The following is a 72089-nucleotide window of genomic DNA, read 5'->3' on the forward strand; positions in this document are numbered from 1 at the left end:
CTCCCTCTAAACTTTACCCCCCTTATTGAGGACATTAGGAGGGACTTGAGGACCTGGAAGGGGTTACCGTTATCCTGGTTTGGTAGGATTCACACACTTAAAATTAATATTCTCCCACGTATCTTGTACCATTTTCACGCTATCCCCATACCCCTCCTGAACGCCTTCTTTAGGACTCTTAGATCTATGTTCCTGAAATTCATCTGGGCGGGGCTCTACTCCTAGGTTGGGGATGAGATTTTTGGTCCGCCGGAGGTCGAGGGGAGGCGCGGGGGTCCCGGATCTCCCAAAATACCATAAAGCGGCAATCCTTTCATACGTACTGGATTGGTTTCATAATGGACAATCCAAAAGATGGATCCAGTTCCAGAAGCACGAGGTGGGGTTTCCAGTTCAAAACTTGCTCTGGATCTCTAAGTCCAAAAGACCCTCGCGGCTCCCCCTATTGACCTTGGGCATTTTGAGAATGTTGGATAAAATGGCAGCTCCCCTAGGTCTCACCCAATTCCCCAGCCCCTTGACACCTCTTTTTGATCATCCGAAATTCCCTCTGGGTATGGGCCGTAAATCATTTTTGGGTTTAGAGCTTGTGGATAACCCTTCTATATCCTCCATTTTAGAGGGGGGCTCCTTACGACCGCTATCCTCCTTCCTGGAGGGGTCATATAGAGGGGCATGGCTTTGTTATGGCAGTTTAAAAACTTTCCTGACCTCTTTGGGCCCCAAGGAAGTTCTCTCTAGGGACCTTACTACCTTTGAAGCGTTATGTACCCAAACATCCCATCCTACACATTTAGTGTCTCTGATCTATGGCTACTTCAGGGGAGGGACGATTCTGTTTCAACCCTACCCTTTGTAAGTGCATGTGAAAAGGAACTAGGGAAGTCATTCCCCTCCGAACTATGGGAGAAGGCATTCGTCTATAAGCTGTGGTCTCCAGGAAAATAATTTTAAGATCATGTCCAGGTGGTACAGGACACCGGCCCTGTTACATTTTTTCCTTCCTGCATGCCCTAGTACGTGCTGGAGATGTGGCTGGGAGGAGGGCAATATGTCCCACATCTGGGGTGGTCCTGCAATAAAATAATACCTTTCTGGGAATCTATTAATGATTTATATAATATGGTCAGTGGCAGTAATTCCAGGGGGACGCCGGAGGGTGCTTTGCTCTTTATGTTCCCTAGTTCTACTTCCACTTTGAAAAAAGGCCTCTTGAGATTCTTTGTGCAAGCTGCTCGCCTGGTCATACCTATATTTTGGAAACCACCTCTGCCCCTCTTCTTAGGGACTGGCTCACCACCTTTGAGAAAATGTACGGAATGGAGGAGCTTTGGGTGGAGGACACGGGCAACTCCAGTAAGTTCTTAAAAATCTGGACTCCCTGGATTTTGTTTAAGGGATCTACTGATTTTCTTAATTGGCTGAGTAGGGATGATGCCAGCTCCTAAGGAGACTTCAACCCCCCCCCCCCCCCCCCTATAGGTTTTTCAGGCCTCACTGGTGGTTCTTCTTGAGCTATGGGTAGTCTAATTAGGCTTGGGCAGCTCAGGATTTATTACTACCTTGTTTAATATCTTGCTACTTCTTTTGTCAGGAAACCCCCCCCCCCCTTTTTTTCCCCCTTCCTTCTTCTCCCTATGTGTTTTTGTCTTAGTCTTGTGTCCCTGTGTTGAGTAGTATACATCAGGGCTCCATTGCCTTTCTATACTTGTAACTGAGTTTTGGTATGTCACTTATATAGAAGGTGTATTTACTTGCTACATCTCCCCTTTTTATTTTCTCTTTTATATTTAGTTCATTTATGATCATCTGATTGTATACGCATATATGTACACAGCCTCGACTTGCAATCAGGTTGTTTTTGATGTATTGTTCTTTTCATGGCTCCTCCTTATAAAATAATTTGAACAACAGAAAAGAACTGAATAAGTAATATCTTCCCAGTTATAAACCAAATGGTTCCATCAGATCAGTCCTAAATGTAAAGGCATTAAACAAATTCTTGAAGCAAAAGAGATTCCGGATGGAGAATATGATAAACCTATGTGACTTCCTCCATGTCATATACATAGCTCAAAAACACAGATGCCTTCTCCAATTCAGATGGAATGGAGAGATCTATCATTGGAACATAATGGTGTGTATCCTATCCAATACTCCTTATACCATCAACCACATAATGTAGGTCTTAGGCCCCTTTCACACGGGCGAGTTTTCCGTGCGGGTGCGATGCGTGCAGTGAACGTATTGCACCCGCACTGAATCCTGACCCATTCATTTCTATGGGGCTGTGCACATGAGCGGTGATTTTCACGCATCACTTGTGCGTTGAGTGAAAATCGCAGCATGCTCTATATTGTGCGATTTTCATGCGACGCAGGCCCCATAGAAGTGAATGGGGTGCGTGAAAATCGCATAGCATTCGCAAGCAAGTGCGGATGCGGTGCGATTTTCACGCATGGTTGCTAGGTGACAGTTTATTCACTGTATTATTTTCCCTTATAACATGGTTATAAGGGAAAATAATAGCATTCTGAATACAGAATGCATAGTAAAATAGTGCTGGAGGGGTTAAAAAATAAATAAAAAAAGTTAACTCACCTTCTCCTCTTGATCGCGTAGTTCCCAGTCTCTTTACTTCTTGAATGAGCTGTGGGCTAAAGGACCTGTGGTGACGTCAGATCACATGCTCCATCACCACGGTGATAGACCATGTGATTGGAGCATGTGATCTGACATCACCACAGGTCATTTAGCCCACAGCTCATTTAAGAAGTAAAGAGACCGGGAACTACGCGATCAAGAGGAGAAGGTGAGTTAACTTTTTTTTATTTATTTTTAACTTTTTAAATTTTTATGTATTCAGAATGCTATTATTTTCCCTTATAACCATGTTATAAGGGAAAATAATACAATCTTCAGAACATCAATCCCAAGCCCGAACTTCTGTGAAGAAGTTCGGGTTTGGGTACCAAACATGCGCGATTTTTCTCACGCGAGTGCAAAATGCATGACAATGTTTTGCACTCGCGCGGAAAAATTTCGCATTTTCCCGCAACGCACCCGCCTCTTATCCGGGCAAAAAAACTGACACCCGTGTGAAAGAGGCCTTAATCTGTTACCTAAGAACATCAGGAATAACATGTTTGATTTAGATTCTAGACGATCTTCTAATTTCTAATTTCTTCTACATTATTAATCCAAAAAGACAAAATTCTACAACTGTTTGTAGAAGCAGGATTCTATGTAAATATGGAAGGGTCTGTGCTAAACCCTACGAAGTATATAACCTTTAGGCTTGAGCAAATCGAGCTCTGGATCATCGATCTGAAGTTGATTCGTTCAAAGACTGCTATGTTAATGCTGTTTCCGTACAGCATTAAAATGTATTGGCACCTTGGAGCCAAACGTCGTCTCTCCTGAAGTCGCACAAGAATTACTGAATTAATACGGCATTCCTATCTACATATTTGAAAACATTTTAAAATAGGAATCCGAAGTGGGCTTTGGTACCGAGGTACCAGCCAGTACTAAAGCCCACTTCAGATTCCTATTTTAAAATTATTTAAATAAGCAGATAGGAATACCATAGTAATTCACCAAAGTCTCGCACAACTAATAACCTTCCTAGAGTTTTCCATAGATACCAGTGTTTTTACCAAAGGAATTCCAACAGAAAATGGTAAAAAGTAATAACATCAGTGGAACACATTTTAGCAAAAGAAAAACTATCCCTAAAAATAATAGCCAGCCGAATTGGGAAGTTAATAGCCATGCAGCCAGCATTCAAAACTGTACCGTTACTGTGTCGCCAGACACAGATTTGGAGAGGGAAAACTACTAAGGCTCAAGAAAAAGTGTACATTGGAAGTACAATTAATCCTAGAAGTAAAGAGGGAAATGTGCAATTTATTATATCTTCCTCTTCCGACTTTTTGTCCTATAAGACAAGAAAAAGCTCACAAAATAGACAGACAGCTGAGAGAGGGAAATGGAAGGTTTCGGAAATGAACCCCATATAAACTTGCTAGAACTCAGGGCAGCAAAGCTGGGTTTACAGAGAATAATCTCCCTCTCAACCCACTACCATTCAGTACAAAAACTGCCTACATACATCATCAACCAATTGAAATAGACTTAGTCAGAGATTCATACAGAGAAGAAAACTCTAACTTATTGATAACTTCGAGGCCTCCCTATCACATAGCTACAGCAAATACCATTTGATACTTAAAGCTATGAAAAAAGCAAGCATAGACTCATAAAGCACACTCAGTCAGAGGACCTGCCTCTTCAACAGCTGCAGCGAAAGGAATTCCTTTAGAAACACAATTGAAAGCAGCTAGATGGTCCTCAGAACAAACCTTTTATAAAATTTTACTGGTATCCAACAGAACTGGCACGCCTATACTTCATGAGAACTACCACCAGATGTATGCTACTTTACCCAGGTGCTAGGTGAATTACCATACTCACTACTCAGTTATTTCCTGTTGGTAGTAGAGAATACTAATTTGCCTCTGTATATGTTCTCTAAGGCCAGCAAAGATCCAGAAACAAAGTTGCCATGCCATGTCCAAAGGATGTCCCTTTCCCTCCCAGTCCCTTGGTGCCCATGTCACAGTTATTCCCAAACCTGGGAAAGACCCTTCCTACTGTGGCAACTACCATCCTATCTCATTGATCAATGTTAATGTTAAACTTTTTGCCAAACTTTTGGCCCTCAGACTGCAACCACATATCCCTAATCTGATCCACTTAGAACAAGTAAGCTTCGTCCCAGGACGAGAAGCCAGGGACAATACTATAAAAATGATATCCCTTATTCATGAGGCCAGGCTATCCAGCTTGCCCTTTGCTTACTGACAATAGACGCTGAAAAGGCATTTGATAGGGTGAGCTGGAGATTCCTGGAGGCCACTTTATGTAGACTGGGCTTGGGCACCTGGATGAGGGAGTGGATAATGGCATTATACAATAACCCCCTTGGCTCAAATTAGAGTAAATTACTCCCTGTCTGGCCCGTTTCTCATACAAAACGGGACCCGACAGGGGTGTCCTCTTTCCCTGAGGTATACAGTCAGGTAGTATAGAACACAAAATGTCTTTATTTGCAGACGACTTGCTCCTATTCATCCCGTCTGCTAGGATAGGTGTCCCGGCTATTTTGCAAGCGTTTCAGGCTTATGGTAGACTAAGCAACTTCAAAGTCAATGTTCAAAAATCAGAAATGCTTAATATTACTTTACCCCGATCAGAGGTTAGGCACCTGAGCAAGATCTTTCCCTTCCGATGGCAGAACATGTCTACTAAATATCTAGGGATACACTTGCCAGCAGACCACTCCAAGGCGTTTTCCCTCAATTATTTATTTTAATAGGTGGATGCAGTTACCCCAATCCTGGTTTGGGAGACTAAATGTCCTAAAAATAGACACCCTCCCCAAGTTTTTATACCTTTTCCAAACCCTGCCCCTAGACCTACCCCGATCCTTCCTTTTTAAAATAAGGAAGATTTTTCTGAAGGGGGGCAGGCCACTGATACGTCACTCTATTTTGTCGCTACACAGATCAAGGGGGGGGGGGGGGGATTGGTTTGCCAAACTTCTCGTTATATTACAGAGCCACTATCAGAAAGTGTGTGTTAGATCTTTTCCACCACAAAACATCCAAACTCTGGGTCCAGATGGAAAACATGAGGAACTCTGTCCAGGCGCAGGGAGCCTTTTGGTAACCCTTTGGGGTTACACTGACTGACCTTGCCCTCTCTCCCCTGAAGACCACCCTACTCAAATCCTGGAGATGTTTTGTCCTTACCTCCAAGCTGATCTCTATTCCTGGCTCCTTAATGTAGTGAGCAATCCTCTTCTTCCTTCTTCCATCATAGGACAACGATTATTCTCTCTACCGAAGAATCCTATCCCTAGAGTACACACTGTTCTTCAGGAGGGGAGCCTCAAACTGTTGACGGAGCTATTGGTGTAATCTGGATCATTCCCAGGAACTTGGCTCAGATATCTCCAGATGCGGAGCTTTGTTTTTTCTATCTCCCCCCAATCCCTCCTCCGTTCTCCACTCACCACATTTAAGAAGATGTGCTTCTCTACATGTATCCCATAACGGCATTTCGACCAACTGAGAGATGGGGGGGGAGACTTGGCAAGGCCTGCTTTTTTAGCTGCTTGGGAATCTGAGCTTCAGTTCTCTTTCTCGGCCTCTCAATGGTCAAAGGCCTTTGAAACCAATCACAAAATGACCATATCCTGCAGACTGCAAGAAACTAACTATAACATTCTCTCCCGTTGGAATATGACTCCGCCCATATTCCAAAAAATGTATCCTCTAACTTTTAGGCTATGTTGGCGGTGCAGTGTGGCCCCTGGTACCATGCTACACATCTGGTGAGATTGTGCTGTTCTTGCCCCATTATGGCGAGACGTGATATCTTTGTTTAATGCTCTACACTGGGTCTCTTTAAGCCTGTCCCCTTTTCTGGGCTTCCTCACCAAATCTCAAAACTTTTGGGATTCTTCATTTTGGCAGCTTCCCAGATTATCCCCAGAAGGTGGAAATCCACATCTCCTCCCTCAAGAGCGCATTGGGTTGAGGCAATGAACCAGATTATAAGGATGGAGGAGCATAGGGCAGAAGACGCACAGACTCAGGACTTGGTCAGAGTTCAGAACTTTTTCTGGCTTTGCTCAGTCGAGAGTGTCGAGGTTCTAGATGCCTTTTAGATACTGGTTTATTGCCAGCTGGTTCCTAGCCCTTCAGCCAGAAGAGTTTCATCTCTCTCTCTCTTTAATCCGTTATTATTTTCAACTTCTCAACACTTAAAATACTTTCTAGCCGATTACTCATACTTCAACAATATATAATATGTGAAGTTTTCAATACTTGTGTTTGTCTGTTGATTCCCCTTTTTCCCCATTTTCCCGTCATGTGCTTCCCCTCTGTCACATCCACCCCTTTTAACTAAAATTTTCTGCAACATCATACATCTCTTCTGCAGGAGATATGTGACTCATACTATTTTGGCAAAGTAATATTCATGTATGCTTTACTATGTGCAGACTGTTAATAAAAACCTTTTGACCAAAAATGCTAAAAGTTGTGAAATATTGCTGAGGCTCTAGAACGCTTGCAAAGATATCAATCTTTCCAACGACAAATGGAGGCAACTACTAGCACCCTCTAGCTATTGCTAGGTAGCCGCCCCTTTCCTTGACCAAAAAACATTTGCAGATTATAATATTCCTGCAAACTGTGCTTTGCTTTGGTTTGAACTTGAGCGAGGACAGGTCCTGCCTGGTAATTATTGGTAACTGCAGCAATAACTCCCTTAGGATGTCGTCACATGTGCGTGTTTTGTTGCAGTTGTTCAGCTGTAATGTACTCTACTGATGGCATTATATCATTACAATAAATTATAGCTGATGTCGGGCAGGAACTCACTGCATTATAAGTCATTAGAATACTGTGAGGTCCTATTACTAATGCAGAGTCCAGGACAGAAAATGATGCTCCCACATGGAGCGCATTTCCCACAGACAACTCACTCTTCTCAAACTTGCCCTAAAGGAAACCTGTCACCAGGAAAATGCAGTGCAATCTACAGGCAGCGTGTTATAGAACAGAAGGACCTGAGCAGATTGATATATGATTTTATAAATGATTCAGTAAAACGTGAAATGTATTCATTGACATTTCTGCCCTTTCTGAGCTCAGTGTAGTGAAACTGATGACACACAAGTAACCCACCCAGCAAACCTCGCATCCACTGCCCGATTTGGCTCTAGTTACTCAACTTAACAAGAACTGGTGAACTTGTCCTGCAACATCCATATCACTATAGAGCCTTGCCTACATCATAAGAGCCACCCTGATAAGAAAGATCCCACTATCAGTAACCTAACTAGAAAATCTTTAGAGGTCTCTGTGGATTGTACTGAGTATACCTTCCATTTACCTGGTAGCTTCTGGCAGGTGGAGCGGACAGGTGGAGTAGTCATACTAGCTCATGTCAGAAACAGAGTGGTCAAATGTCAAATCCAGAAGAGTATCTGACTGCAAGCTATTTGAGGTCGTGAAATAACTGGCAAAAGCAGTCCCAAAGCAGGATTTAAATAGAGTACATATCTCACTGATTGACTCTCAAGCTAAGCCTCCTCCTGCTTCTCTGCTCCAGGACACTAGTACTTGTCAGGCTACACTCTTCCCTACCTGTTTGCCTGACTACTGGAGCACAGACTGTAACACTTAGTAACCAAAGAGGGCAGTCCTATCAGATATTGACAGCCTTTCCTGTATAAGAGATTTTAATGTATAAATAAAAGTTATTCTGAATATTTTCAGACATAACTATATATTAATCTGCTCAGCTTCTCCTGCCTTATAACAATGTTTCTCAACTCCAGTCTTCACGACCTCCCAGCATGGCATCTTTTCAGGATTTCGTTAGCATCGAGCAGTTGATATCATTATTGTCAATGCACTGTGACTCACAACAGACATTCATTTTATGGGATATCATTCTATGGAAATCATCACTGGCAGGAAGGCCCTGAGGACTGAAGTTGAGAAACACTGCTCTATAACATGCTACCTTCAGATCACACTGTATTTTCATGGTGACAAGTTCTCTTTAACCAGAGCATTTTTGTGACACAGTCTGCAGCACTTAATGCTATGGCAAAAATAATTAAAAAAAAACGGTTAACGGTAATTCTCTTTTTCTGGCTCCTTCATTTTTTTTATCTTTGGGTAGGAGATACTGGACAGAATAGCAATAATAAAACCAAGAACACATTTGCATTGAATGATGAATTTCATCTGTGTCATAGCAGAAAGGACTGTGAAAGGTATCAATGAGACACATACAAATACAACAAGCAATATAGTCATATTCTAAAACATAAATATGACTGATGGATGCTACAATAATAGGAGAATCTAAGCAACAAAAATAATAATCTATTTGTCTATGACACTTAAAAGATGTAAATCGTGTCCACTAGTTATCTGCTTCAAAATTATTATTGGTCTCTAAACAACATTGTTGCCATCATGGTGACTAGTAGAGGTCAACTTCTATTTTCTACGGTATATAAAATAAAATAATACAATGTAATTAGTTATATCCTTTAGGTCATAAAATCGTTCTGTATCCTCTTTGAAAACCATGTAGGAGATTACATGGAGTTAGTGTCGGACTGGGATACCTAGGGCCCACCAATAAAACTCATTCTGGGGGCCCACTGTACAGCGACATGAAAATATTACCTGCTCACACAGAGGCAGACAACAAGACACTACAAAATGATTGATTATGGGGTCCCTACAACAACATTGAAAGGTGAGTCCCAAGGAAGAGAAGATACTGGTTGGCCTGCCTCTATGCCTAGAGGCCATCCTTAACCTTCCGATGCATCTATAATAATAACCTGGATAGTCTACCCAGTTTTTTATATTGATGTAGGTTATTTAAGATGCTGTGCTGGTGGACTGGGGGCCCACCTTTCTCAGGGGCCCAACAGGGGATTCCCCTGTTCCCCTGTGGGCCAGTCCGAGCCTGCATGGAGTTGTCTAGAAAGCTCTAGTTACCTGTTTTCACTCTATTCATACCTTCAGTATCAGCTTCCAGAAGAATTGAGGGTAAAGCAACACCTAGGCTACAGGTATGAGTTGATATACTTGTACCATTTACATTGAAGTATAGACATACTATACTATGGATCTCTCTTGCAGTTTCTTGTCTGATTGAAGTATTAATTAGACCCTCTTTCTGGCCTGCTAGAGAGATCTCTCACGATTTAGCAGTGCGCGAGGCAGTGGCGGGGAGCAGGCTGCACTCTTAATGGGGCTTTTGCACATATTATTTCATTATAAATTAGCTGTTGGAAGTCAGGTCAGTTTCTCAGTGCTCTCTGATAAGCTATTAGTTGTTAATAGCCTTTCTTTTCCTAGTGAACAGGACAGCTTTTTCCAGCTCAAGGTGAAAGGGACCATTACCTCCCTGGGAATAGCATTTGTATCCCTCGCTCACACTTTTCCTTGACCAGTCAAGAGCCATTGACTACATTCTTCACACATTATACATTACTATGCAACTATTATTTAACGCCTAGCTTTAAAACGTAGCTATGCACATTCTGATCAACAAATGGACAAGAAAATCAAATGGGGCCAGCTCCTCGGTGATAGGTCTTTGCAAAACAGGTACTAGGATTCTGCTACAAATTGAAAGGACACATAGGCCTATACAGCCCATTGTTGATACGATGTGGTTTGAGTGCCATGGAGGTAGGGTTAAATGGACAGCAAGCTCAGTGTTCTTCAGAATATTTTCTAAACTTTGCCTTTAAAAAGCTATTCCCAGGGGCGTAGCTAAAGGCTCATGGGCCCTCGTGCCAGAGTTCAGCTTGGGCCCCTCCTCCCTCAGTTCTTTGTGGCCAGGGGCCGAGAAGCACATAGTCTTCGTGATGCGCGAGGCAAAAATTGAAACGGCAACAACGCTAAGCCAAATTCTTGACCTAACCCCTTACTTTCAGCCAGAGGTGTAATTTGACCAGCATGCACTTTCTAAAATACTGATGTCTTCTGATGTGGCACAAGGGTCTTTGTGCCCCCTCAGGCTCCTGGGTCCAGTAGCGACTGCTAAGCCCCTGGCCATTCCCCTGTGTATATATCAGTCTAAAACCTAGTATATGGTGCCCGGCTATCTCTAGAATTCCCACAGAGATGAGTGAGGGCTGCAGGTGGTACGGGACTCCCGTCCTTGTGATCAGTGGGGGACCCACACCAAACTAATAGTTATACCCTATCCTGTGGATAGGGGATAACTTCAAACAATTGGAATTCCCTTTCAACTACCATATCTCCTAGTACTAGTGCTTCTGCATTGTATTGATTCTATTATTGCATTATTTATGACTTTACCCATGTTCTTATGACCTTTGGCCTAATATTCCCATGTGACTATGCAACACTGTCTCCAAAAACTCAGGGTACCTGGATATGATGCGGATTATGTGTAAGGGTTCATGCACACCACTGTTGGATGTTTTGCAGTCCTCAAGTAGTGGAATCCCCAAATCACAGATTCCGGCCGACTGCATTGCGCATTTTGTGGAATGGAAGGGCTGGTCCCTATTAATCCTATTCTTATCCTTAATGTGGACAGAAATAGGACATGTTCTATACTTTTATGGAAAAGCCATGCGTACATACGGAGTTATTTCCGTTTTTGCAGCCCCATTGAAGTGAATGGGCCGCAAAAAAAAAAAAATTGAACGGGCATGAGCCTTAATACAGTACCAGCAAAATGTATTAGAGAAATCTTCTTTTTTATTAGGTGGAGAAATTGACATGCCGTGAGGATTTTGAAATCTGTCAATTGTTGCGTATTTTTTGTGCGGATTTCACTTTTTTCAATGGAATGATGAGATCTATGGAAAATCTGCATGAAATTCAAACCAAAAAACGCATAAAAACCCCACAATTTTTATTTACCAAAAACACAATAAATAGTGAGGATTTATGTGCTTTTTTTGTGCGCCCACTTATGCTACACCTAAATGCTGATATCAAATGCATTAGGAAGTCACATTAATTTCCAGTCTAGTTACATGTCCATGTCCGGCATGACCCCTACTGCAAGTCAATGGGGACGGTTACGTTTTCTCTGACACAATCTGACACAATAGAAAATTGATCCGTCCTCCATTGACTTTCAGTGCAGTTCATGACAGATCAGTCTTGGCTAAAGATAATACAACCAAATCGTTTATAGCGGATGCAGATAGTTGTAGTATCAGTAACAGAAGCGTTTTTGCTGAACCCTGCCGGATCTAGCAAAAACGCTAGTGTGAAAGTAGCCTTAGCTGCACGTCTATGAGATATACTGTATGAAACACAGGACACACAGTGGCATTTGTAAATTTTGTGGGGGGGGAGTTGTGCAAACGGTTTCTATGAGTGTAGGGCTAAAAAAGCTATTTCACACATGAAAAAACACAGCTTAAAGTAAGGCATAAAAATGCATGTGATATGCAAAAAAAAAAAAAAGATTTTGTGGCAGAAAATTCTGCAACTGAAAATCAGTTCCATTCACCTTAACCGGACTTGCAGAAATCCATGTGCTTGCTGCCCCAATCAAATTAATGGAACTGATTTTCAGTCGCAGAATTTTCTGCCACAAAATCAGCAGTGTGTGAAGGTACCCTTAGCTCTCTTTCACATGAACATAAGGTCTCCGTGCCCGTGCTGCGGGCCGCATACGGCAATTCCGCAATACATGTGTCAACAGCCATGTGCATTCTGCATCACGGATGCGGACCCGTTCACTTGAATGGGTCCGCAAATCCGAAGATGCGGTCTGGAACGGAACGGAAGCACGGATTGGAACCCCACGGAAGCACTACGGAGCTCTTTTGTGGTGTACCATTCTGTGCTGCCGTTCCGCAAGAAGATAGAACTTGTTCTATCTTTTTGCGGAATGGACTAATAGCGGACCCCATTCAAGAGAATTGGTCTGCGATCCGCATGCGGCTTCCCCACGGTCGGAGCCCATGCATTGCGGACCGCAATTTGCGGTCCGCAGCACGGGCACAGAGCACTTACGTTCATGGGCAAGAGGCCTTAGCAGTAAAATACCAAATAAAATTGATGTGTGATGGGGGCCTAAGGCCTCCTGCACACGAACGTTATATTTTTTTTCAGTTTACGTTCCATATACGGATCATATACGGAACCATTCATTTCAATGGGTCCGCAAAAAAAAGAAAACAAAGGTACTCCGTATGCCTTCCGTTTCCGTATTTCCATTCCGTTCAAAAATAGAACATGTCCTACTATTGTCCGAATAACGGACAAGGATAGTACTTTTTTATTAAGGGGCCAGATGTTCCGTTCCACAAAAAATGGAATGCACATGGATGTCATCTGTATTTTTTGCGGATCCTTTTTTTGTAGACCGCAAAATACTGAAAAAGCCATACAGTCATGTGCAGGAGGCCTAAGGGTAATATCACACACAGTGCTTTTTAATGTGGATTTTTTTTTTGTTTCTGGCAAAAACGTCACGACAACATGTTTATTTTTTCCCCTCAATATTTGGTCCATCTTTGGGTCCATGTGTTTTTGTTTTTTTAATGCAGCATGCTGTAGTTATGGTGCTTTTTCATGCATTTCTCATGGACTATAGGAGAAAAAGCCCTAAAAAACATGCATGTCAAAAAATATGTAACCTTAAGGCCGAATGCACACGGCCGTGTTCCGTGCCAGAGAGCGGTCCGTGGTAACACAACCTGGATTCATGTTCAGAGCAGGAGCGCACGGCGCCATTGGTTGCTATGACGCTGTGTGCTTCATGCCTCCGCTGCTGTACAGTAATATAGTGTATTACTTTACAGCAGCGGAGGCATGAAGCGCACGGCGTCATAGCAACCAATGGCGCCGTGCGCTCCTGCTCTGAACATGAATCCATGCCGTGTTAACACGGCCGCGTGCATTCGGCCTAAAAACAACAAAAAAGTGCTTGTAACACTGTAACCATGACAAAAGTGAGGTTTCAAACCAGTTTTGAACAGACTTTGTTTTCTATATCTTGCACCTCTCTATTGGTAATCACTATGCAACATGTATAAATATGTAAAGTTTCTATAAAATATATTCATTAGAAATGATCTTTTCAGGTTGATTTCAGAGCTTTACTGCTGAGCTGCCTGTGGAAACCATGGGTAGACGCCATTGTGTTGTGTGAATAATTATTTTCCTAGTCTCAGTGTTGTGTTAATGATTGCTCCCTTGTCAGTTCTTTCACCAATGACAATAGCTTCACTTGGAAAGTAATGATTCCTTTGATTTCAGTGATATAAGTATCGCTGCGTAGATTAACATGCCCTTTGACTTTGCCAATAGGTTATGTCTATTGGCCACAATGTATTGCAGCTGCCTTTAGAAGGCGATTGTTTTCAATAATGAACATGGTCAAAATTCCATTGATAGTAAATAAGAAAGCTTGAAAAGGATGGAGGATAGGTCGAGCACACTTTGAAAAATGTGAAATTAATTAAAAACAACATCATTACCGATGTACTTTTCGAAAAAGATGAGAAATGTCCTTTTTGCACAGGATGTTGATGCCGACTTTGTCTATAAACTGATTAAATGGCTTTTCATGGTATAGATTTCATTCAACATATTTTGCATGTGACTTTATAAAATAATTTTAGAAAAAATTTCAATATTTTTTTATTTCCAACTCACAGCGTGACTTCTGGAAATAACTTATAGCGATGTTCCAGGATTAGATATTGATAACCTATCCTCAGGATATGAGGATCGATGACGATCCAACACCCGGGACCGATCAGCCGGCTGCTGGCACTGGAAACTATAGAGTAGACGGAAGGCTCTGTCCACTGTATAGTTTCTGGTAGTAGCATACTGCACCTTAGGCCTGCACGCTGGCGTTTCTCATTCCGGCAGGGGAACAGCCTGTCAGATCCGTAACTACTTGTACAGTTGTGCGCTGCCTGAAGTCCGCCCGACCCCATTTACTATAGTGGAGACTGGCAGAGATCCAGCCACAGCACGGCAAACATTCTGAGACAGCGGTTTCTGTCCGGCTGCCGCTCTGCATATTTGCCGTGCTGTGGCCTGATCTCCATGGGTCCCCATTATAGTGACTTCAGGCAGCACACGCCTGTACACGGTAGTCACGGATCCGGCAGACTGTTACCCTCCTGGAACAGCCTACCAAATGCCAGTGTGAAACAGGCCTTAGCTCTCACTCACTTGAATGGGAGCTGAGCTGCCGTGTCCCAGCACAACCACTACACAGTGGATAGAACCTTGTGTTTCCAGCTCCGTACACTGTATGGTTTCCAGCTCCACCACCTACCAAAAACAGCTGATCGGTGGGGTGCTAGTGGTCAGACCCCAACCAATCTCATCTTTGTGTCCTCTTCAGAAGATAGGTCATCAATATCTAGGTCCATAAAATCCCTTTGAAGAAATTAAACCCCAAGCATGCTTGCAGTCTGTTTCAATGACCAGGGGTGTAGCTATAGGGAGTGCAGAGGTTGCAGTTGCTACCGGGCCCAGGAGCCTGAGGGGGGCCCAAAAAGACTTGTGCCACATAAGAAGACACCAGTATTATAGAAAGTGCATGCCGGTCAGGTTACACCTCTGACTGGAGGGAAGGGGTTAGGTCAATTTGGAATTTGGCATGGGGGGGGCATTAAACTTTTTGCCTCAGGCAGTACAAAGCATATGTGCTTCCCTACCCCTGGCCACAGAGCACTGAGGGAAGGGGGGCCCAAGCTGAACTCTCGCACCAGGCCCATGAGCCTTTAGCTACACCCCTGTCAATGACCCTAAGGGTCCATTCACACGTCCGCAAAATGGGTTCCGGATCGGATCTGGACCCATTCATTTTCAATGGGGCCGCAAAAGATGCGGCCAGCACACAGTTTGCTGTCCGCATTCTGCATAGCCGAATACCCATTGACTATAAAGGGAACCAACATGGGGTTCTGGCATAAATGCCAGCTTTTGGCCAGGCAAATACCATTGCGTGCAAGTAGTGTTTTTGTGGCAGAAAGCTGGAGCTTATGCCAGAATTCCAATGGATTCCTATCAGATCTCATTGTAGTTGATGGAGATCCGGCAATTCCAGTAGTCACCGGAACAAACTACTGAAGTTCAATAGCTCAGATGTGAACTTCTTTTCCGCAAAAAAATAGAACATGTCCTATTCTTGTCCGCAGACACGGACAAGAAAAGGCATTTCTATTTAAAGTGCCGGCCATGGCCGGTGTCTGTGTTTTGCGGATGCGGAAAACACTTGCGGATGTGTGAATGGGCCCTAAAGTATATGAAATCCGATAACGTAGTGATTAAATACATCTATCATGTACCTTGATTTGGAAATTGACTGCTGGTTGAATGAAGGTGTTTAACACAAAAAATTCTGACATGATCTCTTAACATAGTCCCACAGCGCAAAAAAGGAATTATTTGGACAATGATGCCTGTTCCAAATCCTAGAGGGACTTCAGTATATCTCACAAGGCTTGGGATCTGGGGGCAGCTGGCACTACATCTAATCCTTACTGCCGCTGAAGAGGTGCTGGTGTCACCCCTCATGCACACCCCCTGTAAGCTGCCTATTCAACACTTAAACTGTTCTTTGGTCATTACAATGTAAATATAGCTTTTCATGGACTAAGGCCTTTTCATGAAGGGGGGGGGGTTGAAAACATTTAGCCCACTTAACCCTACTGACAAAAAACCCCACTGAATTAGCCATTTACACGCTGCTCGTGCGAAAAATCCCTTCACCAAAAGGCTGTGGGTATATAAACAGCTACGCTTCGGAGGAGGTGAAAAGAGTTTAAAGCCTGTCCGTGTGCCACAGTTCTTTCCAGCAATAGGCCAACCATTGATGGAAAACAGCTGCTTAGCTTTAATAGAACAATGATTTATTCATAGTGATTTGGGGAGGGCAAGAGGAAAACTTATGTCTAAAACATTTCTTTTCTTTCACGGGGGGTTTGTGTGTCTGTAGCCACACAGACATTTAATTCAGGGCGTGGATGGTAGGTGGGGTTAAGGGGAAGTCTATGGCAAATATATATGTCAAACAGGTGCTGGGGACATCAAAAAAAGGAGAAACGTATTGTTTTAAGTAGTGATCCATTTAACAGACTACAATATATACAATCATTAGCCACTGTTTGTTTGCTGGCTTGTTATGTACTGAAGACTGCTATATGAAAATACTAAGGGCGAGGCAATAACTAGGTACCTAAGTGGCAAATCTTGCATCTACAAAGTGTATTACTCCGCAGTTCCTAAAAGTCAGTATAATTAGTAAAAAATGTATCTGAGATGTATGTGTGTAAGAATAGGTTCACATCTGCACTAGTGAATTCTGGTAGCCTGTTCCGAAGTTACTGTATTCAGCATATCCGAATCCCCATTGACTATAAAGGGAACCAACATGGGGTTCTGGCATAAATGCCAGCTTTTGCCCAGGCAAATACCATTGCATGCAAGTGGTGTTTGTGTGGCAGAAAGCTGGCGTTTATGCCAGAATTCCACTGGATTCCTATCAGATCTCATTGTAGTTGATGGAGATCCGGCAATTCCAGTAGTCACCGGAACAAACTACTGAAGTTCAATAGCTCAGATGTGAACCTACCCTAAGCATTCATGTACACGAACCAATAGACGGAGCAATGACGATAAAGAGGGCAATTTGCTGTTGACAATCGATGATATTTTGTGCCGCGTAAATGATTGGATCATCTCAAATATTGGGAATGAGCGTTTGTGCATATATAAATTCATTCCTGATAATTTGCCCAGTCATCTGCCCTTGTAAGTGGTGAGATCCAGTAAAGTATAATGGATGCATGCTTCTCTAGAGGTAATGGCATATCCTCCTAGTGATATTCTACCAATGTCTGTGATAAGAATAGATGACCAGAATAGCAGTAAAAAAGGTATCTACCTTACTCACTTACTCCGCTGTCCGCAGCGGAGCTAACAATCTAGAATCCCTAGCAGTATGTATTTGGAGTGTGGGAGGAAACCCACAGAAACACAGGGAGAACATACAAGCTCCATGCAGATATTGTCCTTGGTCGGATTTGAATCTAGAACCCCAGCACTAACCACTGAGCCACCATTCTGCCCCTTAAATATTTATAGTGGCAATTAAACAAAGGTTTAAATGAGCTTTCAAAGATCTGAAAACATTATATCCAGAGGAAATTGCTTTAAAATAGTAAATGACCTATTACTCACTCCCATTATTAAGATCACACATGATTCCAACAATTCTAATTTGGTGCTCTCTATGGTCACTGACATGCCCGACTACCCACATGACCACTGCAGCCAATCACTGGCCTCAGCAGTATACAGCATCAGTCTTCTGAGGCCAGTGATCAGTCATTTGGGCAGTTGGGTATGTCATCAACACAGCACAGTTAACAAAGGCTGCAGGAGCACCAGTGTGCCAATACTGCAACGGCATGGATGTATCAGGTGAGTCGGCCTGAATTCTGTTCAAAGTACATACAGTGGATATACAAAGTCTACACTCCCCTGTTAAAATGTCAGATTTCTGTGATGTAAAAAAATGAGACAAAGATAAATCATTTCAGAACATTTTCCACCTTTAATGTGACCTATAAACTGTACCACTCAATTGAAAAACAAACTGAAATCTTTTAGGTAGAGGGAAGAAAAAATATAAGAATAAAATAATATGGTTGCATAAGTGTGCACACCCATAAACGAATACTTTGTTGAAGCACCTTTTGATTTTATTACAGCACGCAGTCTTTTTAGGTATGAGTCTATCAGCATGGCACATTTTGACTTGGCAAGATTTGCCCACTCTTCTTTGCAAAAACACTCCAAATCTGTCAGATTGCGAGGGCATCTCCTGTGCACAGCCCTCTTCAGATCACCACACAGATTTTCTATCGGATTCAGGTCTGGGCTCTGGCTGGGCCATTCCAAAACTTTAATTTTCTTCTGGTGAAGCCATTCCATTGTTGATTTGGATGTATGCTTTAGGTCATTGTCATGCTGAAAGATTAAGTTCCTCTTCATGTTCAGCTTTCTAGCAGAAGCCTGAAGGGCTTGTGCCAATATTGACTGGTATTTGGAACTGTTCATAATTCCCTCTAGCTTATCTAAGGCCCCAGTTCCAGCTGAAGAAAAACAGCCCAAAGCATGATGTTGACACCACCATGCTTCACTGTGGGTATGGTGTTCTTTTGGTGATGTGCAGTGTTGTTTTTGCTCCAAACATATTTCCATAATTCCATATGGTCAAAAAGTTCAATCTTGGTTTCATCAGACCATAACACCTTTTCCCACATGCTTTTGGGAGACTTCAGATGTGTTTTTGCAAAATGTAGCCTGGCTTGGATGTTTTTCTTTGTAAGAAAAGGCTTTCGTCTTGCCACTCTACCCCATAGCCCAGACATATGAAGAATACGGGAGATTGTTGTCACATGTACCACACAGCCAGTACTTGCCAGATATTCCTGCAGCTCCTTTAATGTTGCTGTAGGCCTCTTCGTAGCCTCCCAGACCAGTTTTCTTCTCGTCTTTTGATCAATTTTGGAGGGACATCCAGTTCTTGGTAATGTCACTGTTGTGCCATATTTTCTTCACTTGATGATGACTGTTTTCACTGTGTTCCATAGTATATCTAATGCCTTGGAAATTATTTGTACCCTTCTCCTGACTGATACCTTTTAGCAATGAGACCCCTCTGATGCTTTGGAAGCTCTCTGTGGACCATGGCTTTTGCTGTGGGATGCGAATAAGAAAATTTAAGGAAAGACCAACTAGAGCAGCAGAACTTTATTTGGGGTTAATCAGAGGCACTTTAAATGATGGCAGGTGTATGCTGACTCCTATTTAACATGATTTTGAATGTGATTGCTTAATTCTGAACACAGCTATATCCCAAGTTATGCAACCACATTATTTTAGTTTTTTTTTGTTTTTTCCCGCCACCTAAAAGATTTCAGTTTGTTTTTCAATTGAGTTGTACAGTTTATAGGTCACATTAAAGGTGGAAAAAGTTCTGAAATGATTTATCTTTGTCTAATTTTTTTTACAGCACAGGAACCTGACATTTTAACAGGGGTGTGTAGACTTTTTATATCCACTGTATGTGAACCTGGCCTTACAGGTCTTTTATCATTTTACAAGATCCCCCCATAGCCTAATAGGCTTGACCAAGATATTACACATATGCAATTATCACTACCTCGAAAAGCTGGTTCTGAGCTTGTTTCATGCTAAATGGTACAACTATATTTTATGACTGTATTGTTTTATCTTTAACTAGCAACTTGCATAATGTGATTTATAGCCAACAGCTCTGTATAGTTAACAGTTCGTGTCTAGACAGCTCTATACTAGGACCACTGAAATAGAAACAACGCAAATAGTGATGAAACACTATATAAATGCTCCTATTCCTATATGCAGTCACTAATGATGGAAGTCAAAATGTGGATACTTCTTCATAGTCCTGCAGGAACCACAAATGAGAGCATTCCAAAGAGAAAACCACCTTCCATCTAATAGTTGCATCTGGTCCTCAAGACATCACTTTTTGAAAATGTGCCCAAGGTAGGTGGGATTTATTGTATATATTACCTCTAGAGGTATGACCATAAATTCAGGTTTCTTCGTGCAGTTTTGGAAGCCAAAATTAGGTGTGGATTGTAAAAGGAAAGAAATTATAAAAGACAGATATGATTTCTCTTTTTTGAAGTCACTCCTGATTTCGGTTTCCAAACCGGGAAACCTGAACGTGTGGCAGTACTCTAAGGGACTTATGGTAATTATATGTATAGCCTATTTTTTACTCATCCGAGTTGTGATGTGATATGTTCACATTCTGCATTTTTTAGGATTGTTTTGTATCAGGATTTTTCTTCTTGCTGTTGACCCCATTGGATCGATCCTGGATCCACTAGTAGTGACACACTGGAGCCAATGACCTGAATTGTGACATTAGTTACTTTTTCAGCATTAGGTTTCACAAATAAAGCCAAAGATCTGTGGTCTATACCTTTACTCAGTAATAATGGAGTAGGGTGTAACATTATGAGGGATGGAGTGAAAGGACATTGTGACTATAAGCAAAGGAATCAGACTGTGTTAGAAGCAATGACCTCCGACCTTCTCAGCAGCTGCCTCTCGCGCTCGCTGTTCTTTGGTTAAGTGCATCTTTTCTGGATATATTATGTGCTTGTCAAAGTTCTATTGTCATATAATGATACTATTGTGCCTTGCAATGAAGAACTATCACTAAGGTCTCACTGTGAAACCGGAGATTTTAATCAGGCCTGACATCTTTTATAGACATGGAGAGTCAATAGAATCAGATTATTTATACAGATTAAGGAAAGAGATTTAGAATTCCTTTTTCCTTTTCCAGAGAATTATTGTCATATTGGGGAAGCTTTATGTTATTTTGTTGGACGACACACCATGTCTTTTTAGCATGAGCGCTTAAGATAATATAATTAGGTTACGTTTCAGCATTCTATTGTAACCTTTATAATGCTAACTTAAAGAGGTATTCTGGTAGGTACAAGTTAGAACTATCAGATGAGTGGGGGTCCTTCCGCTGGGAGCTCCACCAACCATGAGAATGGGGCCCTGTAACCCGTGCAGGCCCCTTGCTGCTCCCCTAAAATGACCGAAGCAGCCAGTCGCACATGCGCGCAGTTGCTCCATTCATTTGTATTGGAGTTCAGGAGATAGCTGAGCGCTCTACTCGGCTATCTCTGGAACTCTCATAGGAATTAATTGAGCGGCTGCGCACATGTGTGACCAGCCGCTTCAGTCATTTTAAAGGAGCAGTAATGGGCCTGCAGGGGATGTGGTGTCCCCATTCTCGTGATCGGTGTGGTCCCAGCGGTAGGACCCCCATTGATCTGATAGTTATCCCCTATCCTGTGGATAGGGGATAACTTGTACCAACCGGAATACCCCTTTAAATGAGTAGTATTTTTATAATAGGAGTAAAATGAAGCCCAGAATAACAGTAATATACAGCTGTTATTAATGACTCACATTACTTATAACATATATCAGTGCTTCACAAAATTTCACAGCCAATGAGTACTTCTATCAATGTACCATCAAAGCTATGACCATACACAGCTAAGCACCTATGAGAACACTGCAAGTACCCCAAGGAAAATGGAAGTAATGCTATGGTGTACTTATACCACATGTTGAGGTCTTGGACCTATTTGTTCCTGACATGTGACATATAGGTACATCACATGCCATAAGCGAATGTATAGAGTGAACTCAGGAGTTGAGCGTGCAAAATACACACCTTGTATCAGCTGTATATTACAGCTGACTCTCTGCAGCTATGGCCGGAGTTGAATATAACTCTGATCTTGGCTGTGTACGATGGGATCTCTCTGTCAGCTAATCACTCCCAAATCATCACAATCATGGGGTGTTCAGGGATCATCATGGTAGATAGGACCTAGAGGAGGCCCCCAGGTCTGCCATCTTAAGACTCTCATTACAACAGAGGCATGGTGTAATAGGATAACACGGTCAGCCATAATATACTGTAGTGAAAATCTATTGCAGTATATTATTCAAGCCAGTAAGTGATCACATGTTCAGGCCCCAAATGGGACCAAAAAAGCAAAAAATTTAAAAAATATAAAATATATTAAAAAGTCCACCTCTTTCCTAATTATGGAAACAATAAAAACATAAACAATAAAAAAACTTAAAGGGGTTCTGCACTTTTATTTAACTGATAATCTATCCTCTGGATAGATCATCAGCTTCTGATCGGCGGGGGTCCGACACCCGGGACCCCCGCCGATCAGCTGTTTGAGAAGGCAGCGGCGCTCCAGCAGCGCTGCGGCCTTCTCACTGTTTACCGCCGGGCCGCCCGCCCACTGACGTCACGACTTGTATCAACTAGAGTGGGCGCGGCTAAGCTCCATTCAAGTGAACAGAGCTTAGCCGCGCCCACTCTAGTTGATACAAGTCGTGACGTCAGTGGGCGGGCGGCCCAGCGGTAAACAGTGAGAAGGCCGCAGCGCTGCTGGAGCGCCGCTGCCTTCTCAAACAGCTGATCGGCGGGGGTCCCGGGTGTCGGACCCCCGCCGATCAGAAGCTGATGATCTATCCAGAGGATAGATCATCAGTTAAATGAAGGTGCAGAACCCCTTTAATTTACTGTGAGTGTAAAAGTCTGATTAAAATAGGCAATTTATCCTGTAATTTATACAGTGTCATCTCACCTCCCTCCAAAAAATGGAATAAGTGATCAAAATCATGTGTACCTGAAATTGGTACGAATAAAAACTGTAGTTATATAATTTTCACCATACTGTAAACAAAACCCCAAAAAGCAAAGGTAGAATATATTTTTATTTTTATTTCATCCCACAAAACAATTTTTTTCAACATTTCTCTGTACATTACTTGGTACATCAATTGGCGGCATTAGAATACATAATAAAAAAGCTATGGCTCTTCAACATCAGGGATAAAAACACTAAACATTTCCGCCAAATCTGGCAGTGAAAAGGTAGGTAAAGAATACGAAGCCAAATTAACCTCTAAGTTATTACTGACAGTGTCCTAATGATCTGAGTTAAACATGCTTTTAAATGGGTTGCATATTGAATATTGCTAGTATGTGGTATAAATGTCAGATGGGTGCTGGTCCCATGGGTGTCAGATGGGTGCTGGTCCCACCTCTGGGGAACTCAGCTATTTTCAGAACTCCCACAGTGGTGAATGGAGGATGGTCGTATATGCTCCCTCTTCACTTCAAGCCCAGTCCTCGAGATAGGAGAAGGTCCCCGAGGTGGGGCCAACACCTATCTGACATTTATGGCATATCCTAGTGATATGCCATACATGTCCCAGATAGGACAACCCCTTTAAAGTTAGTTCTTGGAAACTGCATATCTCAGACTTATTTTAAAGCTACTTTCACATTAGCGTTTTTTGCGGATCCGTCATGGATCAGCAAAAACGCTTCCGTTAAAATAATACAACCGTATGCATCCGTCATGAACGGATCCGGTTGTATTATGTCTTCTATAGCCATGACAGATCCGTTATGACCACCATTAAAAGTCAATGGGGGATGGATCTGTTTTCTATTGTGTCAGGACGGATCCGTCTTGCTCCGCACCACATGTCCGCCTCCAGAATGGAATGGCAACTGAACGGAGGCAAACTGATGCATTCTGAGCGGATCCTTTTCCATTCAGAACGCATTAGTGCAAAACTGATCCGTTTTGGACCGCTTGTGAGAGCCCTGAACGGATCTAAGAAACGGAAAGCCCAAACGCGAGTGTGAAAGTAGCCTAAAATGTATTTTTAATACAATGAATTTGTACAAGGGAATTCTTGGCTTCATGCCTCACCAGTTACTATTGGCGTCTCTCTCTCCTTGATTATTTATGGAGTTGGTGAACTGGACCATCCCGGGTACATCAGCATTGTCTGTATTTGCATTCATATCATAACACTTGTGTTAAATACCTGCATTAGGGTGAATATATGAAGTGCATTTAAATAGCATAAAGACAATAACAGCAAAAAATATGTAAAATGTAAAAGTAAAGGAAGTACAGCGTGACAAAAACAGCTGTGAAGAAGAAGAGATTCAGGATGTCGTCTGAAGACAGCACACTTTTTTAATTTCTAACACATGGCCACATGATGATTGGATTGCCCAGGGCAAAGTGACATCTTTGTTTTTAGCCAGGAAGGAGCAGGACAATAACACAGACCCCTCTGTGTCTCTTTTTAGGGAGCGTGCGTGTGGAAGACACATTCACAGCTTGTAGGCATGTGATTCCTGGGCTGAAACAATGCACTCACAAAATGGAGGTCTGTTAGAAGAAGTCCTATGAAACTTTAAAGACTCCATTCCTTCTTGACAGTGACATCATCAGTGGCTATAACAAAATAAACGAGATTCCGTGTAAAATCTAGGTTCTACCATGCGACAACTGTAATAACTTCTAATAAAATAATTAACAGCTTGTAACTAAGCATATTCCCAAATCAAAGTGATAATGAATAATTAATTGTTATCACAAATGCAACAATGTTTACTGCCGAGCTCTTTGTAGAAATGCCTGAAACTAGGTTACAATGATCGCTCTGTTACCATGAAATGAAGATACCAGAGCTTGGAAAACCCAAGAGAAGGGATCATTTTGGATCACTACAGACCCCTTCTGCATTAGCGTCGTCTGTGGAGTACATAAAAATCACAAGACCATGAGCAGTAGCGCAGCAGTTTTTTCTTGGGCGTAAAAATGCAATTTCCACAAACACAGTTGTTAGTTGTGTGTGATTTGTGTGGGTGAGCTACTCGTGAAATAGTGTACAGAAAAAGTTGAATATCTTTGTACATACATTGCTTCGATAGGGGTAGACAATATACAACCTGTCAGTGATTCCCATAGCTCATCATTTCTATTGGTCTGGCATACCAGTGAGGTTTTCACACGCAAGGAGCCCATACACTTCTCTTGCACAGGGGCACACGGAAGTCTGTGTCCACCCGTTTACTAAATACAGGAGCAAAATCTACAGTGGTAAATGCGGTAACATTCCCTAGTCAGAAGCAGGGGCGTTGCTAGGGCTTTTTATCTGGGGCCAAGGCCCCGAATCAGGGGTGTTGCTAGGGTTGAAAAAGATCCCGTGCTTAAGCCCCAATGAATATGGCCCAATTCTTTAAGTCCCCTTTCTCCCCGCACACCGCATTTTTCTGTACTTGCTATACAGCAGCACATACCTCTCATATCCAGGGCCTCCCAGGTGACGTCTACTCCGATGTAGATCTTCTCTGTCATCATCTTCTCTATTTGGTCTGTACAACTTCTTTCAGCCGCAACCTCGTCTCTGCAGAGTGTGACACAGACATCTTAGCTTCATCACTTTTCTGTCATCATCTCCCAACCTGGAGTCCCCAGAGTGTTATTCTGCTGCTCGCTGTGCTCCCCAATACCCCCAAATACTATCCTGAAGAAAAATGAGTGCCCCCATAGTAATAGTGCTCCTCATAGTCCCACCAATAGTAATTCCCTTGTAGAATGCCCTCATTAGTAATGCTGCCCCCTACAGTGCCCCCAACAGTGATAATGCTCCCCAAGAGTGTCCCCATTAGTAATACTTCCCCTCTAGCCCAGGCAACACACCTCTATATTCCTGCTGCACTACCACTGATCTATGACAGTTATTTTTCTTCAGGAGAGTATTTGGGGGTATTGGGGAGCACAGCGAGCAGCAGAATAACACTCTGGGGACTCCAGGTTGGGAGATGATGATAGAAAAGTGAGGAAGCTAAGATGTCTGTGTCACACTCTGCAGAGACGAGGTGCGGCTGAAAGAAGTTGTCCGGAACCGAATGGAGAAGATGATGACAGAAAAGATCTACATTAGAGGAGACGTCACCGGGGAGGCACTGGATGTGACAGGCAGGGGCGGGCTGGGACGGGGGGCAGGGAGGCAGTTGCCCCCCAGGCCGCCCTAAAGCAAGGTAAAAACGGCTGCTGTCTGAGTCTGAGCACCAGAGGACCAGGAAGCGGTGAAGGCTTTGTACTCACCGCTTCCTGGTCCTCGCCTGTCGGCTGTGCAGAGCTGTGCACAGGCGTAAGGCACTTTGTGACGTCACGCTGTGCGTAGCCTTGCACAGCCGACAGCAGACGCAGATCGCTTTGGAGGAGAGGAGCGGCGGGCTGGCAGCGTCCAGGAGCAGGAAAAGTGTTTATTTATTTATTTGATATTTAGGCTGATGGACACTGGGGGCTGGTGAGGGCACTTGGGGCTGATGGAGAGGTGGCTGATGAGAGGCACTGGGGGCAGATGAGAGGCACTGGGGGAAGATCAGAGGCACTGGGGGCTGATGAGAGGCTGCTGGGGCTGATAAGAGGCACTGGGGGCAGATGAAAGGGCCCTGGGGGCAGATGAGAGGCATTGGAGGCTGATGAGAGGCACTGGGGCTGATGGAGAGGCTGCTGGGGGCTTATGAGAGGCACTGGGGGCAGATGAGAGGCTGCTGGGGGCTGATGAGAGGAACTGGGGGCAGATGAGAGGCACTGGGGGCTGATGGAGAGGCTGCTGGGGGCTGATGAGAGGCACTGGGGGCAGATGAGAGGCTGCTGGGGGCTGATGAGATGCACTGGGGGCAGATGAGAGGCACTGGGGGCTGATGAGAGGCTGCTGGGGGCTGATGGAGAGGCTGCTGGGGGCTGATGGAGAGGCTGCTGGGGGCAAATGAGAGGCTGCTGGGGGCTGATGAGATGCACTGGGGGCTGATGGAGAGGCTGCTGGGGGCTGATGAGAGGCACTGGAGGCAGATGAGAGACACTGGGGGCAGATAAGAGGCACTGGGAGCTGATGAGAGGCACTGGGGCTGATGGAGAGGCTGCTGGGGGCTGATGAGAGGCACTGGGGGCTGATGACAGGCACTGGGGGCTGATGGAGAGGCTGCTGGGGTATGATGAGAGGCATGGGGCTCTTATCTGAGGTCTGATTGGGGGTCCATCATATTGGGGTCTGATTGGGGGTCTGATTTGAGGTCTTATTGGGGTCTTATTAACATTGGGGATCTTATTGGGGCTGTTAGCAGAGGTTTGATTAACATTGGGGGTATGATTAGTGGTCTGATCCAAGGTATAATGAAAAAAATTGTTTACTTATTGTCCCCCTCTAAAACCTTATGGGCCGGTGCGTCTTATAGGGCGAAACATACGGTACTTGCTTGCGCCTACTCCCGATCTCCCCTGCCCCTTGTGTACGCCGCACTCCCTGATATCACACGGAGGCACTGCAACGCTAGGGTGAGTCCCGGTCTCCTTCCTGAACTGCAGAGCGGTGCCCACTTCCAGCCCTGAGCCCAGCTGCCCAGAGCACTGATCCTGAGCCTGCTGGTGTCTTCAGAACTGTAAGTATTTACAGTAATTCACTGTAAGCTATATTATATATTACTCGTTTTATGTGAGTAAGGGTGCTGGGTGGTTGGAGAAGGGGAGGGAGGGGTGGATGGAGTGGTTAGTAGTACATTTGTATATTTGTCTTGCTTCATAACATCAATATCCGTTATAAAACAAGGAAAAGGTGGGCATGGATGGTGAGCTGATCGGTGGTGCAATGGGTCACTTGACTGGATTTGCCCCCCAGGACTAAGGCTGCCAGCCCTCCCCTGGTGACAGGTATGTGCTGCTGTATAGCCAGTACAGCAAAATGCTGTGTGGGGGGGACTTAGAGAATTGGGCCATATTTATTGGGGCTTGGGCACCGGATCTTTTTCGACCCTAGCAACGCCCCTGGTCTAAAGTAACATTGACAATTTTGCACGTTTCAGAACTGCAGTCTCCCAGCATTCCTTGATGATTCAATGTATGTGCAGTAATATCTGAACCTCAAATAGTAGTTCCCTAAAAGTAAGGCAATAGTAAAAAATTTGCATATACAGCTAACCATATGCACCATATAACAGTAAGGCTACTTTCACACTTGCGTTCGGAGCGGATCCGTCTGGTATTTATACAGTCTGCATTATATTTTACTAAAAAAATCTAAGTGTAATTTGTATTCAGACGGATCCGTCCAGACTTTACATTGAAAGTCAATGGGGGCGGATCCGTTTGAAAAATGCACCCTATTGTGTCACCTTCGAACAGATCCGCCCCTATTGACTTCCATTGTAACTCTGGACGGATCGGTTTGCCTCTGCACAGCCAGCAAGCAGCATTCGGGTGTCCGCCTCCGGAGCGGAAGCCAAGCGGAGCCATACTGATGCATTCTGAGCGGATCCGCATCCACTCAGAATGCATTAGGGCTGGACGGATGCTTTCGGGGCCGCTTGTGAGAGCCTTTAAACGGAACTCACAAGCGGAGCCCCGAACGCTAGTGTGAAAGTAGCCTAACGTACAAACGAGTATCATACAATAGTAATCTATTTAGGAGGCCTAAGGCTGGCCATACACATTACATATCTGTCAGTTAAAGACTATGGATACCTTCGGGGTAATTTTTTTAAGATTTCATTCTACTCATTTTAAGCTAAAAGATTTTTCTTCTATTGGTCCTTATTAAAAACTGTTCAGTCATTTTTTAAGGTACCAGGGTTAAAAAAATCAGTCTGTTTGCAGAATATCACTTCTCAGTCCCGTCCGCTGACATGTGAAACCTTATCTTTGATGTCCTGACCTCATAAACACTGATTTAAGCCATATTCTTCATATATCAGATAAGAATTTAGCTATAATGAATATTTATGAGGTCATGGCTTCACATGAGCCATCAGCTGACAGGACTGAGAGGTGATACTCTGCAAACAGACTGATTTTTTTACTCTTGTAGCTCAAAAATAAGGACCAATTAAAAAACTGATTTTTAGCCCAAAATGAGTAAAAAGCAATCATAAAATATTGCACCAAAGGTGTCTATACCCTTTAAACAAACTTGTTTGGCTTACAGCTATCTTTTCAGATCCCCATACACATGCACACTCCTGAATGAGGAGGGGGGGGGGGGGAGAAAGTCTCTCCCAGACACTTAAGATGGTCAGTCGGTTCGGCAGATATTCATCTAATGTGTATGTTCATCTTTACACTAGGAACTGTACAGTAAACTAATGTAAAATAAGAAAACTTACCTAAGGCTAAATTCACAATGTGTATGGCAATTAAACAGGGCACTTTCTAAACTGTCCTAAAAACCCTATGCACAGATGTACATTGACTGACAAAAAACAATATTCACACACAAATAGTATATTATATATACAATATACAGAGAGAAAGCCGCACAGTTGTTTTTAACAAACGTAAACTGCACCCTGCATTACATCGAGGGCTGCAGAATCGCACTGTATACTGACCAAATATATGACAAAAGGACAATGGTTTGTCATATTTTTGGACAATAAACTGGAAGAAGACTGGGAGAGCTGAGCCTAAGCTAACTTTTAAGGGATATGTACAGTATGACTGCAAGGTTAGGGCTCATGCAAATTGCGCTTTACATGGGGCCGCCGCATGTGGATCGTGGACCCATCCACTTGAATGGGATCCACGATCCGCATCCGACTGTCCGCACCGCAAAAAGTAGTGCATGCTCTACTTTTTTGCGGTCCAGAGCCACAGACAGAAAACCCACGGAAGCACTTCGTAGTCCGTAGCCCTTAAGGACAGTTTAAACCAGGCATCCTCAAACTGCGGCCCTCCAGCTGTTGCAAAACTACAACTCCCAGCATGCCCGAACAGCCTACAGGTATCAGCCTACAGCAGGGCATTGTGGGAGTTGTAGTTTCACAACAGCTGGAGGGCCGCAGTTTGAGGATGCCTGGTTTAAAATAATGACCAGCAAAATAAGCAGTGCTGTGACTCTCGATTAGTACGAAAAGAAATAAAATAAATATGTAAACTAAGGTAAATGTACAAATGTTTCAATACAAATGAAAAAGAGACTAATTCCCATTAAGCGTCTGTAAATCTTCCTTAAATTACTGTACAGCACTTCCTATTCTAATAGTACAATTCTGAATTATACATATAATATTCCAACTGGAGGAATCAATATAAAATATTTTAAAAAATCGGTAAACTCTATGCTAGAAGTCTTTCATGGTCTAAAATGGCTACTCTTGTGCAGTTTTTCATGTTTTAACAGTTGAATTTCACTATAGGGTTATAACCATTGAAACTACAAGTGAACTTTGTACTTCAATATGTCCTAAAGCTAAAGCTTGTTGTCAAGCCAATAGCTAATAATGGATAGCATGCATAAGAAGTAGTGTGCATTTTGTCAATGTAGACTTATCTTGAGCAAGGCTACATGCACATGACCATTGTGTCTTTTGGGGTCCACAAATTGCGTGTCCGCAAAACACGGATGGCGTCCGTGTGTGTAACGCAATTTGCGGAATGGCACAGACAGCCTTTAATATAACTGCCTAGTCTTGTCCGCAAAGCGCGGACAAGAATAGGACAGGTTATATATTTTTTGCGGACCACGGAACGGAGCAACGGATGCGGACAGCACACGGAGTGCTGTCTGCATCTTTTGCGGCCCCATTGAAGTGAATAGGTCTGCATCTGAGCCGCCAAAACTACAGCTCGGATGTGGAGAACATTGGCGGTGTGCATGAGGCCTAATTTTGCTAAGATGTGTGTGTCTGTAGCTTTAAATGTATCATGAATGTGCATTGTCAACATTACCCACAAATGACCTGAAAGCGGTGTATAAAAAGTAAAAAAAAAAAGAAGAAATGTCCGCTTCTGGCAGCTCACTTAACGGCTTTCAGCTTGTAAGGGACTCTCCTAGTTAATAAAGTATCATAAGCACCAGTAAATATGCAATTCCTCCTTGATCTTTGCATTAACAATAAAACTACTAGCCCTAAAGCCGATAGTGTGACAGAAGCTGCCCGTAACAAGGTGGGCAGCTGTGACTGACAGATCTGCTCTGCCAGACCCTCGGGCCCTCTCCTGACTGCAGAGGTGATCCACTTTCATGGGGAGCTTGCCTCTAGCAGAGTCATGGAGGGATCAGACCTTGACCCTATGCATCCTTCCAGATACAGAAATCAGAAATACAAATAATACTAGGACTAGGCAGTCAGTGAAAGGATTCAACCTTTAGTTACTATACACCTTTTCACTGACTTTATTTTACTATTTTTTTCAGAGAAGGCATGACGAATAAGGCATCACATTAACATCTTGTTCTATAAACACAGTAAACTTTATATTTGTACTATTTGGACAGTATAAAAATGTTCTTTGCTCCACTGAAGCACGATGTAATATAGTATGAAAAGTTCCATATTCTTTGTCCCAGATACTATGCTAAGTGAGCTTTTTGTGGTGTTATTTGCTTCCAAATTTTAGCGCATCTCATTTTAGACATGGTGCGCCAAAAAGAATGATTTTCTGAAATCCTTGACATTTCCTGGTTTTAAACTAGCACGTGGGCATAGTCACCTCTTGTCTGCCTTCTAAATACATTTATGAAGCTGAAAACACGAAGGTATAAGAGTTCTGTAGGCAGCACTCATCTGGTCAGTCTTGCGATGGAAGCACAGACTGTGCTTGGAAAGGGCACCAGTTTCAAACTATATAAAAATAAGACAGGATGTCCAGCTTCCAAAAAAGACGATGTTCTTTATTTCAAAATGACACAGGATAAAAACAATCCAACACGGCAAGCAGGTCTACATGTTTCGGATGCTATAATACTGATCCGAGTAAGGATCAGTATTAGAGCATCCAAAACATGTAGACCTGCTTGCCGTGTTGGATTGTTTTTATCCTGTGTCAATTTGGAATAAAGAACATCGTCTTTTTTGGAAGCTGGACATCCCGTCTTATTTTTATATATTTATGAAGCTGAAATTGATGATCCTGGACACAAAAGTGGATTAGATTAGACCAATTTAGAGGTGGCCTTAAGTTTTTGGTGGACAGCTTTGGCATATGTGGGCAGATGTTTGGCTCATATGAATAGAATGTTGGTGCACACATGAGGACAAAGTTTTGGGGCATGTGGACAAATGTTTGGTGTAATCTAAGCCAACAAATAAGACCTCTTTGACACGTCCATATCCGTGATGACATCCATGACTAGATAATCAGTGGTCTGAAGAATCTGATGAAGAATAATGAAGAATCTGTATTTGGTGAAGAATCTGTATTTGGACCATGTTTTTGACCTCTTTGTGTCATCTGTATTCCACAGACATTTCTGAGCTAAAAAAAAATAATTTCCAGAGCATCTACTACTAATGGTCCATGAAAGCCATGGCATCCGTGTGGTTTTTACAGACTCATAGACATTAATGTGCTTGAGGGATCAAAATACGGCATTCTTCTGTGCTGTCCCACAGAGCCACAGTGAATACACATATTAAAGTCAATGGGTAGGTGTGCTGTCTGTGGAGAACATGGACAGCACACATCTGTGATTCACTGATGTGTGAAAGAGGCCTAATTAGTTGGCTTGAACTGGAAAGTTTCAAAAAATATATATAGTGGCTCACCCCTTGAACTATGGAGGACCTAATAGGCCGAGTGGTAAGAATGTGCCCTCAGTGCTCACAGAGCTGAAACCTGAAATACTCAAAGTATATAAAAACAGCTTCCAAGGCCAAGATGGTCTGTTTAAAGGGAACCTGTCACTGGGATTTTGTGTATAGAGCTGAGGACATGGGTTGCTAGATGGCCGCTAGCACATCCGCAATCCCCAGTCCCCATAGCTCTGTGTGCCTTTATTGTGTAAAAAAAACTATTTGATACATATGCAAATTAACTTGAGATGAGTCCTGTATGTGAGATGAGTCAAGGACAGAACTCATCTCAGGGCCATTTGCATATTTATCAAATCGTTTTTTTTTTTTTACACAAAAAAAACCACACAGAGCTATAGGGACTGGGTATTGCGGATGTGCTAGCGGCCATCTAGCAGCCCATGTCCTCAGCTCTATACCCAAAATCCCGGTGACAGGTTCCCTTTAAAGTAGATTTAATATAAACAGATTAAAAACATATACAGCATAGATAAAACAAATATATAAAAAGGTAAATATGTATAAAAGAAAGCAGTTTTGTCACACTCCCCACTGCAAGCAATTTGTGAAAAAGTACAATTTTTGAAATAGTTGGTAAATCTTTGCAGTTCAGTGACACTTGCCAACAATATGCAACAATACAGACTTGTGGTGGTATGTGTCCACCAGTTCTTTTTGTTGTTTTAGTGCTAAACACCAAGCATTATGGTTATTGGGCGATTGGGGTTATTAGAGCAATATTGCATATGGTAAGATTGTTAATTGTAAGCAATGTCAATTTGCATGCAGTCACTAGGTGTACAGGTTTTGCAGATATTACTCATTCTGTCCCCGCTAGAAAAAATATTTCAGTTGTCACTCACTTTGACACCTCTGGAAGATGTATGACCAAAGATGGCACTTGCTGTATCGTTTGTGTGAGGTTGTTCCTGGGCATAAAGGATTCCTTGACAATATGCAGTTACACAGTTTCTGTGCCAACACGCTCCTTGGCTTATATTGTATGGGATCGCAATCCTCTGTGTTGCTGCTTGCTGGATGTTCAGGACTCCATTGGTATCTGTAGCACTTGATCTTTTATTTTCTTTTGCTTGGTGGGCAACTTATAAGTATCTTGTTTCTGATGTTCAAAAACGGTCACACAACTCACAAAGCCATGATCTCAACATTACAAGTCGATGTTGAGATTATGGCTTCTTGAGTTGTGCGACCGCTAAATTCTTTAGCTTTATCTTTTTCAAATGTCTGATTATAGGTCATCAATATCAGATTCAGCTGACTCCTGTCACCCCCATCGATCTAATATTAATGACCTATCCCGAGGGTAGATAATCATCCCTATATTGTTCAGATCTACCCATGTGACCACTGCAGCCAATCACTGGCCTTGGATATCTTGTGCTGTACAGTGCCAGCAATTGGCGGCAGCGGTCACTTTGGTAAATGGGCACATCATTGCTGCAAAAAAGTAAACAATGACCAACAGGGACCACCAGAGCAGTAGATAATATAACAGGTTTGTACTGTTGGTTTTTTAATTATTTTATGCCATTTCCCTTTCTCTGGCCAAATTTTTATGATCTTGGAAAACCCCCCATAATGTGCCAAAAATGCTCATTTTCTATGAATTCAACATCTAACACTAAATTGATGAAGATTCGATCAGTTTTGGTAATATGCCATAACTCCAGAAGGCTACAAAAACAGTTACACTAGAAACCCAAAAAGTAATCCAAACGGAACACCCATACATACACAAAATATGAAATTTTATTGAATAATTGCATACAAATAATTACAAGACCATGAAAGACAATAAATCTAAAAAATGTGAAGCAGCATTACAGGTGATGTTGCAAGAGGTAGCGCTCACATGCTGACCGGCATGGTATAAGATCCCAGAAGCAAAAATAAACTAGGCACCAAGACAATAGCAGCCGTGCCTAAAGAGAAAATGTCTATGTACCAAATTTGCCCTAAAAACGTGTCTGATGTTCCAAAAGAGCCCTGTATAAACAAGCATCCCCTTGAGAAAGCGGAGCGAAACGTACGTTGGGGTGCGCTCACAGCTGACCGGAGGTTGGATCCCTGTTTTGCACCATAGCCCAGGTAATTGTCTGTTTTTTTCCTTTAGTTTATTGCTGCCTGTATGCCCACTTCAGGTTACCTGTTGGGACCTTATGTGGATGCTTGTTTATACAGGGCTCTTTTGGAACATCAGACACGTTTTTAGGGCAAATTTGGTACATAGACATTTTCTCTTTAGGCACGGCTGCTATTGTCTTGGTGCCTAGTTTATTTTTGCTTCTGGGATCTTATACCATGCCGGTCAGCATGTGAGCGCTACCTCTTGCAACATCACCTGTATTGCTGCTTTACATTTTTTTGATTTATTGTCTTTCATGGTCTTGTACTTATTTGTATGTAATTATTCAATAAAATTTCATATTTTGTGTATGTATGGGTGTTCCGTTTGGATTACTTTTTGGGTTTCTATATGATGACATACATCTCACCAACTGGTTGTTGGTTAAATAGATTGTATAAAAACAGTTACACTGTAGAGACTTGCGATAACTGTATGGTTATGTTTACAGTGAAGGGTTGAAAGACATTTGCCTAAACAGCTTTGTTCTACCGCTACGCTTAGGACTGGAGCTATACACACAGCTTTTGTGGTGCAGCAGCTGTGATAGACAAATACATCAATAGACCAGACAGACAAGCATACAGAGAGATATCGATAGATAGATAGATAGAGACATAGATATTAGATGGAAAGATAGATATTAGATAGATAGATAGATAGAGACATAGATATTAGATGGAAAGATAGATATTAGATAGATAGATAGAGACATAGATATTAGATAGAAAGATAGATATTAGATAGATAGAGAAATAGATAGATATTAGATAGAAAGATAGTTAGATAATAGATGATACATAATAGATAATACACAGACAAAAAACAACAGCAGCATACTCTCATAAAAAGCAGGATTGGGTGCAATCCCTCCTAGATTCCAGGTGCGAATTTACAGATAATGTCTAAAGAATAAAAATGGAGGCAGCGCTCCAAAGAAGATGAGGATGGTGGGTCCATTAATTACACCAGTCGCGACTGGGGTAATAAACGGGTCCGCCACCCTCACCTTCTTTGGAGCGCTGCCTCAATTTTTATTCTTTAGATAAATAGATAGATATACCAATTTAGTTTGGTTTAGTTTAAGACTGAGTTTAATGGAAGAAATGTGGCGCTAAATGTTGCATATTAAACGATGCCCCTTTTGTTGTAAATCACACCCCTTCTCTGATAAGCCACACCCCCTTGTCGCGCCAGGAGCAGAAGATTTCTCAACTACTAGATGTGCTATTATAATTGTACAAAATATAGGGCAAATGCCAGTTTTGGGCAAATTGTGTCTAGGTGCACTGACATAAGTAAATGTGGACCAATATTGCTAAATAAATAATAAATAATATATAAACAAATATATCCTCAAGCTCTTACCTAAGGCTGCTTTCACATCTGTGTCAGAAGCTCTGTTTTGGGCTTCCATCACAGAATTCCTTAAAAATAGCAGAGCGAAAAGTCCTGCATGTAGGACTTTTTTCTTCACTAAAAAAAAGTTCTTAGAAAAGAAAACTAACGTATCCTGTTATATTCAAGGAGTCTGATATGTGCTGAATACAGCGCTTTTTTGTTATTTTTGTTCTTCTGCTACATAACAGAAATAGTAGCACTGATGTGCAAGTAGCATTAATTGATGAATATTTAGCATTATACAGATTAGGGGTCACTGACTACAGTAGGGTCACACATTGGTGCAGTGTATGTTCTGCCCATATGCTTTTTGTTCTCTTTACATCATACAGCTGCACTAAATAGTTTTACCAGGTTACAGTTCTACAGTAAACGGTATACATAGATAATACGTTACATAGTTCAGGTTCAGCAGTGTAATACTTGCAAACACCTCTGTAGATGGCTCAATATGTTTATTTTAAACTTTGTAGAGTTTTTATTTTTCAATTTCTTTTCAAGAAGTTGGCATTTTGCAAAATAACTGGTTGGGCAAAAACCTTTGCATTGGTATCATAGTGCCACCTAGGGGCAGCACAGGAAAACAGCTTTTCCAATGAGATATTTAGTGCTACTACGGCCAGCTTTTAGTCTTAGGAAAAGCATTCAACATAAACACTATAAAACAAATATATTTTTTTACCATCATTAAAAATGAAAACACAACATTTAATTACATTGATTTAAAAAAATAAAAATCTGCTTCATGGAATAATCCAGACTAATACATGAAGTATAGTACACAACTATCTGACAGAACAGATTCTGTATACTGCAGCATGTACATATTGGGGCACATTTATTAAAACTAACAAAAATTATTCCTGTTGCTCATAGTTGTGTTCTCATGAATACAACTTTCACCCTGACGTAATGGTTTCTGTCATAATGTCATGCCAGATCTATTGTACAATGGATCAAACCAGTGACCAACAGACCCTTTGAGTTATTTTGGGGTCGAGGTCTCTTTTACTTTGACACCAAAAATAGGGCTGCATAGTGCAATATTCTTGTTGTGAAAAGTGATGGAACCCCCAACGGAGGCTCGATGTATCTGCAGCTGAACCGGAAGAAACGGGAGTATATCCAATCGGGTCTTCAGTGGAAGAAGCCATGTGAAATCATGGAATCGGCAGGACGATGTCAAGGTAAGAACTGTAGGAACAACGGAAAATTTAGGTAAATCCCTCATGAACCCCTTTAAGACACATCTGAACTTAGGGGAAAAGTTAAATTTTTTATTAAGATTTTTACTGGTATTTTTTATTCTTCTGATAATGCTAAGGCTCCATTCTAACAGACTGACATGCAATATGCTCAACAACATTACATTAAATAGGAGTAAGGCCTCTTTCACACGAGCATTACGGATTCTTTCAGAACATGCTGCGATTTTTCTTGAACGCAGAAATGATGCATGAGAAATGATCCATTCAAATTCATTGAAATTAATAGGTCAGTATTTAGTCTGTGTGCTATGCATTTGCTTCACGCATTGCATCCTGACGGAAAACTCAAGCGTGTGAAATTCTACTGTTCACATGTGAAGGATACACTGCAGATTTCAATCGCTGCAACGCATATAGTGAAATATGCAGCAAATACACATGTAGGTTTTTTTAAGCACAGAAAATACTCTGTGTGAACATACCCAAAGAGGCTGCAGGATCAGCAGCTTACAGTGGAAAGGCTAAAGAGAGATAATGTGGCATTCTGCAATCAGCTGCGGTGGTTACAACCATTGTCCGTGCCTACAAAGTCCTGTCAGACTTCTGGTCCAATATTTTGGGATTTGGGGCAGACTGACTGGGGGAGATGTTAGCCGGGTTCACACTTCAGTTATTTGGTCAGTTATTGTGAAGGAGATGGAGTAGTGTTGGGAAGTTCGAATCTTTTAAATGAATTGGTTCATTTGAATCAGTTAATTCAAAAGAATCGATTCATGAATCGAATCTTTGATTCACTTGCTGAGTTGGCTGACAAGCAAATGAACCAAAGCTGAGGAATTAAAAAAAACAAGCATCCAGGGGGTGGGGAAAACTCGAGGGGAGGGGTAATTAATATAATTAAAATGGTTGGGAGGGCCCAGCCTTCACTCTAGGATCATGTTACACAAGACCTGCTAGAGTCTCTGCTACCTCACACTGAGCTCAGTCAGATGAATCGACTCCTCCACTTCAGTGAAAGGAATAGATTCAAAAGAACGATTCGTTTAAAAACTGGACATCTCTATTGGGAAGTACAATTGTGTTCAAAATAATAGCAGTCAGACATCACTAACCTGATCAATCACTGTTTTTGGTAGAAATGATATTTCTACATGGCAAATAATTTACTAGCAGGTGCAGTAGAGTAATAGAAATCCAACAGACCCAACAGTTATGACATGCATGCATGCTGCTGATTCTGTGTAATTGAATCACTAATTGAAAGGGGCATGTTCAAAATAATAGCAGTGTGAAGTTCAATCAGTGAGGTCATTCATTCTTTGAAAAACAGGTGGCAATTATTGCCCTTATTCAAGGAAGGAAGGCAGCAAATGTTGTACATGCTGGTTACAGTGCATTTCTCTCTGAAATTATGAGGAAAATGAGTCGTTCCAGACATTGTTCAGAAGAACAGTGTACCTTGATTAAAAAGTTGATTGGAGAGGGGAAAACATATAAAGAAGTGCAGAAAATGATAGGTTAATTAGCTAAAATGATTGCAAATGCTTTAAAATGGCAACCAAAACCTGAAAGACGTGGAAGAAAGTGAAAAACTACCATTCGAATGGATAGAAGAATAGCCAAAATGGCAAGGACTCATCCAACAGTCAGCTCCAGGAAGGTCAAAGAAGGTCTAAAGTTACCTGTGAGTACTGTTACAATTAGAAGACGCCTATGTGAAGCCAAGGTATCTGCAAATAGCCCCCGCAGAGTCCCACTGTTGAAAAACAGACGTGCTGAAGAGGTTACAATTTGCCAAAGAGCACATTGACTGGCCTAAAGAGACATTTTGTGGACTGATGAAAGTAAAGCCTCATGCACACGACCGTTGTGTGCATCCGTGGCCGTTGTGCCGTTTTCAGTTTTTTTTCGCGGACCCATTGACTTCCAATGGGTCCGTGAAAAAATCGGAAAATGCACCGTTTGGCAGCCGCATCCATGATCCGTGTTTCCTGGCCGTGAAAAAAATAGGACCTGTCCTATTTTTTTCACGGCCAACGGTTCACGGACCCATTCAAGTCAATGGGTCCGTGAAAAAATACGGATGCACACAAGATTGTCATCCGCGTCCGTGATCCGTGTCCGTGATCCGTGTCCGTTTTTTTCCTATCATTTCAATGGCAAACTTGACTTAGATTTTTTTTTCATTTTTCATGTCCGTGGATCCTCCAAAAATCAAGGAAGACCCACGGACGAAAAAACGGTCACGGATCACAGACCTACGGACCCCGTTTTTGCGGACCTTAAAAAAAAACAGTCGTGTGCATGAGGCCTAATATTGTTCTTTTTGGGTCTAGTGGTCGGAGACAGTTTGTCAGATGACCCCCAAACACTGAATTCCAGCCACAGTACACTGTGAAGACAGTGAAGCATGGTGGCGCAAGCATCATAATATGGGGATGTTTCTCATACTAGGGTGTTGGGCCTATTTATCTCATACCAGGGATCATAGATCAGTTTGAATACATCAGAATACTTGAAGAGGTCATGCTGCCTTATGCTGAAGAGGAAATGCCCTTGAAATGGTTGTTCCAACAAGACAACGACCCCAAACACACCAGTAAACGTGCAACATCTTGGTTCCAGAACAACATTGATGTTATGGAGTGGCCAGCCCAATCCCCGGATCTTACTCCAATAGAAAACTTGTGGGGTGACATGAAAAATGCAGTTTATGAGGCAAAACCAAGATATAGAGAAGAACTGTGGAATGTAGTCCAATCATCCTGGGCTAGAATACCTGTTCACAGGTGCCAGAAGTTGGTTGACTCCATGCAACACAGATGTACAGCACTTCTCAGAAACAGCGGTTATACAACTAAATATTAGTTAAGTGATTCAAAGGAAAGCAAAATCTTCAAACATTTTTCAGTTTATATAGTGAATGTTTGAGTTTGTAAAGAAGAATACAAACACTGCTATTTTTCACTTTTCTTCAATTTTTTTAGAGGAACAACACAAATTTGATATATTTTTCTTCATGTTTTGATTTGGAATAGAATGTATAGTGTTCCCAATGCATTTGTGTGTATGGAAATGAAAGCTATTAGAAATATTTTGAGCTTTATTCACTTTTTTAAGCACACTGCTATTATTTTGAACACAACTGTATATGTTTTTTATTATTACTAACTTTATATTGTATTACTCCTAGGTCTGTGCCCTCTTTTAGCGGATATTTGACACAGCTTCTGTGTTTGCACTGTGTACTATTGTTCTTTATTAGTGTTGTGCAAACTCACTTAAAGGGAACCTGTCACCGGGATTTTGGGTATAGAGCTGAGGACATGGGTTGCTAGATGGCTGCTAGCACATCCGCAATATCCAGTCCCCATAGCTCTGTGTGCTTGTATTGTGTAAAAAAACGATTTGATACATATGCAAATTAACCCAAGATGAGTCCTGTCCCTGAGATGATATCAGGTTAATTTGCATATTTATAAAATTGTTTTTTTACACAATAAAAGCACACAAAGCTATGGGGACTGGGTATTGTGGATGTGCTAGCGGCCATCTAGCAACCCATGTCCTCAGCTCTATACACAAAATCCCGGTGACAGGTTCCCTTTAAATATGTCTCTAGTATGCAGGTTAAATTACTGGAGGGTGTCTTGGTTTAGTGGTGCTTCCCTCTGGAGGTTCCACCTTCTCCCTGCCGGCGCTGCATGCGTGTCTCACCTCGCATGCACCACTAAGTGGGGAGAAGAGAGGGATAAAACATGGCGCCCAACTTCCACGCCGCTCTGCAGTTCTCCCTACAAGGTAAAGGGCGCGATGGCATCCAGATTGTTAGGCATCTTGCTAAGGGTACTTTCACACTAGCGTTATTCTTTTCTGGCATAGAGTTCCGGCTCTATGCCGGAAAAGAACTGATCAGGCATATCCCAATGCATTCTGAATGGATGGAAATCCGTTCTGTTTGCATCAGGATGCCTTCCATTCAGTCACTGTCAGGCGTTTTGGCCGGACATAATACTGCAGCATGCTTTTTTTTTTCTATAAGTGGAGCTTGTTAAATGGACTCACTTAGGTGTAACTGTTATATTCAGTACAACAAAGCAGAGTAATCTATATATTTACTCTGCCCTATTGTAAATGTCTCAGGGTTCTGAAGATTGGGCTCTTATAGCCCAGTGGTTAAGGTTCTTGCCTTTAATGTAAAAGGTTGTGAGTTCAAATCCCCACAGTGAAAGAAAAAAAAAATGTGGAGGATCAGCTCCTTTCCAATAGGGATGAATTGCTGTGGATGAAGGATTGTGTCCATGATTCATTCAAACAGTCAACTGCTAAGGCCTCAGGCCAGGCAGTGCTATCCTCTTATACGGTTTTAAAAAAATGGAGGCATGGGATCAGATCCCACTTCAGCTACTGCACTGAGAAGCCAGCAATTGCACCAAAGTAATGAAAAAAGAGTTTCTAGGCAAATTTTGGAATTCAGCAGTCTGGGGAAGCTAGGCAACAACTTCTAAAAAAAAAACCTTCATTTGGAGGAAGACATAGATAATAGATAATATATTATTGTCCTTTAAGAAGGTTGCTCTGGCTTCTGATTTTCTATGTGATGTCTCGGTGTAAAATATCAAAGTTATTTAAATTCTTGAAGCCTGATCCGCATTAGGCCTCATGCACACGACCGATGTGTGCATCCGTGGCCGTTGTGCCGTTTTCCGTTTTTTTTTGCGGACCCATTGACTTTCAATGGGTCCGTGGAAAAATCGGAAAATGCACCGTTTTGCAGCCGAGGCCGTGATCCGTGTATCCTGTCCGTCAAAAAAATAGGACCTGTCCTATTTTTTTGACGGACAACGGTTCACGGACCCATTCAAGTCAATGGGTCCGTGAAAGAACACGGATGCACACAAGATTGGCATCCGTGTCCGTGATCCGTGGCCGTAGGTTGCTTTCATACAGACGGATCCGAAGATCCGTCTGCATAAAAGCTTTTTCAGATCTAAGTTTTCACTTCGTGAAAACTCATATCCGACAGTATATTCTAACACAGAGGCGTTCCCATGGTGATGGGGACGCTTCTAGTTAGAATACACTACAAACTTTGTACAACACTGCCCCCTGCTGCCTGGCAGCACCCGATCTCTTACAGGGGGATATGATAGCACAATTAACCCCTTCAGGTGCGGCACCTGAAGGGGTTAATTGTACTATCATATCCCCCTGTAAGAGATCAGGGCTGCCAGGCAGCAGGGGGCAGACCCCCCCCTCCCCAGTTTGAATATCGTTGGTGGCACAGTGTGCGCCCCCCATCGGGCCCCCCTTCCTCCCTCTAGTGTAATAAATCGTTGGTGGCACAGTGTGCGCCCCCCATCGGGCCCCCCCTTCCTCCCTCTATTGTTATAAATCGTTGATGGCACAGTGTGCGCCCCCCATCGGACCCCCCCTTCCTCCCTCTATTGTTATAAATCGTTGGTGGCACAGTGTGCACCCCCATCGGCCCCCCTCCCTCTTTAGCAGTAACAACATTGGTGGCCAGTGTGCGGCCTCCCATCTCTCCCCCCCCCCCCCGATCATTGGTGGCAGCGGAGTTCCGATCGGAGTCCCAGTTTAATCGCTGGGGCTCCGATCGGTAACCATGGCAACCAGGAAGCTACTGCAGCCCTGGTTGCCATGGTTACTTAGCAATAGTACAACAGTAGAAGATTCATACTTACCTGCTTGCTGCTGCGATGTCTGTGACCGGCCGGGAGCTCCTCCTACTGGTAAGTGACAGTTCTTTAGCAATGCGCCGCACAGACCTGTCACTTACCAGTAGGTGGAGCTCCCGGCCGGATACAGACATCGCAGCAGCAAGCAGGTAACTATGAATCTTCTACTATTGTACTATTGCTAAGTAACCATGGCAACCAGGACTGCAGTAGTGTCCCGGTTGCCATGGTTACCGATCGGAGCCCCAGCGATTAAACTGGGACTCCGATCGGAACTCCGCTGTCACCAATGATCGGGGGGGGGAGATGGGAGGCCGCACACTGCCACCAATGTTGTTACTGCTAAAGAGGGAGGGGGGCCGATGGGGGGCGCACACTGTGCCACCAACGATTTATAACAATAGAGGGAGGAAGGGGGGCCCGATGGGGGGCGCACACTGTGCCACCAACGATTTATTACACTAGAGGGAGAAAGGGGGGCCCGATGGGGGGCGCATACTGTGCCACCAACGATATTCAAACTGGGGAGGGGGGGTCTGCCCCCTGCTGCCTGGCAGCCCTGATCTCTTACAGGGGGATATGATAGTACAATTAACCCCTTCAGGTGCCGCACCTGAAGGGGTTAATTGTGCTATCATATCCCCCTGTAAGAGATCGGGTGCTGCCAGGCAGCAGGGGGCAGTCTTGTACAAAGTTTGTAGTGTATTCTAACTAGAAGCGTCCCCATCACCATGGGAACGCCTCTGTGTTAGAATATACTGTCAGATCTGAGTTTCACGATGTAGCTCATATCCGACAGTATATTCTAACATAGAGGCGTTCCCATGGTGATGGGGACGCTTCAAGTTAAAATATACCATCGGATTGGAGAAAACTCCAATCCGATGGTATAAAAGAACTCCAGACTTTACATTGAAAGTCAATGGGGACGGATCCGTTTGAAATGGCACCATATTGTGTCAAAGTCAAACGGATCCCTCCCCATTGACTTGCATTGTAATTCAGGACGGATCCGTTTGGCTCCGTGGATCCTCCAAAAATCAAGGAAGACCCACGGACGAAAAAACGGTCACGGATCACGGACCTACGGACCCCGTTTTTGTGGACCGTGAAAATAAACTGTCGTGTGCATGAGGCCTAACAGGTGTGAATAATAGGGGACGATGGTATTCCTAAGAAATCAAGAGCCTTTAAGGTAGATCCTATGGTGAAGAGGATTATAGCCAATGAGTGGAAAATGCTAGATAAGGGGCCAATATTTAACAAGAGATTTAAGACCATGTGTATGACAGAGCAAGAAGTAAAACTGTAGGGAGATCCCTCTAAACTAGACGTCACCATATCAAAATTATTTAGACATACTTTGGTCCCTGGTGAGGATGGGTCGAGTTTTTGCGGATCTGATGGATGGAGGATTGGATGGTGCTTTGCATGGAGGTTGCCTCTCACAGTGGGCCGGATTTGTGGGCCGATCTATGGCATTAGCCAGACCCGGTACAGCGGGTAGAAGATCTTTATGGTAAAACCGTGGGGGGCAGATGTCCATTCAAAAAAATACACTCTGTGCAATGGACTATCGTCCAAATAGGCTTTTCGGACCATGGAGGTCCCTTCCTTATGCTGCTAAGAAAAAGTGGTATTCTTCCTACAAAGAAAGAGGTCTCCCCAGAGTGGCTCAATGATATTGAGGTCTGGAGACTGAGATGGCCACTCCAGAACCTTCACTTTATAAAAAAGAAAATGAAAAAATTTTGCTTTTCCAATAGAGGAAGGCAGCGTATAAGATCGGAGTGGAGAGACATCTGTGTCAAGAGGTGCATCTCCAGAGGATCCTCTACACTGTGAAGAAGGTCAATGGTTATTCTAAGCTGAATGTTCCTGCACTCATCAGTTCGCAGAAGATAAACAGCTTAAGGACGGGCAATTACCTGCTTTGGCTGGTTGGGAATCCCTGGTCTGTTGACTTGGGAAATACAGCCTGTTCCAGAAAAATACAGTTTTCAGGGCTCAAGGTTCCTAGTCCCAAAACCTCATATGAGGTGGAGGACTATTGTGGATCTAAGTTATCTAAGCAGGTTCATACGCAAGAAAAAATTCTGTATGGAAACAGTTCAGTCCGCGCAAAACCTGCTAGAACCAGGTGATTACCTCACTACAATAGATTTAAAAGATGCTTATCTACACATTCAAAAAGCATGAAAAAAATTCCTGTGCGTAGCCAGTCATCTGCAGTTTAAGGCACTACCATGTGGGGTTTCATCAGCCCCATTTACATTCACAAAGCAGTGGTAGTTGCAGGCCTCAGAGAATCGGGGATAATTATATTCCCATATCTGGACCACTGGCTGGTAAAGGGGGTGGGACCAAAGAGAGATTCAAAGCGCATCTCCAGGTAATCTTATACAGAATCCAGTCTTTAGGCTGGATAGTCAACAAACAAAGATCCAGTATGTACAGCTTCTGAGGCCGCTCAGACCTATATCCCTTCGTCAAATGATGAAGACATTGGTTCTTATGATGGCAGCCAGTCAGACAATTCCGTGGGCGAATTGGCACACGAGATACCTGCAACGTAAAATTTCGCAAAAGTGGGATCGAGACCCCAATTTTCTAGACAGTGCGACAATCGTCTTCAAGGAGACTAGGACATCCCTGAGGTGGTGGATGGCTTTAACCACCTCCGGACCGCCTAACGCAGATGTGCGGTTCGGAGGTGGCAGCGCTGCACAGAGTCACGCATATACGCGTCATCTCGCGAGACGCGAGATGACGCGAATATGCGCGCGCGCATGCGCAGTTCGGGCCGGCATTTCGCACAGGAGTATTTCGTCAGCAACCTGCCAGCCGCGATCATTGGCTGGCAGGTTGCTGATTTTTAAAAAATCCAATCAGAAGCCAGATAACAGATCATATTTGTAAATATGATCTGTTATATGGCTGCCTGCTCCTCTGCTGGTTCTTTTCGTCGGTTGGATCCAGCAGAGGAGCAGGCTTCACAGTGAGTACACCAAACACTACACTTTAGCCCCAGATCACCCCCCTGAACCCCAATTAACCCTTTGATCACCCCTTTGATCGCCCCTGTCAATCACAAGTGAAAAGAAAAAAGTGATCAGTGCAAACTGTCACTTTTTTTTTTCACTGGTATTGACCGTTAGGTTTCAGTATAGTTTAGGCCCCTTGGTTAGGTAGTTTAGGGATCGGTTAGCGCCCAGCCCACCGCACCGCAGTCCGTTATTCGCTGATTAGCGTATCGCTAATCAGCATTTGTACTTTTATAGTATCTGGAAGTGATCAAAACTGATCACGGTCAGATCTATAATTGTACTAGTGTCACTTTAGTTCTCCCTCCACCCAAAACGCAGTGTTTGCCCGATCAGGCCTGATCGCTCGCCCACACGTGCGTTCGCCCACACCCGCCCCACCGCAGTGACAAAAAAAAAAAAATTTTTTGATCGCTGCACATTCACTTTACATGCACTGCGGCGATAAAAAAATCAGTTTTGATATTTTTTATCAACCGCAGCGGCCTCCGGTACTTCGCTAGCCTCCCCTTTGTAAGACAGGCTTGCTTTTTTTTCTTGGGTAGTCTCAGGGAATACCCCTAAATTTAGTTGCCCACATGTCTAACAGGGGGTATTCCTCTGAAGAGGCCTACAGGCTTCTGACCCAGTCGGATGAGGAGTGGGAACCCTCATCTGATGAATCCAGCGGGTCAGAATACGAACCTGTAGAAAGCAGTGGCTCTCTGACCCAAAGTTCGGACGAGGAGGCTGAGGTCCCTGATAGCACCAGGCGTACCCGGCCCCGTGTCGCTAGACCGCAGGTTGCGCAGGATCCGCTTCAAGAGCAGCAGAGTGGGGCTGGTGCTGTCGGATTACGTGGTGAGGCATACACCAGCAGCCCAGCCCTTCCTGGACCTAGTACCAGCACTGCCGTACAACCTGGTGAAGTAGCGAGCACCAGAAGGGCAGTTGAAGCTGGTACGGTGGCACGTGCAGTAGTGACCCCGTCGCAGCCACCGCAAAGACGTGCCCGTAGAGCCCCTAGAATCCCAGAGGTGCTGGCAAACCCTGATTGGCAGTCCCCAACTTCAGCCGCACCTGTAGTTTTCCCTTTCACCGACCCAGTCTGGAGTTCGGGTTGAGACAGCTCAGATCGGTTCGGCCCTGGGATTTTTTGAGCTGTTCTTGACTGCGGAGCTCTTAGACTTAGTTGTGGCAGAGACAAACCGGTATGCCACACAATTTATAACCGCTAACCCGGGAAGCTATTATGCCCAGCCTTTCCGGTGGAAACCAGTCCAAGTTTCCGAAATTAAAACTTTTCTGGGCCTCCTCCTCAACATGGGCCTGACAAAAAAGCATGAATTGCGGTCATATTGGTCCACGAACCCGATTCATCACATGCCCATGTTCTCTGCTGCTATGTCCAGGACACGATTTGAGGTCATCCTGCGTTTCCTGCACTTTAGTGATAACAGCACCTCCCGTCCCAGAGGCCACCCTGCTTTTGACCGGCTCCACAAAATTCGGCCCCTCATAGACCATTTCAACCTGAAATTTGCAGATTTGTATACCCCAGAGCAAAACATCTGCATAGACGAGTCCCTGATACATTTTACCGGGCGCCTTGGCTTCAAACAATACATCCCAAGCAAGCGCGCCCGGTATGGGGTCAAATTGTATAAGCTCTGTGAAAGGGCCACAGGCTATACCCACAAATTTCGTGTCTATGAGGGAAAAGATCAGACCCTGGAGCCGGTCGGTTGCCCTGACTACCTGGGGAGCAGTGGGAAGACAGTTTGGGACTTGGTGTCACCCTTATTCGGCAAGGGGTACCATCTTTATGTGGACAATTTTTACACAAGTGTGGCCCTCTTTAGGCATTTGTTTCTAGAACGGATTGGCGCCTGTGGTACCGCGCGAACTAGTCGCGCGGGCTTCCCCCAACGGCTCGTTACCACCCGTCTTGCAAGGGGGCAGAGGGCCGCACTGTGTAACGAAGAACTGCTCGCGGTGAAATGGAGAGACAAGCGTGACGTTTACATGCTCTCCTCCATTCACGCAGACACGACAATACAAATTGAGCGAGCAACCCGTGTCATTGAAAAGCCCCTCTCAGTCCACGACTATAACCTCCACATGGGAGGGGTGGACTTCAATGACCAGATGTTGTCTCCGTATTTAGTTTCCCGCAGAACCAGACGCTGGTATAAGAAGGTGTCTGTATATTTAATTCAATTGGCTCTGTACAATAGTTTTGTTCTCTACAGTAAGGCTGGGAGAACTGGATCCTTCCTCAAATTTCAGGAAGAGATCATCGAGAACCTCCTGTACCCAGGAGGTTCCGTGGCCCCATCCACCAGTGTAGTTAGCCGTATACACGAGCGACATTTCCCCAATGTCGTTCCTGGTACCTCAACCCAACCGTCACCCCGAAAAAGATGTCGTGTCTGTAGCAGGAGTGGAATAAGGCGTGACACCCGCTATTTCAGTCCTGACTGTCCTGACCACCCTGCCCTATGCTTTGGAGAGTGTTTCCGGAAGTACCACTCACAGGTACACTATTAGCATAGGGATCATCTCACCAGGATAGGCACACAGGGCTATTAGGGCCCATTCACTCACACAGCTGCTGCAAACGTCTCCTTTCACCTGGGACAAAGTGCATAACGCACTTCGCCACATCTTTGGGCGATTTGCGCTTTGCACATTGACCCATGGGGAAGGAGAGGTTTGTTCTATAAAGGTAAAAAAACAAAAAAAAAAAAACACCAGTAAGCAAAAAAGTTAATGTTCAGTTAAAAAAGTTAAAGTTTATATGTTCTGTTGCAAAGTTAATAAAATTATTGCGTTGCGGCCTGGTTTTTTCTTTTTTTTTTTTTTTCTTTTTTTACCTTCCAGGTGGACCAACCGATCGATTAGCTGCAGCACTGATGTGCATTCTGACAGAAGCATTGCGCTGCTGTCAGATTACACGCAAGTCAGTGTATGCGGCGCTGCAAGACGAGATTTCTACTCTGCAGTAACAGATACGTTTGCCGATGCATACGAGCTGAGGAGGAGGCAGCGTTCCAATGCTTTGGCAAACACTTTGTATATATATAAAAAAAAAAAAAAATCCCGGCAATGATTTATTCATCCACATCGATTGATGTGAATGGAGAAATCTGGTTTGCCAGGGCATACGAGCTAAGTGGGTATGGATGTAGGGCGGAGCTCCTATGTCCTGGCAGACGCCTTTCCCCTCCATTTTCATCCACATTGATCAATGCGAATGAAGAAATCTGTGCCGTTCGTTTTTTTCTTTCAGCCCAGAGGCTGAACGGAAAAAAAAATCTCATTACCTGTATGCTCAATATAAGGAGAATAGCAGAAACTCCTAATGCTGGCCATACATGTAATGTTTGCGGAGACCCTCAAATGCCAGGGCAGTACAAACACCCCACAACTGACCCCATTTTGGAAAGAAGACACCCCAAGGTATTCACTGAGGGGCATATTGAGTCCATGAAAGATTTAAATTTTTGTCCTAAGTTAGCGGAAAGTGACACTTTGTGAGAAAAAATAAAATAAAAATCAATTTCCGCTAACTTATGCGAAAAAAAAAAATTCTATGAACTTGCCAGGCCCCTCATTGGATACCTTGGGGTGTCTTCTTTCCAAAGTGGGGTCACATGTGGGGTATTTATACTGCCCTGGCTTTTTAGGGGCCCTAAAGCGTGAGAAGAAGTCTGGGATCCAAATGTCTAAAAATGCCCTCCTAAAAGGAATTTGGGCACTTTTGCAGCCTAGATGCGCAAAAGTGTCACACATCTGGTATCGCCGTACTCAGGAGAAGCTGGGGAATGTGTTTTGGGGTGTCATTTTACATATACCCATGCTGGGTGAGATAAATATCTTGATCAAATGCCAACTTTGTATAAAAAAAATTGGAAAAGTTGTCTTTTGCCAGGATATTTCTCTCACCCAGCATGGGTATATGTAAAATGACACCCCAAAACACATTTCCCAACTTCTCCTGAGTACGGCGATACCAGATGTGTGACACTTTTTTGCAGCCAAGGTGGGCAAAGGGGTACATATTCCAAAGTGCACCTTTCGGATTTCGCAGGCCATTTTTTACACATTTTGATTGCAAAGTACTTCTCACACATTTGGGCCCCTAAATTGCCAGGGCAGTATAACTACGCCACAAGTGACCCCATTTTGGAAAGAAGACACCCCAAGGTATTCCGTGAGGGGCATGGCGAGTTCCTAGAATTTTTAAATTTTTGTCGCAAGTTAGTGGAATATGAGACTTTGTAAGGAAAAAAAAGAAAAAAAAAATCATCATTTTCCGCTAACTTGTTACAAAAAAAAAAAAATTCTAGGAACTCGCTGTGCCCCTCACGACATACCTTGGGGTGTCTTCTTTCCAAAATGGGGTCACTTGTGGGGTAGTTATACTGCCCTGGCAATTTAGGGGACCATATGTGTGAGAAGTACTTTGCAATCAAAATGTGTAAAAAATGGCCTGCAAAATCCGAAAGGTGCACTTTGGAATATGTGCCCCTTTGCCCACCTTGGCAGCAAAAAAGTGTGACACATCTGGTATTGCCGTACTCAGGAGAAGTTGGGGAATGTGTTTTGGGGTGTCATTTTACATATACCCATGCTGGGTGAAAAAAATATCTTGGTCAAATGCCAACTTTGTATAAAAAAATGGGAAAAGTTGTCTTTTGCCAAGATATTTCTCTCACCCAGCATGGGTATATGTAAAATGACACCCCAAAACACATTCCCCAACTTCTCCTGAGTACGGCGATACCAGATGTGTGACACTTTTTTGATGCCAAGGTGGGCAAAGGGGCACATATTCCAAAGTGCACCTTTCGGATTTCACCGGTCATTTTTTACAGATTTTGATTGCAAAGTACTTCTCACACATATGGGCCCCTAAATTGCCAGGGCAGTATAACTACGCCACAAGTGACCCCATTTTGGAAAGAAGACACCCCAAGGTATTCCGTGAGGGGCATGGCGAGTTCCTAGAATTTTTTATTTTTTGTCGCAAGTTAGTGGAATATGAGACTTTGTAAGGAAAAAAGAGAAAAAAAAAATCATCATTTTCCGCTAACTTGTGACAAAAAATAAAAAATTCTAGGAACTCGCCATGCCCCTCACGGAATACCTTGGGGTGTCTTCTTTCCAAAATGGGGTCACTTGTGGCGTAGTTATACTGCCCTGGCAATTTAGGGGCCCAAATGTGTGAGAAGTACTTTGCAATCAAAATGTGTAAAAAATGGCCTGCAAAATCCGAAAGGTGCACTTTGGAATATGTGCCCCTTTGCCCACCTTGGCAGCAAAAAAGTGTGACACATCTGGTATTGCCGTACTCAGGAGAAGTTGGGGAATGTGTTTTGGGGTGTCATTTTACATATACCCATGCTGGGTGAAAAAAATATCTTGGTCAAATGCCAACTTTGTATAAAAAAATGGGAAAAGTTGTCTTTTGCCAAGATATTTCTCTCACCCAGCATGGGTATATGTAAAATGACACCCCAAAACACATTCCCCAACTTCTCCTGAGTACGGCGATACCAGATGTGTGACACTTTTTTGATGCCAAGGTGGGCAAAGGGGCACATATTCCAAAGTGCACCTTTCGGATTTCACCGGTCATTTTTTACAGATTTTGATTGCAAAGTACTTCTCACACATATGGGCCCCTAAATTGCCAGGGCAGTATAACTACGCCACAAGTGACCCCATTTTGGAAAGAAGACACCCCAAGGTATTCCGTGAGGGGCATGGCGAGTTCCTAGAATTTTTTATTTTTTGTCGCAAGTTAGTGGAATATGAGACTTTGTAAGGAAAAAAGAGAAAAAAAAAATCATCATTTTCCGCTAACTTGTGACAAAAAATAAAAAATTCTAGGAACTCGCCATGCCCCTCACGGAATACCTTGGGGTGTCTTCTTTCCAAAATGGGGTCACTTGTGGCGTAGTTATACTGCCCTGGCAATTTAGGGGCCCAAATGTGTGAGAAGTACCTTGCAATCAAAATGTGTAAAAAATGGCCTGCAAAATCCGAAAGGTGCACTTTGGAATATGTGCCCCTTTGCCCACCTTGGCAGCAAAAAAGTGTGACACATCTGGTATCGCCGTACTCAGGAGAAGTTGGGGAATGTGTCTTGGGGTGTCATTTTACATATACCCATGCTGGGTGAGAAAAATATCTTGGTCAAATGCCAACTTTGTATAAAAAAATGGGAAAAGTTGTCTTTTGCCAAGATATTTCTCTCACCCAGCATGGTTATATGTAAAATGACACCCCAAAACACATTACCCAACTTCTCCTGAGTACGGCGATACCAGATGTGTGACACTTTTTTGCTGCCAAGGTGGGCAAAGGGGCACATATTCCAAAGTGCACCTTTCGGATTTCACCGGTCATTTTTTACACATTTTGATTGCAAAGTTCTTCTCACACATTTGGGCCCCTAAATTGCCTGGGCAGTATAACTACCCCACAAGTGACCCCATTTTGGAAAGAAGACACTCCAAGGTATTCTGTGAGGGGCATGGTGAGTTCCTAGAATTTTTTATTTTTTGTCGCAAGTTAGTGGAATATGAGACTTTGTAAGAAAAAAAAAATTAAAAAAAATCATCATCATTTTCCGCTAACTTGTGACAAAAAATAAAAAGTTCTATGAACTCACTATGCCCATCAGAGAATACCTTAGGGTGTCTACTTTCCGAAATGGGGTCATTTGTGGGGTTTTTCTACTGTTTGGGCATTGTAGAACCTCAGGAATCATGACAGGTGCTCAGAAAGTCAGAGCTGCTTCAAAAAGCGGAAATTCACATTTTTGTACCATAGTGTGTAAACGCTATAACTTTTACCCAAACCATTTTTTTTTTTTGCCCAAACATTTTTTTTTTATCAAAGACATGTAGAACAATAAATTTGCCGAAAAATTTATATATGGATGTCGTTTTTTTTGCAAAATTTTACAGCTGAAAGTGAAAAATGTCATTTTTTTGCAAAAAAATCGTTACATTTTGATTAATAACAAAAAAAGTAAAAATGTCAGCAGCAATAAAATACCACCAAATGAAAGCTCTATTAGTGAGAAGAAAAGGAGGTAAAATTCATTTGGGTGGTAAGTTGCATGACCGAGCAATAAACGGTGAAAGTAGTGTAGTGCCGAAGTGTAAAAAGTGCTCTGGTCATGAAGGGGGTTTCAGCTAGCGGGGCTGAAGTGGTTAAAGAATGACCGAAAATTTGCCCCTCCCAGATAGGACAATATTTCTACCGATGCTTCAGCTACGGGTTGGGATGCCCACATGAGGGGACGGAGGGCAAAAGGAGACTGGACTCCAACAGAGAGACTGTTATACTAAAATCTCAGAGAGATGAGAGCTGGATTAAATGCCCTAACACATTTCCACCCCTTGGTCCAGGGACAAGCCATAAGAGTCAAGTCAGACAACATGACCACTATTGCGTATTTAAATCGCCAGGGACGTACTAGATCCTTATCCCTCCTCAAAGAGGTGGACCGGATCTTGGTATAGGCGGAGGTCAATATTCAACAGCTGTCAGCTGTACACGCCAGCGGAAGGAAGAAAGCTATCGCAGGCAGGCTAAGCCGCGACTTGCCCCTCCCGGGGGAATGGTCTTTGGACCCAGAAATATTCCTTTAACTCAAGAGGTGTTGGGGTCGACCCCTATTCTGCCTCTATTCTGCTCCCTGTTCAACCCTTGGGCCCTAGATGCCCTCTCAGTCCCTTGGGACTTCAGGTTGGCCTACATCTTTCCGCCTATTCCTTTGATTCCAAAGGTCTTACAGAAGATCAAACAGAATCAGGTCTCGACAATCCTGATATGCCCATACTGGCCGAAAAGGGCATGGTTTATACCACTAATGCTGATAAGCAGGAAGACCTTCTGGAGGCTCCCACAGATTCCAGACCTACACCACCGGATCTACACCACCTGAAATTGACAGCTTGGATGTTGACTGCCCCCTTCTAGCAGGACAGGGCTTATCAGATGCAGTAATCAGAACACTATCGCAGTCCAGAGCATGTACAACTAATAAAGTGTAGTAAGAGTCAAGAAGGTGTTTGATTTTTAGTGTGGGGAAAAATGGAGTATCTTGTCAGTCTCCTACAACTCAGAATATCCTGAATTTCCTGCAGCAAGGCGTTGACAAAGGCCTAAAGCCAGGCACAATTAAGGTCCATATATCAGCCTTATCTACTTCATTGGGCAGATGGTTATCCAGCAAACCACTAATACACAGGTTTGTTAAAGCAATAAGAAGAATCAGACCTCAGGTCATCAACCCGATCCCGAGGTGGGACCTTTGTGTGGTTCTGGATCAACTTTGTAATGTTCCTTTTAAACCACTGCAGGACTCAGTTTTAAAGTTCGTGTCCATGAAAGTTTGTCTCTTAGTGGCAATTACTTCGGTCAAACGGGTCAGTGAAATACAGGCCTTGGCATGTGCCGAGCCTTACTTAAATCTTTCTGCAAGATAAAGTTCTATTAAGGACACTCCCACTTTTTTAAATCTAAATCAGCTGATTGAGTTACCTTTTTTTTTTCTTTTCCCGGATCCGTCTTCAGAGGAAGAGAGTAGACTTCACTCTCTGGATGTGGGCAGAGCCCTAAAGATATATGTCCAAAGGACAAATACATTCGGGAAGACGGGCCCTTTGTTTGTTTCCCATTCGGGAAAAACAAAAAGGGGAAAAACTGGCGAAAGCCTCCTTGTCCAGATGGATAAAGGAGGCTACCACTATGTTATTAGCAGAGGGGTCTTGAGGTACCTAAGCCTATAAAAGCTTATTCAACCAGTGCGATGGCTAAATCATGGGCGGAGAAGAATTTAGTTCCCTTAGACCAGATCTGTAAAACAGTGTCAGGGAGCTCTTACAATACGTTTGTGAAGCTCTACAGACTGGATATGCAGCAGAAGGGAGAGACGGCTTTTGGCAGAGCGGTAATAGAGTGAGCGGTATAATGGGAGCCCTCCCTTTAGGATTAATTGCTAAATCCCCGTGGGTGCTGCTGCTGAAGGACGACAAGGAAAGTGTCATTTTCCTTACCATTAATTCTCTTTCCTTTAGTCCAAAGCAGCAGCACATACTTTACCCGCACAATAAAATAAAATAATTTTTGGAACAGACCGGGGTGGTTTATTGTCTCTTAGGTTACTTAGAATTACACAGTAGGTTCTAACCTAGAGAGTAAGGCCTCTTGCACACGACCATATAGCTTTTTCAGTATTTTGCGGTCCGCAAAAAACGGATCCGCAAAAAATACGGATGACGTCCGTGTGCATTTTGTTTTTTTTTGCGGAACAGAACAGCTGGCCCCTGATAGAACAGTACTATCCTTGTCCGTTATGCGGACAATAAATAGGACATGTTCTATCTGTGAACAGAACAAAAAAAACTGAAATACGGAAACGGAAGGCATATGGAGTACCTTTTGGTTTTTTTTGCGGACCCATTGAAATAAATGGTTCCGTATACGGTCCGTATACGGAACGTAAACGGGGAAGAAAAAACGTTTGTGTGCAAGAGGCCTAATAAAAGATCTGAGATTGATTACTTGACATCTCCCTGTCCTATGTTTCAGGAGGATTAGAAATCCCTCCCCTCGTTGGTGCTGGTGCTTTGGACTAAAGGAAAGAGAATTTACGGTAAGAAAGATTACACTTTATACCTAATCTCTGAGTAGGTTTCACTACTAGTTTTGGCTCTTAATAACTGATGGAAATAACTGACCAAATAACTAAAGTGTGAACTGGTGTAAAGGAAAACTGACCTAATTGCCCATAGCAACTAGCCAGATCCCACCATTCATTTTCTTTGGAAAATGAAAGGTGGAAGCTGATTGGTTGCTATTGGCAACCAAGCCAGTTCTACTTTACACCAGTTTTGATAAATCTCCCCTTAGTATTTGTCATAGTCATCAGATCTGATCATTTTCTGACCCGAATGAGAATGTTCCTCCTCAGATCAATAGTCAATGAGGCAGGATATATAAGGACGATTTATATTTTAACGTTTTCCATGTGAGTATAGAACTCATACTGACAAATAATTACATGGACGTCAATCTAACTCTATAGCTGTAAACGTGATCTGGTTTCACTACTTTTCTGAAGCTCTTTAGTATGAAGAAATCTACTAATGTACAGTTCTCACTGCTTTTCTGTGATCTGGCTTGTGGGGTACAGCCTCATTCTACTAATATATGTTGTAGACTGACCTGTCTTCAGTTTGGCAATGTGGGGGTTAACATTTCCAATCATACTTGCGATTGGAAAGGTGTCATGCATCCGTGCTGGTGAGTGATACTGCCCTCTGGCCCCAGCTTGGGCCTTTAGGGAAGAACATCTGAGTTAGATTTCAATTTTCCCTTTTGATTTGAGCTCATTTATAACACAGCGACTTGGGGCCCCAGAGTGTGACACGGTGTTAACTCCATCTGTAGCATCGGGCGTCTGAGGGAGATGAATAGTCAGTTCCCATTGTTTCACCAGCAAATTAATGTTATCAGAGAAATATCTCTCTATAGGCTGAGCGGCCAATACTTTAGACACACAAGAGAGGCAAGTATTCTGTACTCTTTTCAAATATACTGTATATTCCTATGGAATGGACACGTTAGGCGCAGTTCACATCACAGATAAAAATTCCCGTTGTTAGAGGAGCAGAACAACGGAAATAACTGAAGTGCCGGATAGTACATATACAGTAACTGACCTGAACAGACTCCATTCACTACAGTGGAGTCCGTTTAGTTTCCTGTTTTTTACCGGACAAAAAAGTCCTGCATGCAGGGCTTTTTCGCTCTGTCTTTTTCACGGAATCTGCGATGGACACAGATGTGAAATGGTTATAGTATATAAAATATAGGATAAAAAAAAAAAAAAAGTGATATCCTGTTGATGTCAAGTGATTCCTAAAAGTTTAATAAATGAGGGTTCCTCAATTAATATCTGTTTCTGCCTATTGTAAACACTACATGCAGTTTCTTGTCAAAAGGGCTTTCCCACGAATATAAGCTATGGCATACTGCCACCAATCACTAAAGATGTGGTCGCCGTCACAGTGCTATTAATGTAAAGGAATTTCTCCCTGTACAGCCCCATGGTAACTCAGCCCCATTCACTTGAAAAGACAAGCCTGGGATCCTATACAGAATACACAGCAGCGTCTCAGGCACGCGGCTGGCGCCATATGTCGGAATCCAACGTAGCATGCCAAGTTTTCGTGTTTTTTTTCTGTTAGATTTGTAAACTCCAAATGTCTCTGCCTGAAAATGGAGACATAAAGAGGTACATTTGGGCGAATAAGTCTATAGGTGGCCTATTAGCGTTAATGTGGAAGAAGTGATATAGTGCATGAGTCTTTTGGAGTATGGCCACACGTGGCATATTTGTTGTGGAAAATCAGCGTTATATGAGATGGAATTTGTAGAGGATTTCACTCTGTGCATTGCAAAAGGCGAAATCCACGGTGGAAATATGCTACATAGATTGACCTGCTTCAGATTTAAAATCCACACTGCAAGACGTTATGTGCAGATTCTATTGTGGAAATTTTCCACAATTCTGCTCTTTAATTTATCTACACCACTACACCACATATGGATGCATGGATCCTTTGAAGGGGTTGTCTTGGAGGGGGGGGGGGGGGGTTACAATCCTCAGGATAGGTCATTAATATCAGATCTCTGGGGGTCCGACTCCCAGCACCCGCTTTGATCAGCTGCAGTGATGCTTGAAACTATACAGTGGACTGAGGGGAACACTGTTGTTTCCAGCGCAGGAGTAAAGCAGCGCAGTTCGCATGAAGGGGAGCTGAGCTGCAATACCCCGGCACAACTGTTTCTAGCGCTCTGCCTGATTAATGGGTATGCCAGGTGTCGGACCCACACCAATCCGCAATTGATATTGGTCATCAATATCTAAAACCCGGACAACCCCTTTAAGTAAGGTACATGAAAAGCTGTAACTAGAATTACATGAGCTCCATATCAAAACCTTGGAAATGCCGTATTTTAAAGGGGTTGTCCGCTTTTGTAATATTGATGAACTATCCTGAGGAATGGACAGCCCCTTTAACCTCTTTACTCCACGCCACTAGAGCAAACACTTACAGTATATTACTCCATGGGTTGGCAGGGTGAAATTAAGCTTTATTGTGTGCCGCATTGACGAAACAGCATATACCTGATGAGGAATACGTGCGGTTACCAAATAATGACTATTTTATATTCTCACTGCCACAAAGGGCATAAGAGTATGATAGGTCAACAGCCATAAAGAGAGAATATAAGAATATACTGTATATGAAATATGTTGAGTGTTTTCAGGGTTAAGTCCTTTCTAACATGACTATATGACAGGGTAAAGAAAGGGTCATTTAGAGCAAAGATGAAATACTTTCCAGATAGACAAGTTGATTATTAAAAAGAAATGCAAAAAAAATGAAGCCTCTGGGCCCAACTTTCACATGCAGTTGTCAAAATGTTGCTGAAAGATGGGAGGCCAAGAAAGTGAGTCTGGCCTCGGGGTTAGCATGTTCCTTTGGCTTTCCCAGGTGTATGCTTGCCAGTGACAAAGCGCTTACCTGGGAACTACGTCCCTATGCCAAAATGTGTTCCTGCCGGGGGGTTTAGGAGCGGGGGAGAAGAGGAACAATGTAAGCACCAGAGAGAGGGAGGTACCACTATAAAAGAGAGAGAAGGTTAGTTTCCACTCAGCAAAGCAAATGGAACAGTAAGGCCTTGTTCACACACTCTGGATTTGTAGAATTAAATTATTGTATTTTGTGGATTTTCAGTAAAATCTGGATATATGATGGAGCTAATCCCCTGGATAGAAAATACATGTTGCAGATATTTACATGCATTGCTGATCAAATTGCACAAGGTGGTAGGCAGATTTATGCACAGAAACAACATTTAACTTTGGGCAAAATTCTTAACTTTTTGTAAACATGGTGTAACCCTGGTTTCACACCTAAGCGTTTCGCAAACGCGCGTTATTATGCGCGATTTTGTCGCGCGTTTTTATGCGCGTTTCTTGTAATAGTAAACGCGCGTTTGACGCGCGTTTGGGTGATTGACAGCAGTGTTGTCCAAAGAGTCTATGGCCCAAACAGCGCCAAAAAAAGCTCCTGTACTTGTTTGAGCGTCGGGCGTTTTACAGCGCGTTCAAACGCGCTGTAAAACGCGAAAATGTGAACCAGCCCCATAGGGAAGCATTGGTTTTCATGTGTTGCGCGTTTTACAGCGCGTAGGAACGCGCTGTAAAACGCGCAAGTGTGAACTTAGGGTAACGGATCTCCTGGCATTGATGGATGCTCCTAGTGCTTCCTGAGGGCTCCAAGCACTCCACTTGACACCGTAATCACTGCCGACCCCACGAACCGCCACCCACCCTGGGCCCAAGACCAGGATCCAACTTCCAGTGGGTAGAACCGTGTTGTAATCCCAGGGGAGTATAATACCACTAGTACCACTGTATACCGCTGTTCCCCACACACATGAGACGAGGCTCTATGTTGAGGGTAAAATAGGAACTCTTTAATGGGTTATTTTTCAGCCTTTTATGCAGGTCTCCTAGCAAGGGACACTCCCCCTGGGGCCCTTGTAGAAGACTGTGACAGTTTATATTTTAGCCAATCACATGCATTTACAGTATTGAAACCTTCCCAGCAATTGTACACAAAACTCCCTTCCCTCTGTCTGTAACGCAATCAACAAAATACAATGAGCATTGTCTTTGATGCAATCAACAAAATACAATTACCAAAACACAATAGGCTCTGCCTCTGATGCAATTACCAAACATAATGGGATAACTTAATCACTCACAGGCAGAAAACACACATTTTTCCCAAAACACAGAAGACAACTCCAAAAAACCCCACAAATCCCCATAATACATACACATCCATGGATAGCTCTGATCTGGGTGAACAACATATCCAAAAATCACCCAGATCCGAGCAGGGGTTCCCGAATTCCATGGAAGTCACATTTGGCCGTCTGCAAGCATGGCTTTCCTGCCCAAAACAGTTCCACAGGATCAGGCTACATGCACACGACCGTGCCGTTATTTGCAGTCCACAAACAGCGGATCCGCAAAAAACAGAAGCCGCCCATGTGCCTTCCGCAATTTGCGGAACGGAACGAGCGGCCATTGATATAACTGCCTAGTCTTGTCCGTTTTGCGGACAAGAATAGGACATGTTATATTTTTTTTGCGGAGCCGCGGATCGGAGCAATGGATGCGGACAGCACATGGAGTGCTGTCCGCATCTTTTGCTGCCCCATTGAAGTGAATGGGTCTGCATCCGAGCCGCCAAAATGGCGGCTCGGATGCGGACCCAAACAACGGTCGTGTGCATGAGGCCTTAAGCTGTGCGGCCGGTCTCTCTTCTCCTTCAAAGTTAGTATATGGGCCATAATCCTGAGGCAAGAGGCTGGCAAACAGGCCCCTCCAAAACCCAGTGGCGAGGTTAGTTTCGCCACACATGGCCTATTGACTTAAAGTGGTATTCCAATGTATACATTTCTGGCATATTCAAAGAATCTGCTTCAAGTGAATGTGTCATCAGAGAATAACCTATTGTTTAAATCATGTTTTATGTTAAACTTTGTTTTATTTTTTTTGTGATTTTTGCTTTAATTTTCTATGGTACTATCTTACTATCAATATACCATCTGTGTCTATACAGGTGAAACTCGAAAAATTAGAAATTCATGCAAAAGTCCATTTATTTCAGTAATGCAAATTAAAAGGAATTGCATTAATGCAGCTTAAAATTAGAATTTTATGAAAAGGTTCAATATTCTAGGCTCAAAGTGTCACACTCTAGTCAGCTAATTATTCCATACCCCTGAGCAAAGGGTACCTGAGATTGTGACTTTGGGGTTTCATAAGCTATAAGCCATAATCATCCAAATTATACCAAATAAAGGCTTGAAATATCTCGCTTTGCATGTAATGAGTCTATCTCATGTGTTAGTTTCACCTTTTAAGTTATTTCATTACTGAAATAAATGAACTTTGTATGATATTCAAATTTTTCAAGTTTCACCTGTATATAAAAACTTAAAAATAATGCAGTTTTCACGTTGGCCACTAGGCCAAATAAGATGTTGAGACTCCCTGTTCTGCTTAGGTAACTTTTCAGTAGCTATCTCAGTATCATCACAGGCAGAATTACAATGAAAGCTATCACCTTTGTATAGATAACGATAACGCAGAATCCACCATTCACAATAGGTGATTCTTAAAGCTTATCTGCTCCCTCCTGACCTCTGCACAGCTCACAGAACATGCCTAGGAAAATCAACCTTAGGCCTCTTTCACGCAATTATTTTTTTTTGTTTACGGGCCGTTTTTTGCGGTCCGTATACGGTCCGTATACGGAACTATTTATTTCAATAGAACCATTCATTTCAATGCATACTCCGTATGCATTCCGTTTCAGTTTTTCCATTCCGTTGAAAGATAGAACATATCCTATTACTGCCGTATTTTATTTCCGTGTCCGTTCCGTATGTGAAACCATTCATTTCAATGAGTCCGCAAAAAAACGTAAGTTACTCCATGTGCATTCCGTTTTCATATGTCCATATGTCCGTTCCGCTAAAAAATAGAACATGTCCTATTATTGTCTCCATAACGGACAAGATTAGGACTGTTCTATTAGGAGCCAGCTGTTCTATTCCACAAAATACAGAATGCGCACGGACATCATCCGTGTTTTTTGCAGACCGCAAAATACATATGGTCATGTGCATGACTTGTAACACCGTATAAAGTAGTGCGGTATAAAGCAGAGCAAACGGTGAAGAAGAGAGCCGCCGCAGGTGTGCCGACAGTCAATATATTTATTGATAAGCACTAGGGTGGCAAGACATCAGGTTTTAGGCCTGACATTCCAGTGTTTAGATGTCTGGTCCTCCATCCTGTGCATGGCTAGGACAGGCGGACAGAAATCCGCCTTTTTAGTGGCTATTGAAGACAGGGAATTGCACCATAGGGATTTGCTATATCCGTTGGAGTTGCCTCTGCAGGTGGACTGTGTGTGGACAGTTGTCCGGTGGTCAGGTCAGACCTTCAGCTGCCAACACAGCCTGCTGGGTCTGTTATGCATCTTCTTGTATAAAGTGATATGGACCATGCTGGTATAACCTGGGCATCTCCTGTATTTAATTATATGTCTACAGCTGATTATATGTTTTACATTTTCTTGTATATAGTAATATGGACCATGCTGGAATAACCTGGGCATCTACTGTATATGAACCACGCAACAAAAAAAACCGTTTAGTCTGCTACTGGGCAAAAACCATTTGTCCTATACTAAATCGAGTGTGCGGATTACAAATCCGAAGTCAGAATTTTTGTAACACGTCACGTAATTTTGCTATGCATAAGGCCTCTTTCTCACTACCGTTTTTTTTTTCCGTTTTGCGGGCCATTTTTTGAATTCCGTATACGGTCCATATATGGAACCATTCATTTTAATGGTTCCGCAAAAAAAAACTGAATTTACTCCGTTTCCGTATTTCCGTTTTTTTCCGTTTCGTTGAAAGATAGAACATGTCCTATTATTGCCCGCAAATCATGTTCCGTGGCTCCATTCAAGTCAATAGGACTGGAAAAAAAATTGAACACATACGGAAATGCATCCATATGTCTTCCGTATCCGTTCCGTTTTTTTTGCGGAACCATCTATTGAAAATGTTATGCCCAGCCCAATTTTTTCCATGTAATTACTGTATACTGTATATGCCATATAGAAAAACTGAACGGAACAACGGAACGAAAAACGGAAACACAACAGAAACAAAAAACGGAACAACGAATCCGCAAAAAACGGACCGCAAAACACTGAAATAGCTATGCGGTAGTGTGAAAGAGGCCTAAGTATAAATGAATTAGGCTTCGTTCACATCACCTGCTCCGTTTGGGAGCAGAAGAATGGAAAGGACGGAAAAGGCACATAACTGACGTCAAACGGAGCCCTTAGGACCTCATAGACTATAATAGGGTCCGTTATGTTTCCGCATGCAGGACTTTTTATGTTGTGCATGCAGGACTTTTGTCTCCGCTTAAAAATCATCTTCTGAGCGGAAACATAACGGACCCCATTATAGTCTATGGGGTCCTAAGGGCTCCGTTTGACTCAGTTTGGCATCAGTTATGTGCCTTTTCCGTCCTTTCCGTTCTCCTGCCCCTAAACGGAGCAGGAGAACGGAAAGGCTGAACGGTGATGTGAACGAAGCCTTAGGCACTTGGAAAGCATTGAATAATTTTGAACAGAACGAGTTTTACGCCAACAATTACATATAATTTGATATACATAAAAGTTTGCGTAGTAAACAGTGTATGAAAATGGAATGGAATAACAAAATTTCAAAGTCTAGTTTTTCAGTTTAAAAGTCTTACTTGAGCAAGGCCCAGTACTGTTAATAGTGCTTCAGACTTCTGCTTTTGCGCTTGTGAACGGTCATATTTTCCCGTTGCAAAAACCAGCAGTAGTCCCGCCCCCACCCCCCCATCATGTTGGGATTCCAGTGGCCTTGATACCTGTTCTCCATTGTAGAAACATTGTAGAAATATCTTTATGGAACCTCTCTCCATGTTCGTCACTTACGTGTCCCAAATTGGGTGGGAAAAAGTCAAGATGGGATTGTAAGAAATGCACTTTCAATGACATTCGGCAGCCAAGTTGTTCATATGCTGTAAGCATGTTGTCTACTAATTCAGTATAGTTTGCAGCTAGTGTTGAGCGAACTTGTTTTTTAAGTTCGGCGTCTAAAGTTCGGGTTCGGGTTATCGGAGTATCCCGTTATGGATTCCGCTACCACGGACCATAACGGAATTTAGAATCCATAACGGGATACTTCGATACCCGGAACCTGAACTTTAGACGCCGAACTTAAAATACAAGTTCGCTCAACACTATTTGCAGCTCGTCTGTTCCCAAGGAAGTTCTGAACTACTAGCACAAATGCATCCCGAGCTGCAAGATGCACTCGCTTTGTCAGATTCTTGCGCTGATCATAAGTAGTGTATTTACCACATATGTAGCAGAAATTGTCTGGATCATTAAAAATTTGCGTTTATCCATCTTAAGTTTCAAAACTGTTAGCACTATAACAGATCACTTTATCAAAATCTGTCCAGCTTGCCTTATATACTTAGGCTGGGTTCAGACCTGAGCGTTTTACAGCGCGTTCCTACGCGCTGTAAAACGCTCAACAGGCAAGAACCAATGATTCCCTATGGGAATGGTTCTCACCTGAGCGTTTTACAGCGCGTACGATCGCGCTGTAAAACACCCGACGCCCCAAGAAGTACATGAGCTTCTTTGGGGCGTCTTGTCGCGCGTTCTCATACATAGACTTTAGCGGGAACGCGCGACAGTGGGCGTTCGCTTGTCTCTGTATGCGTGATTCCAAACACCCGTACAATCGCGCATACAGAGCGTACGTTCAAGTATGCTCAGGTCTGAACCCAGCCTTACTGCTGACAACCGCCTGAGTGCGCCTGGACAGGTTTGGACATGTCTATTGGAATATCTCCAATATAATGCATTAATATTGCAACTGAATAGGCTTTGCATGTATAACTTAATCCTTTAATCCTTAACCCTTAAGTACCTACATGTACGGCACAGGTCCTGTCCCCAAACATGGCGCCCGCTGCACGTATTTTAAATAGCAGAAACCCGCGGCACCTTGTGGCTGATCGCATACATTTTCCCTTTCAGATGCCGTGGTCAAATGTGACCACGGCATGTGTGCAGTCCAGAAGCGGAAGTCGCGCACTTCCACTCTGGTAACAGCGTTCCCCGGCTGAGATCGGGAAACTTGTTACGTTGATCTAATAGGCTGAAACCTCAAGCAGGCTTCGGTGCCTATTAGATGACTATACCAATACAGGCCACTAGGTGGCAGCATTGTATTGGTATAGTGCAAATTAAGTGTTCAATGGAGTCTATATAGACACCAATGAACACAATAGGCAATCTAATGATTGGCAGTTATTGTCACCCAAGCTGACTTAAAAAAAGTTTTTGCGAATATAAAAAAAAAAGCTCAAATCCCACCCCTTTCCTTAAAATAAAAATACTTAAACAATAAAAAAATAAACATTATGGGCATCACCGCGTGTAAAATACAACAATATTAATGGCATACGGCAAATGGCGTAACGGGAAAAAAATAAAAACAGCCAATTTGCCATTTTTTGTCACTTCAACTACCCAATAATTTTTTTTATAAAAAGTAATAAAAATTCGCACACACTTCAAATTGGTATCACTGAAAAGAACAGATGGTCCCGCAAAAAAATGAAACCTGACACAGCCCCGTACACATAACTACAAAAAAGTTATAGGAGTCAGAATATGGTTATAAAAAAAAAATGTTTTTCCTCAAAGGTAAAAGAAAAATCGGTATTAAAACGCAAGAAAAATTATACAAATGTGGTGTTGTTGTAACCGTACTGACCTGGAGAATGAAGATAACAGGTCAGTTTTACTGCATAGTGTACAGTGTAAATTCTTTTTAAATAAAAACCTTTATTACAATTGCATTTCTTCCCAATTCTACTCCATTTGGAATTTTTTTCCCGCTTCCTGCTACATGGTATGCAACCGGAAATGGTGCCATTAGAAAGTACAACTTGTCTCGCAAAAAATAAGCCCTCATAAGGCTATGTGAATGGAAAAATAAAAGAGTTAGGACTATGGGAAGGTGGGGAGTAAAAAAAAATAATATGGAAAATCCCAGGGTCCTTGAGGGGTTAAAATCCAGACGTGTCAGCCAAATTCCGAGTTCATATTTGGAATCAGCGCACTCATTTTAGTATAAGGCCTCATGCACACGACCGTTGTTGTGGTCCGCATCCGAGCCGCAATTTTTGCGGCTCGGGTGTGGACCCATCCACTTCAATGGGGCCCCACTAAAAAATATAACATGCCCTATTCTTGTCTGTTTTGCGGACAAGAATAGGCATTTCTACAATGGGCTGCCCGTTCCGTTCTGCAAATTGCAGAAGGCACACGGGCGGCTTCCGTTTTTTGCGGATCCGCGGTTTGCGCACTGCAAAAAACGGAACAGTCGCGTGCATGAGGCCTTTCACATGTTTTTCTCTCAGTAGCAAAATCATTGTTGCGCGGTGAATTATGTATTTAATTAGAAGCTGATAGAAGTTATACATCTACTTGTATATAGTGATATGGAGCATGCTGGTATAACCTGGGCATCTTCTGTATATAATTATATACGTACAGCTGGTATAAGGTATACACCTGCTTGTATATAGCTATATGGGGCATGCTGGTATAGCCTGGGCATCTTCTATACATAATTATATATGTACAGATGGTATAAGTTATACATCACCTTATATATAGTGATATGGGCCATGCTGGTATAACCTGGGCATCTTCTGTATAAAGTTATATATATACAGCTGGTGTAAGGTATACATCTTCTTGTAAATGTCACCTTTTTGGTGTTTTTTTCTTTTGTAGTTCTCCAGATGCAGTTAAGGCTACATGCACACGACCCTATGGGTTTTGCGGTTCGCAAATTGCGGATCCGCAAAAAAAAAGATGACGTTCCGTACGGCATCCGTTTTTTTTTGGGCAGATTTATTGTAATAATGCCTATCCTTGTCTGCAAACTAGAAAAAATAGGACATGCACAATTTTTTTTGCAGAGCAACGAAACGGGCATACTGATGCGGACAGCACACGGTGTGCTGTCCGCGTTTTTTGCGGACCCATTGAAATGAATGGGTCCGCATCCTATCCGCAAAAATAAACGCAACAGACACGGAAACAAACAATGTTCGTGCGCATGTAGCCTAAAAGGGTTGTCCTGCCATTTATATTGATGACTTGTCTCAGGATAGGTCATCAATATCTGATCAGCAAGGGTCTGCATCCCGACACGCCTGCCAATCAGCTGTTTGAAGAGGAGGCGACATTCCCTGCGAGCGGTGCTTCCCGGTCATCACACGACAAATTGTCTCCTGTGGAGCAGTGGCATAGTGTAATTCCAAGTACTAGTACAAGTATGAATTCTCTGTATTATAGTATTGTGAATGATGTAGTATTGAACTATTGTGCGCCACTGACTTGTATGATGTCCTCCTTTTTGAGGTGTGGTGTCCTCCTTTTTGGGGTTGTGGAAGTGGCCACCCTAGTTGGCACACAATGGGACAGATTTTTAACCAGTCATGAGGGATGTAATGTAGACTGCATAGGTGGAATGACAGAAAATTGTACTTTTCATTAGGCATGTTAGACCATTTTCTCATTCTTGGGCATCTAATGGCTGGTGTACTGTGCTCATCTTCCAGAATAATACATTGTCGGGACTCATGAGTCCTCTCCATTATGTCACAGCAGTCCACATTGTGTATTTCAGAGTAGCTTTGAGTGTGCACAGTGGGAGAACAGACGGCAGAACGGAAATAAAAAATGGCGAACTGGAGTCTTATGGTGACAGATTCCCTTTATGTCCTACTACAAACTTTCTGCAGCCAGTTGTCTTCAAGCAATAAACAATATTATGAAGAAAAGGTAAGGAGAGCATGGATCACACATCCAAAAGAATTCTTAATATATGAGATTCCTCAGTTTTACTTCTAATAGGAGATAAAATAGCAGCAAAAGAAATTGGGAGATTTGGGGAGCAACTGATGGTATATTTTAGGGTTAGTGTTTTTTTTAAAGGGATTGTCTCATCTCAGACCTGGATGGCATATCACTAGAATATGCCATCAAAGTCAGATGGGTGCAGGTCCCACACCCTGAAGTTAAGGAGAGTGCACTATGCATATGCGGGTGGTCTCCAAGAGGCAACAGCCTGGTGGTTACTCAGCAGTGAAGTCTAGATCCCTGTAGGGTTAAAGGGTGAGACCTGGCGGATGCCAGGATAACGCCCTTAGGGGTAGCTGCAAGACAAATCTGTTCAGTAGGCACAGCGGATCCACATCCGCTATTTGTAACAGTTACAGAGGATAGGAGTCCCCAGCATGCAAGTTAGGTCCCCGGATTTAGTATAAGCCGCATAGTGATTATGATGAAGTCCTTAAAAGGGGTTGGATCCTTTCTGGCTATTTTTGACCAAGGTGTATATAATATACTCTGTGCTATTTGCTATTTAATAAGCCATGTCCCCTTATTGGGAAAATCTTCTGTGCTGTCTGCATAGAGGTCCTGTCCATAAGATGTCCACTGATGAATGGTTATGTGACCAGACATATCATTCAGCTTCCTCCACTCAAACACACTGCACTAAACTCCCAACAGCAAGTGTAGCTAGCTGACGCAGTATATGAGAATGGAGGAGATAGTGTGATATGTAAGATATTTGATGTAATTCTTTAATGATTCTATACCTTGGAGGTGAGGAGTATTATATAGGATACAGTGATGATATAATGCATAGGTATTTTATTGAAGATATTGTTTACATACTATGGCACATGGCTATTTTGCATAATGGTTTGATTGCTAATTTACATTACTGGCTGTATGACTATATATACCGTAACCGCATTGCTGCACTTGTTCTCTGCTTGGCAAAGACCCATATAGGGTTAAAAAACTGCAGTTCATGTAAAAGACATACTGGTACAGAGTTAAGTTGTGACCCCACTAGGAACAGTGAGTGATGATCATGTCTGTAATGCGCTGCAGAATGCGTTGGCGCTATATAAATGATAAGAATAAATAAATGTGGGAGTTTGTGGTCTTCACTTGGAGTGCTGTGATAGTTTCCTTTTATGTGGGTCTAGAGAACTAATTTCTGGAAGGAGCAACAGTTAGAGTTATCACAAGAGGCAACTGGCTTAGTATTTACAGTATACTAAAGAGGCAACAAGCTTGGCAGTTACAGTCTCACATGAGGCAACAAGTAGAGTTGAGCGGACACCTGGATGTTCGGGTTCGAGAAGTTCGGCCGAACTTCCCGAAAATGTTCGGGATCCGAACCCGATCCGAACTTCGTCCCGAACCCCATTGAAGTCAATGGGGACCCGAACTTTTCGGCACCAAAAAGGCTGTAAAACAGCCCAGGGCAGCAACATGTAGGTAAATCCCCTGCAAACAAATGTGGATAGGGAAATAAATAAAAATAAAAATTAAATAAATAAAAATTAACCAAAATCAATTGGAGAGAGGTCCCATAGCAGAGAATCTGGCTTCACGTCACCCACCACTGGAACAGTCCATTCTCAGATAGTTAGGCCCCGGCACCCAGGCAGAGGAGAGAGGTTCCGTAACAGAGAATCTGGCTTCATGTCAGCAGAGAATCAGTCTTCATGTCATAGCAGAGAATCAGGCTTCACGTCACCCACCACTGCAACAGTCCATTTTCATAAATTTAGGCCCAGCACCCAGGCAGAGGAGAGAGGTCCCGTAACAGACAATCTGGCTTCATGTCAGCAGAGAATCAGTCTTCATATCATAGCAGAGAATCAGGCTTCACGTCAGCCACCAATGCAACAGTCCATTGTCAGATATTTAGGCCCAGCACCCAGGCAGAGGAGAGAGGTCCCGTAACAGACAATCTGGCTTCATGTCAGCAGAGAATCAGTCTGCATGTCATAGCAGAGAATCAGGCTTCACGTCACCCACCACTGCAACAGTCCATTTTCATAAATTTAGGCCCAGCACCCAGGCAGAGGAGAGAGGTCCCGTAACAGACAATCTGGCTTCATGTCAGCAGAGAATCAGTCTTCATATCATAGCAGAGAATCAGGCTTCACGTCAGCCACCAATGCAACAGTCCATTGTCAGATATTTAGGCCCAGCACCCAGGCAGAGGAGAGAGGTCCCGTAACAGACAATCTGGCTTCATGTCAGCAGAGAATCAGTCTTCATATCATAGCAGAGAATCAGGCTTCACGTCAGCCACCAATGCAACAGTCCATTGTCAGATATTTAGGCCCAGCACCCAGGCAGAGGAGAGAGGTCCCGTAACAGACAATCTGGCTTCATGTCAGCAGAGAATCAGTCTTCATGTCATAGCAGAGAATCAGGCTTCACGTCACCCACCACTGCAACAGTCCATTTTCATAAATTTAGGCCCAGCACCCAGGCAGAGGAGAGAGGTCCCGTAACAGACAATCTGGCTTCATGTCAGCAGAGAATCAGTCTTCATATCATAGCAGAGAATCAGGCTTCACGTCAGCCACCAATGCAACAGTCCATTGTCAGATATTTAGGCCCAGCACCCAGGCAGAGGAGAGAGGTCCCGTAACAGACAATCTGGCTTCATGTCAGCAGAGAATCAGTCTTCATGTCATAGCAGAGAATCAGGCTTCACGTCACCCACCACTGCAACAGTCCGTTTTCATAAATTTAGGCCCAGCACCCAGGCAGAGGAGAGAGGTCCCGTAACAGACAATCTGGCTTCATGTCAGCAGACAATCAGTCTTCATATCATAGCAGAGAATCAGGCTTCACGTCAGCCACCAATGCAACAGTCCATTGTCAGATATTTAGGCCCAGCACCCAGGCAGAGGAGAGAGGTCCCGTAACAGACAATCTGGCTTCATGTCAGCAGAGAATCAGTCTTCATATCATAGCAGAGAATCAGGCTTCACGTCAGCCACCAATGCAACAGTCCATTGTCAGATATTTAGGCCCAGCACCCAGGCAGAGGAGAGAGGTCCCGTAACAGACAATCTGGCTTCATGTCAGCAGAGAATCAGTCTTCATGTCATAGCAGAGAATCAGGCTTCACGCCACCCACCACTGCAACAGTCCATTTTCATAAATTTAGGCCCAGCACCCAGGCAGAGGAGAGAGGTCCCGTAACAGACAATCTGGCTTCATGTCAGCAGAGAATCAGTCTTCATATCATAGCAGAGAATCAGGCTTCACGTCAGCCACCAATGCAACAGTCCATTGTCAGATATTTAGGCCCAGCACCCAGGCAGAGGAGAGAGGTCCCGTAACAGACAATCTGGCTTCATGTCAGCAGAGAATCAGTCTGCATGTCATAGCAGAGAATCAGGCTTCACGTCACCCAACATTGGAACAGTCCATTGGCATATATTTAGGCCCCGGCACCCAGACAGAGGAGAGGTTCATTCAACTTTGGGTAGCCTCGCAATATAATGGTAAAATTAAAATAAAAATAGGATTGAATGAGGAAGTGCCCTGGAGTACAATAATATATGGTTAAGGGGAGGTAGTTAATGTCTAATCTGGACAAGGAACGGACAAGTCCTGTGGGATCCATGCCTGGTTCATTTTTATGAACATCAGCTTGTCCACATTGGCTGTAGACAGGCGGCTGCGTTTGTCTGTAATGACGCCCCCTGCCGTGCTGAATACACGTTCAGACAAAACGCTGGCCGCCGGGCAGGCCAGCACCTCCAAGGTATAAAAGGCTAGCTCTGGCCACGTGGACAATTTAGAGACCCAGAAGTTGAATAGGGCCGAACCATCAGTCAGTACGTGGAGGGGTGTGCACACGTACTGTTCCACCATGTTAGTGAAATGTTGCCTCCTGCTAACACGTTGCGTATCAGGTGGTGGTGCAGTTAGCTGTGGCGTGTTGACAAAACTTTTCCACATCTCTGCCATGCTAACCCTGCCCTCAGAGGAGCTGGCCGTGACACAGCTGCCTTGGCGACCTCTTGCTCCTCCTCTGCCTTGGCCTTGGGCTTCCACTTGTTCCCCTGTGACATTTGGGAATGCTCTAAGTAGCGCGTCTACCAACGTGCGCTTGTACTCGCGCATCTTCCTATCACGCTCCAGTGCAGGAAGTAAGGTGGGCACATTGTCTTTGTAGCGTGGATCCAGCAGGGTGGCAACCCAGTAGTCTGCACACGTTAAAATGTGGGCAACTCTGCTGTCATTGCGCAGGCACTGCAGCATGTAGTCGCTCATGTGTGCCAGGCTGCCCAGGGGTAAGGACAAGC

This window comes from Bufo gargarizans, chromosome 3, assembly GCF_014858855.1.
Source record: "Bufo gargarizans isolate SCDJY-AF-19 chromosome 3, ASM1485885v1, whole genome shotgun sequence".
In the NCBI taxonomy this organism is placed as follows: domain Eukaryota; kingdom Metazoa; phylum Chordata; class Amphibia; order Anura; family Bufonidae; genus Bufo; species Bufo gargarizans.